The sequence below is a fragment of the Phaseolus vulgaris genome, unplaced genomic scaffold, assembly GCF_000499845.2.
Source record: "Phaseolus vulgaris cultivar G19833 unplaced genomic scaffold, P. vulgaris v2.0 scaffold_16, whole genome shotgun sequence".
In the NCBI taxonomy this organism is placed as follows: Eukaryota; Viridiplantae; Streptophyta; class Magnoliopsida; order Fabales; family Fabaceae; genus Phaseolus; species Phaseolus vulgaris.
This window is the reverse complement of record NW_027174085.1, coordinates 500,863-571,925: the sequence shown is the minus strand read 5'-3', so window position 1 is coordinate 571,925 and position 71,063 is coordinate 500,863. Positions and strand designations below refer to the sequence as shown.

Below are 71,063 nucleotides of genomic sequence, written 5' to 3'. Positions count from 1 at the left end.
ACCTCAGCAAATGTGGCAGGGTGAGCCCTGATCAATGCCTCGCAGAATGGTCCCGGCAGCACGCCCTTCTTGAATGCGTAGACCAGCATTTCTTCGTCTTTGGCTGGCGAGCGTACCATCTGCGCCCCAAAACGATTCAGGTAGTCCCTGAGGGACTCTCCCTGATACTGCCTTATGTCGAACAAATCATAAGACACCCTGGGCGGTGCCTTGTTCACTATGTACTGCTCGACGAAGATCTTTGAAAACTGTTGGAAGTTGGTTATGTGACCCGTAGGCAGGCTCACAAACCATTCCAGCGCCGTTCCCTGGAGCGTGCTCACGAACATGTTGCAGTATACGGCGTCTGATCCTCCTGACAGCATCATCTGCATATGGAACGTGGTGAGATGTGCCTCAGGATCCTCCACGCCGGTAAAAACAGCTTTCACAGGCACCACACTCGTAGGGATAGGCGTGTCTGTAATCATAGGGAAAACGCGAGGTGGCGTTGACGGCGCGACCTCTTCAGCGACTGGACGCCCTCGCTGCTCCTGAAGAGCTTGACGCAGCTCCTCAGTCAGTCTGCTAAGCTCATCATTCCTGGCCCGAGAGGCGACCAGGTCCTCGTGCATTCTCGCCTGCTCTATACGCGAGGCTTCCACATTCGCCTGTAGCGAACGCATGATCTCCACCATCTGCGCCATAGTCATGGTGCCTTCAGCAGCAACGGGCGCAACTGGACTTGAACGGTTGCTTCTCATTTTTCTCATGAAAACTTGAAGAATCACAGAGAGCAACGAACAACACCTTCTTCAGCGACCATCGATTCAGCGATCAATCGGTCAAAACCTCGCGAAACCTCGAAGAACCTCAAGAACGCAGCAAACCTTCGCAGAAACTCGCAAATCCACCAAAAACCAACGCTTCTCCCACGAAAATCCAAACGAGCAACGGAACTCAGATCTTCACCGATTAAAACTCGCGCAAGCAGCGAAAAACCTCACCTCACCGAACAAAAACCCAAACAAACGGTGGAAAACGCGAAATCACCGAACAAAACCTAGATGAACAGCGGACAAATGGTTGCACCAGCACACAACCGCACAGAAACTGCAGAAACCTCCAAGAACTCACACTGTGGATGGGAACAGGTTTTACACGGCCCCACGGTGGGCGCCTGATGATCCTGCCTATTGACCAAAACGCTGGAGCTTTGCCTCGTCAAACTTGGATCCGTGTTTGACCAAACGTGTGCGCCGTGTTTGCCTCCGTCCTTCACCACGATCCACCTCAAGAACCTGCAAAAGACGAAACGGCGCCGCTGCGGCCGATCGCGCTCCGACGCCCAAGTCAGCGACTGAACCACCAATTACTCAAGAGTAAGACTCAAGAACTCTAAGGAACCGTGACCAGTTCTCTCTCAGTGTACTCAAGACTCGCAAGCGTAAAGAAACAATCTGAACGTGCGTACCTCAGAAGTTCGTTGAGAACTCTTATATACCTGGGCATTTTCTCTCTCCTGGCAGTTACACATCTGGACACGTGGCTCGCATCCAGTTGTACACGTGCCTTCATCTGGAGCATCCTTGACTTGGGCGCTACTTCTGACTCTTCTCTGGCTAAGTTACTTATGCATGATACTACTCAGTGCATAGTTGCTTTGGAGCGCGATCTCTTCTGGATGGCGAGTTCGGGTGCCTTCGTACACACCTTCCCTGTGGTCTCGCCGGCCGCCTTCATGATCTGCACCACCTGTTTCATCGTATATGCTCGAGTAAGCTTTCCCCCGACCTCATCCTCTGGCCAGCTGGGAAGTGTCCATCTGCCTTCATCTTCGGCGATGTCCTTGTTTCGGCGATCTCTAATCACTTGGTCACCTGGGTTCATATCTGGCGACCTCATCTTCAACTCGGAGCACGCCGGTATAGGTATGATGGAGATCGGAGCACGCCAACTTAATAACTGGCGACTACGCAAACCCCCCGACCTCCTTCCCTTCTGCCAACCAGGTGTCCCATCCAACACGCCTATATCATAGCTCGACGCCACGTCATTACCCTCGACTGCCAGGGCAGTACAACCATGGAGGGAGTGACACCACGGGAGGCTTCGGGCCCGCCTAGTTCAGAACAGTAATAAAGAGAAGGGAAAGGTGGCTTCAAGGCCATAGTACCAGCGCCAGTAGGGAGTAGCCTGACTCGTGAAGTATCCATGCCACCTTAGGGAGACCCTTGGGATAGATACGACTCAAGAGAAGGTCATGCCCAGGGAAAACCAGGTGCAGGGTGCGAGAGGAAGGTGGATACACTTCCAGGGCGAGTGACTAGAGGTTGGGTCGCATGAGTTGGCACCCAAAAAGTCACCCCTTTGCGCCAGATGCACTCAAGGAATGAGGACTCACACGATGAAATATCCCTCAATTGGGTTACAGTGCTGTGAGGCCCTCCACGTAGAATAACGGTCAAGTCAGGAGGACACGTGGCGGGAAGAACAGAAACATCAATGCTTTCCGGATAGTTTTGTCAGGTATGAGGTAATCAAGATTATGTAATTAAGTTTACATTTTGAACGCTTTAAGGTACTTTAAATGCTTTAAGTGTTTTGAACGTCTTAAAAGCGCCGAACGTTTTTACACCTTAAATGCGCTTTAAGACGCTTTAAATGCTAAAGACGTTTAAAGGGAGCTTGAGACGTTGGAATCGGGGATCGGACTTTTGGCAAAATTTCCCCAGAACACACTCTAGTTGCTTGCTCGAGCCCTCAGGCTACGCATAAGGGACTAGAGAAGGATTGTTTGCCAGAACCTGAAAACAACACACAATATACAATTCTTTACCACCTTTAGAGTGCCTTTCACGGTGCTTCGATACGGAGGTGCAGAGTTTTGGTGTTTCTTGTTAGCTGACTTGAGCGTCGGAGTGCAAACGGCCGCTAGGGCGCCCGTTTGTTCACTTTTTTGCAGGTGTTCACAGATTACCAGAAAGGGGTGTCCTAGCAGACGGGCAAGGTTGCACAGGAAGACGTACCCAGGTCAACCGGCAGGATAATTTGGCGCCCATCGTGGGGTCGATTTAAAACATCAGTCCCATCAGAAGTTTCAGTTCGACAATTCCAGAGAGTTTATCAGAGCGACCATAACAACAGGAGAAATTCAGAGAAAACGTTGAAGAATGAGGGCCACGAGACAAGGTCCAGCACGCGCTACGAGCAAGGAAATGACCATGCAGCAAGTCATGGCCATGGTGCAGGGGCTGCAGGATGAAATGGCGGAATCGAGGGCGGAGCAAGAACGCATGCAAGGGGAGCTCCATCGCACAAACGAGGAATTGCGTCGCGGTTTGCGCAACAACCGAGGGCAACGCGACCCAAGTGAGACCGAACGTCTCACCCCCCCAAGGGAGTTTTCGACACCATTCTCGCAGGTGATTCTGGAGGCGTTGGTCCCTAATACATTCGCAGGGCCCAAGGTGATCTTCACAGGGATGGAGGATTCCGAAGCACATCTCACCGCTGATCCGATCGGTCATCGGTCGCAGATGACGTCAGCAGTAGAGAACCACGTGGGCCGCTCACAGGGTGACACGTGGACCAGGTGACAGAGAGACAAGGGAGACGATCGCCAAGAGAGGCGATCGGGGGGTCCGTAACCAAGCGACCACCGACAGATCAGGCGACATAGAGGTCAGGGGACAGATCATCCAGAACGGTGATCGGTGGTCAGTACCCAAGAGACCACCAGCAGGTCAATTCTCAGACTAACGCCTGGGAGCAGAACGCGAGAGATAGAGCACTGATCAGTCTTCGGTGCATAGTCATCGGGGTCTCGTGTTACACGCAGTTAAGCTGGGACTGAGGTTCCCAGCGAGAGCGTTACGCATGGACCTCGCATGAGCACATCCCAGGGAATCATGCACGAGAGTGGCCTGAGGGAACTAGTAAACCAGTCAGTGACTGATGATTCCCTCAACCCATTACGTGCGTGACACTGTGAAGGGTAAGTTGTATACGCAGAGAGCAACGATCGGTGAGTGTGCCTAGACCAGCCACACCTGACGTTCTTCGGAGAGTACACACTTACACAGTTGAGAGAAATATCCTTCGTTACTCCGCAAGGGCGTAACTTAGGCACACAAAGAGAAGCGCTAGAGCCCTTCCAAGAAGTGACACGTGTGTGGTTAGATGTGAGTTGCAGGCCTCCGCGTGTCATCTTCTGAGAGGGGTGCGGTCCAGACAAAAGAGCACTCCGTACCACTAGAGGTACAGACAGGCGCAGCCAAGCGCAGACATGCACAGACTCTCCCGCTCCCACTACTGATTCTGAAGGTACACTTTCTCTGAAAAGCATAACAGGGTTCTGACACATGCCAGAAAAGCATAACAGAATTCTGTTATGCCCAGAAGCAGGAAAAGAGAGATAAAACAGAGAATTAGGGTGAGAGTGGAGGGGATACGAAAAACAGAGAGCAAGAGTTTTTCACACACACTACTAGTTTTCTAGTCTTTGGTGGTTCTGTGGACTAACTTGATCGTCGGAGTGCAAACGGCCGCTAGAGGCGCCGTCTGTGTGTTTTGCAGGTCACGTTTAGAGAAGCAAGAGAAGGTTCTGAGGGTGACCCTGTGGAAGACGCAGTCGCGTAGACAGGGCAGAGAGCGCTACGAAGCGATTCCTCCACGATCGAGTTGCCGGCAGGATCATTTGGCGCCCACCCAGCTGAAGGATGGGTCGAAGTGGACATCGGGGGAAGAAAGTTCAAGTTTGGGGGATCCCTCGTTGAAGAAGAGCGAAGGCTGATCATGGGTGTGATTGAGAAGCACATGAATGCCTTTGCGTGGTCAGCATCCGACATGCCAGGAATCGACCCCGATTTCCTCTGCCATCGTCTGTCGATGGACCCTATGGTTCGACCTGTGCGACAGAGGCGAAGGAAATTCAACGAGGAGAAGAGGAAGGTGATCCACGACGAAGCGCAGAAGCTCCTTGCCGCAGGGCACATCAGAGAAATCCGGTACCCCGAGTGGCTAGCGAATGTGGTACTGGTGCAGAAGGCAAGCGACAAGTGGAGAATGTGCGTGGACTTCACTGACCTCAACAAGGCGTGCCCCAAGGATTCTTACCCCTTACCCAGTATAGATGCTCTAGTTGATAGCGCATCGGGGGGAAAGCTGCTCAGCTTCTTGGACGCTTTCTGGGGTACAACCAGATCAGGATGCACACCGTGGATGAGTGCAAGACTGCGTTTATGACGGAACGGTCTTGCTATTGCTACAGGGTCATGCCATTCGGGTTAAAGAATGCGGGGGCTACCTACCAGCGGCTCATGGACAGGGTGCTCTCGCCCATGCTGGGAAGGAACGTACACGCCTATGTAGATGACAAGGTGGTTACGTCCCAAGAGAAGAAGCGTCATGCGGCTGATCTGGAAGAGCTATTCACCACCATTGCCAAGTACAGGCTGAAGCTCAACCCTGAGAAATGCATTTTTGGTGTGGAAGCTGGGAAGTTATTGGGCTTCCTCTTAACAGAGCGGGGAATCGAAGCTAACCCAGAGAAGTGTGCGGCGATCGTGGCAATGAGGAGCCCAGCGACGGTGAAGGAGGTGCAGCAGCTCACCGGTCGCTTGGCAGCTCTGTCCCGGTTTATGTCCGCTGGAGGGGAGAAAGGTCACCCATACTTCCAGTGTCTCAAACGCAACAACAGATTTCTTTGGACACAGGAGTGCGAGGAGGCCTTCATCAAGTTAAAGGGGTATCTGGCGAGCCCACCAGTCTTGCGAAAACCTCAGGTAGGCATTCCTCTTCGTCTATATTTTGTTGTGACGGAGAGAGCAGTCAGCTCAGTCCTGGTGCAAGAGCAGGACCAGGCCCAGAGGCCTGTTTACTTCGTGAGTAAAGTGCTGCAAGGCCCTGAAACAAGGTACCAAGCCCTCGAGAAGGCTGCTCTGGCGGTGGTGTTTTCAGCCAGAAGACTCAGGCATTACTTCCACAGCTTCACAGTGGTGGTGATGACTGATCTGCCTATCCAGAACGTATTGAAGAAACCCGATGTAGCAGGCAGGATGGTCAAATGGGCGGTAGAATTGTCAGAATTTGATATTCAGTACGAGCCCCGAGGACCGATCAAGGGGCAGGTGTTCGCGGACTTTGTAGTCGAGCTGTCATCGATTGCGACACCTGCAGAAGGGCTAGATTTCCGATGGGTGTTATCGGTGGATGGCTCCTCTAATCAGCAGGGAAGCGGCGCTGGAGTCATCCTGGAAGGACCAAACGGGGTACTGATCGAGCAGTCCCTCCGCTTTGCCTTCAAAGCTAGCAACAATCAGGCGGAGTACGAAGCCCTGATCGCAGGAATGTTGCTAGCAAGAGAAATGGGAGCAAGAAATCTGCTGGCCAAGAGCGACTCTTTGCTGGTCACCGGGCAGGTTACAGGGGAGTTCCAAGCAAAAGATCCCCAGATGGCAGCCTACCTAGAGTATGTGCAGCTCCTGAAGACGTCCTTCGCCGAGTTTGAATTAGTGCATGTGCCAAGAGAGCAAAATGCCAGAGCAGACCTGCTTGCCAAGCTGGCCAGCTCAGGCAAAGGGGGGAAGCAGAGGACCGTCATTCAGGAGACCCTGAAGGTGCCGTGCGCGTTCGTATCAGACAACCAGGTGCTTCATGTATACAAGTCAATGGAGCGTCTAACGATCGGTCATTGGTCGTTGACCCAAGAAACGCTGAGAACGCCAAGGGTGAGATCGCGACTGTCAAAGACCGATGAGTCGATGGAGGTTCATGCGGGGAAGGAGCCCGACACCTGGATAACGCCATACCAGCTATACTTAGAAGATGGTGCACTCCCGCTCGATGCGGCAGAGGCCAAAAGGATAAAGAGGAGTTCAAGTAAGTTCACTCTTATAGATGGAAACCTCTTTAGATTTGGATTTTCTCACCCTGTGCAGATCTGTGTGCACGGCGAGCAATGCACCAGACTCATGTCTGAGCTGCACGAAGGGGTGTGCGGAAGCCACGTAGGTGGTCGCGCTTTGGCAAGTAGAGTACTCCGCGCGGGGTACTACTGGCCAAAGCTGAAGGAAGATTGCATAAGGTTTGCTCAGCGATGCAAACAGTGTCAACTGCATGCAAACTGGCACAAGGCACCCCCTGAGGAGTTGAGGTCCATCCACAGCCCGTGGCCATTCCATACATGGGGGATTGACATCCTAGGACCCTTTCCCCTGGCGACAAGGCAGATGAAGTTCCTCATTGTGGCCATCGAGTATTTCACCAAGTGGGTGGAGGCAGAGCCAGTCGCGCACATCACCGCACAGAAAGTCGAGCACTTCGTCTGGAAGAACATCGTCTGCCGTTTCGGAATACCCAAGAGGCTGGTCTCCGACAATGGCACCCAGTTCACGAGTCATCAGCTGAGGAAGATGTGTGAAGAGCTAAAGATACAGCAGGTTTTCGCTTCAGTGGAACACCCACAAACCAATGGGCAGGTGGAGTCAGCAAATCGAGTACTGCTCAGGGGGCTGAAGCGAAGACTAGACAAGGCCAAAGGAGGCTGGGCAGAGGAGGTCCCCAGGATTGTATGGTCTTATCATACCACCCCACAGTCCAGCACCCATAAGACACCCTTCAGCCTTGTCTATGGGACAGACGCCATGATTCCTGTGGAGATACAGGAGAGCTCCCCCAGATTCTTGAACTTCGTTGCTGAAGAGTCCAATGAAGAGCGTAAGGTGAATCTGGATCTGTTAGACGAAGTGCGAGAAGAGGCCAGAGTCAGTGCTGAAGTCGTGAAGAGAAGAGTAGAGCGGAGGCACAACTCTAAAGTGAGGCCCAGGCGTTTCCAGGAAGGTGATCTGGTGATGAGAAAGGCGCATCAGAATGACATGCAGAACAAGTTATCCCCAAAGTGGACAGGCCCGTACAGAGTGGTGGAGACATTGGAGAACGGAGCCTATCGCCTAGAGACTTTGGAGGGAGGAGCAATCCCCAGAACGTGGAACGCCACCCATTTAAAATTTTATTTCAGTTAAAGTTGTACAATAATGGCGTTCTCGCGCTAAAAGATACATGCTTTGTAGGTGGTGGAAACAGTTGAACAGACAAGGGGGCACTCTTTTCCCTAAGGAGGGTTTTTAACGAGGCCACCCAATTAAAGAAAAATTTCCAGCATATCAAGTGTGCTCAAGCATTAAAGTTAAAATCCTCCTTGCCCCAGGTGCAAGTGCAGGTGATTGGTTAGGCCCTACTTGCCCTAGGCGCAAGTACTGGCACCGATCTAAGTCTTCCTCACCCCAGGTGTGAGCGCAAGCAGTTAAGGGCTTGAAAAGCCAGGGGTGCTAGTAAGACCAAGAGAGGGGAAGGAAAGATTTTGACAAGGTCCTTACCCACTTGGCATACACCAATATTGGCCCAGTAAGGCTCTTAGTCCGAAACCCTTCTCACCCCAGGAGTGAGGCAGGGAATGAGCGACTCAACCCGCCAAAGGGTGATGACCTTGGGGAAAGTAAGAGGGGTTAGCGAGAAACACTTTTCTTTCCCCAAGACGAGGCATCACCTCGAGCGATCGATGTCAAAGTCCTCTATGCACTTAGCGCTAGAGCGGCAGAGAAGCTAAGTAAAGACTAAAGAACGATCACTGATGAATCGTCAGTGATTGGCTAGTGGTGTAAAGCAGCGCACGAGGACTGTTAAACACCAAGCTAAGGGAACAGCTAGTCGTGACTAAGTAGAGGCCCAGAATAAGGGGGGCAGATCGCGCTAGGCCTAAGCTGGTTGACACTTAGTCATGTGCAAAGTGAAAGACGAAGCTCGAGATCGCGCTAAACCTAAGCTAGCTAACAGTTAGTCGCGCGCATAAAGAAAAGCGAAGCCCAAGGAAAAGACAAGAGAGGAAACTTATGCAAGAAAAGAAGCATTGAGATATTATATTCACAGTCAAGTCTTATACAATTTTGAAGTACAAAGAAAAATTGTGCAGAAGTTAAATTTACAGAGAAGAGAAAAGACTAAGGGGCAGGAGGGATAAGCTTTCCATCCACCACTTCATGATAGATGCTGAACTGCGAGAGGTCCAGGTCCGGGAGAACGCATTTGATTTGCTGGAGTGCTAGCTCGAATCCATCAGTAAGGGCATCAGCACCCACATTCATCAAATCAGCATTCTCCACCTCCAGTTTTTGCTTTGAGGCCTCCGCAGCATCTCTCTCAGTGGTAACGGCAGCAAGGGAGGAGGCAGCTTCAGACAGTTTGCCCACCATCTCCTCAAGTCTTTTCTCCCCAGCAGCAGCTGCTTCTTTGGTGGACTCGAGCTCCCCCACTAACTGAGTGTTCAGTTGGCGCAGGGAGGAAGTCTCGGCCCTAAGCTCCACCACCGCGCAGTCCAAAGAGCTCACCGTCTGCCCCATGAAGATCTCCGTCTTGATGGTCTCTTGGACCTGCGCTAGGTACTCCCTCCTAGCCTTCTCCACCATGCCTCGCATCAGTTCAACGGACCCTTGAGCAGCTTCGAAGTCACTTCGCAGTGACTCCTTGTCGTGCTCAAGCTCCTTCACCCTCTTCTCCAGGGCTATTTGTTTGCGATGCTGGGTGGAGAACTCCAGAGAGAGCACTACCTGCCTTGCCAGGTGCATGTCCACCTCATCACCATTCCACTCAACGAGCTCCCGGTTACTTATGAGCTGTCGAACTAGGGTGATGACCCTGCTGAAATTCTCGTGGGTGGCCCTAGAAGCGCTTCGGCGCGAGCTAGACCCACCACATTCAGCAGTGGCGATAGGGATGGGCAGCAGTGGCGGTGGTGCACCCCCAGTTTGGGCAGAAGCGCCCCCAGCAGGATGAGCGGATGGACCAGGTGATTGGCCTGCTGGGGGAGAGGATGGCAGTTTGGTAGTTGGAGGCAACTGCTGGCCTGGAGAAGGAAGGTTGTTGGGCTCTGAGGCAGTTTGAGCGCAGGGAGGAGGGGAAGACCCTTCCTCTACTTCCACCACCTCAATCTCTCCAGGCTGGAGAGATGAGGCCCCCTCAACTGCTGCTCTTTTCCTCTGGCGGTGTACAAGAGGAGAGCCTGAGCTCTCCTCTTCAGTTGAAGCAGCAACAGCAGCAGCAGCGGTTGAAGTGGAAGCCTTCACCAGCCTTTTCCTTTTCTTCCCTTGCTCGGGGCCTTCAGCTGGCGCGACCGAGAGTGGAGGGGCTGCGATGGGCTCAGTTGTAGAAGAAGAGGAGCCAGTGCCCTTGGCTCCCCTACGTTTGGCAAGCTCCAGTAAAGCTAGCCTCCTGTCCTTCCCCGACATTGAGTCTGCATAGATGAAAAAAGGAAGAGTTAGATGACCAAGGTATGCAAGTAAGTTAAAAAACACATAAAAGCATGCATGAAAAGGTGCAGGTATCCTAAGAGGGGAATGAAGAGCTACCTATATACTTTTTTAAGGCCACCACATCGAACTCGTCTTTGATGAGACGAGCAGAATTGTACTTGGCCCCCAAGAGCAGCCCGCACAGCTCGCGCTCATAGGGGGCCATAGCTTCGAGGTCCCTGGATTTCTTGAATTCAACTCCAGGAACCCAGTAGAGGGGGTACCCCTCGAGCAGACTTGGACTGTGAGGGGTAGCAGATATCATGTAGAATCTGCCCTTCCAATCTTTGAAGGATTGCTGGTACAGGCCCAGGAGCACCCGTCCAGCAACCCCGTTCAGGCTGACCCAGGACCTGTCCCCAGGGTTCTTCGCTTCGAAGAAGTAGAGGAACACGTCCACGGAGGCGTTGTGCCCGAAATAGTTGCAGAGGATTTGAAACGCCCGGATGAAGGCCCAGGCATTGGGATGGAGTTGGCAAGGCGCGACGTTTAACTCCATCATCAGCTCCTTTTCGAAGAAAGTGAAAGGGAGGCGCAGCTTCAACCTCTTGAAAATAGCGGAGTAGACGAAGACGAAGGGCACCCCATTGGTAGCCCTGTCATCCGCGCAGATAGGCATTCCTCGAGGAGGAATGCGGATTTGGATGTTGAAGTCATTCTCCCTGTCGATGGAGCAGGAGGGCTCATCGGGGTTGCAACTTAGCAAGGACGTGAGATGACCCTTGGGCAGCAGGGTGGAGGTTTCAGCGAGCAATGCCAGGGGAGCCCATTCGTAGACCCTGGCATTGTCGTGGTAGGAGGTAGCCACAGGCGGTGGTGGAGCTGGCGCACTCGCGGAAGGCTGTGCACCAGGGGATGGCGCACTCGCGGAAGGCTGTGCACCAGAGGATGGGGCAATGATGCGCGCAGTTTGTTTCAAGCGAGCCATCGTGAGATAGCTGCAAATGCAGGAAAAACGAAAAAGTCAGAATGAATGGAAGAAGAGGGAATGATGAATGTTTCGGTGAAAACAGAGAGGGGAAAGGAGAAGGAGATGCCCAGGTGAAAAGAGAAAGAAGAAGAAGCAGAAGTCAGAGCGACGGCATGAAAAAACCCTAGCGCGGGTTCGAGAGAGGGAAATAGAGAAGATGAATGCATGATAACTAGAATGATAAGTGCAATCGGTAAAGATGACCAAAAAAGGGCCAGGGAGAAGAAAAACCATACCTTTGGATGATCGCAAGAGATTGGGAAGCAGAGAATTTGAAGAAAGATGGGTGCGCAGAAGAGAAGTTCGCAGAGAGTCTGGGAGTCGAATGAAGAAGATGAAGGAACAGTGAAAGGGCGCGCCAATTTGAATAAGAGAAGCGCTAGCGACACACCACGTTGGCCGTCGATGGGGCCACGTGTCGCGAGATTAAGGAAGGAAGTCCAAACGTTAAAAAGTGGCACGTGAGGTGGCACGTGATGCGGTCCCACTTGCCACGTGGACCAAAGGCACGACCACTTAGTCTCTTCGCCGAGAACGAGTTCACGACTCGAGACTGGGGGGCTTGTGATCCGATCGGTCATCGGTCGCAGATCACGTCAGCAGTAGAGAACCACGTGGGCCGCTCACAGGGTGACACATGGACCAGGTGACAGAGAGACAAGGGAGACGATCGCCAAGAGAGGCGATCGGGGGGTCCGTAACCAAGCGACCACCGACAGATCAGGCGACATAGAGGTCAGGGGACAGATCATCCAGAACGGTGATCGGTGGTCAGTACCCAAGAGACCACCAGCAGGTCAGTTCTCAGACTAACGCCTGGGAGCAGAACGCGAGAGATGGAGCACTGATCAGTCTTCGGTGCATAGTCATCGGGGTCTCGTGTTACATGCAGTTAAGCTGGGACTGAGGTTCCCAGCGAGAGCGTTACGCATGGACCTCGCATGAGCACATCCCAGGGAATCATGCACGAGAGTGGCCTGAGGGAACTAGTAAACCAGTCAGTGACTGATGATTCCCTCAACCCATTACGTGCGTGACACTGTGAAGGGTAAGTTGTATACGCAGAGAGCAACGATCGGTGAGTGTGCCTAGACCAGCCACACCTGACGTTCTCCGGAGAGTACACACTTACACAGTTGAGAGAAATATCCTTCGTTACTCCGCAAGGGCGTAACTTAGGCACACAAAGAGAAGCGCTAGAGCCCTTCCAAGAAGTGACACGTGTGTGGTTAGATGTGAGTTGCAGGCCTCCACGTGTCATCTTCTGAGAGGGGTGCGGTCCAGACAAAAGAGCACTCCGTACCACTAGAGGTACAGACAGGCACAGCCAAGCGCAGACATGCACAGACTCTCCCGCTCCCACTACTGATTCTGAAGGTACACTTTCTCTGAAAAGCATAACAGGGTTCTGACACATGCCAGAAAAGCATAACAGAATTCTGTTATGCCCAGAAGCAGGAAAAGAGAGATAAAACAGAGAATCAGGGTGAGAGTGGAGGGGATACGAAAAACAGAGAGCAAGAGTTTTTCACACACACTACTAGTTTTCTAGTCTTTGGTGGTTCTGTGGACTAACTTGATCGTCGGAGTGTAAACGACCGCTAGAGGCGCCGTCTGTGTGTTTTGCAGGTCACGTTTAGAGAAGCAAGAGAAGGTTCTGAGGGTGACCCTGTGGAAGACGCAGTCGCGTAGACAGGGCAGAGAGCGCTACGAAGCGATTCCTCCACGATCGAGTTGCCGGCAGGATCAACCGCGTTCCACACGCAGATGGTGCTAGTAGGCGGCTCCGACGCCGTAAGATGCAAGCTTTTCATGAGCACCTTGACGGGAATGGCCATGGATTGGTTCATTAGCCTTCCAGATGGCCATATCTCCTCCTTCGTGCAGCTATCGCAGTTATTTAGGGAGCAATACCTGGCGAACAGGGCCTCACCACCCGTTTCGTATGATCTGTTTGACGTGAAACAATATTAGGGTGAGACTTTGAAGGAGTACATCAACCGTTTCGGGGCTCAAGTAGTGAAGGTTGGTACTACGAAAGAACCCATTATCGTGTACGTGTTCAGGAAAGGCGTATGCCCTGGCCCCTTTTGCAAGTCCATCATTCGCAATCGCCCCAGGACCTTCGCTGAAATAAGGCGTCGCGCGGTGGAGCATATTGCCTCTGAGGGAGAGGTGTGTGAGAAGCGCACGAGTGTCGCACCCACACGCCCGAGGGCACAGTCACGGGCTCAACCCGTCAGGGTCAACGAGACCACGATGGGAAGGAAGAATCAGGAAGGGAGACGCCTCTACGAGGCGAGAAAACCCCAACCCAGGGGTCAAGCGGGAGGAAATCGTCCGGCCAAAGAAAGGGCCAGACCAACAAGGTACGACTTCGTGGTGGAGTTGAAGGACCTGATCGCCGTACCTAATATAGCCGAAAGATTGAGGCGACCAGTGAAGTCTGACAAGGTGCTGGGGCCTCGCAAGGACTCTTGGTGTGACTTCCACGAAGCTTTCGGTCACCATATCAACAACTGCATATCGCTGGGGTACCAGTTAGACGAGTTAGTAAAAAGCGGGTTCTTGAAGGATTATCTCACTGAACCCGCCACGACCGTAGCACTTCCGGAACCAGCGGAGGATCAAGCGCATGAGATGCCGGTCCACGGCGAAGTTCACACCATTTCTGGTGGTTTTTCGGGAGGGGGACCCACTGCATCCCAACGCAAGAAATATGCGAGGGGAGTAAATCCGGTTGATGAAAAAATCTCAGGCAACCCGTGGGAGTCAGACCTCGTGTTCACCAGGGCGGACCTACGAGATGTCATCCCGCACGAAAATGATCCCGTGGTTATTTCGATTGTCACGGCTGGAAGGAAGGTGCACAGGGTTCTAGTCGACCAGGGAAGCTCGGCAGACGTTATGTTCTGGTCGACATTCAACAAGCTACGGTTGTTCCCCGACCTTTTGAGACCCTACATCGGATGCTTGTATGGGTTTGCCGACAACCAGGTGGAAGTGCGTGGCTACTTGGAGTTTAGGACGACATTCACAGATGGAGCGGCCTCACGTACTGAAAGCATTCGGTACTTAGTTGTGAACGCCAATTCGGCTTACAACATCCTGTTGGGAAGACCGGCGTTGAATAGGCTGAGAGCAGTATCCTCCACGCACCACATGAAGATGAAGTTGCCAGATCTCAGTGGCAGGGTGATCGTCATCAAGTCGGATCAAGAAGAAGCGCGAAAATGCTATGAAAACAGTTTAAAGACAAAGAGAGGCGTGTTCATTGTATTCGACCGTCCGTCGAGTTCAAACACAGCGATGGAAGTAGAACCCTCGAATGAGTCGACGCCTACGGAGTCAACGCCTGGCGAGGCCGCACCCGTAAGGGCGACGCCTGAAGCAGACGCGCGCACAGAAGAGAGTCATGACGACGCTTCGCGCGTAGAAGAGGCGTCGCCTAGAGAGCACTACGAGGCGACGCCCCCAAAAGAAGATAGCAGAGACCAACCGGCGGCCAATGTGGTGGAGAGACAGATCGGCGACAAAACGTTCAAGTTGGGGCGTTTGTTGAGCCAAGAGGAATAGGACGAAGTGGCGGAGGTGATTTCACGTCACTTAGATGCTTTCGCGTGGTCCGCCTCAGACATGTCGGGCATCGACCCTGACTTTTTATGCCACCATCTTAGCATGGACGCCACAGTTCGCCCTGTGCGACAGAGGAGGAGAAAGTTTAACGAAGAAATGCGCCTCGTGGTGAAGGAAGAGACACAGAAGTTGTTGAGTGCTGGTCACATCCGGGAAATCCAATACCCCGAGTGGCTGGCCAACGTCGTTCTGGTGAAGAAAGCACACGGGAAGTAGAGGATGTGTGTAGACTTCACAGACTTGAACAAGGCGTGCCCCAAGGATTCATATCCACTACACTGCATTAACGCCCTGGTGGATAGTGCCTCGGGTTGCGAGATGCTGAGCTTTTTGGACGCTTTTTCGGGGTACAATCAGATCAAGATGCACCCGAGGGACGAGGGTAAAACAACATTCATGACAGAGACATGTAGCTACTGCTACAAAGTGATGTCGTTCGGGTTAAAGAATGCAGGCGCCACCTACCAGAGGTTGATGGACAAGGTCCTGGCGCCTATGTTAGGGAGGAACATACAAGCCTACGTGGATGACATGGTGGTAGCTTCGCGCGATAGGAGGCAACATACAACAGATCTGGAAGAGTTGTTTGCCACCATCTCAAACTATCGCCTCAAGCTGAACCCTGAGAAGTGTGTTTTTGGGGTTGAGGCGGGAAAGTTTTTAGGCTTCATGCTTACGGAGAGGGGAATTGAGGTAAACCCTGATAAGTGCGCAGCCATCATCGCTATGAGGAGCCCGACATCAGTGAAGGAAGTGCAACAACTGACAGGGCGAATGGCAGCATTATCAAGGTTGGTTTCTGCAGGAGTAGAGAAGGGACACCCCTATTTCCAGTGCCTCAAGAGAAATAGTCGCTTTGCGTGGACTGACGAGTGTGAAGCGGCATTCCTCAAGTTGAAAGAGTACTTGGCGACACCACCAGTGCTTTGCAAACCAGTGGCAGGCGTGCCCCTCCGACTATACTTTGCGGTAACAGAGCGGGCCATCAGTTCTATGCTAGTCCAGGAGCAGGACCAAGTACAGAGGCCCATCTATTTTGTGAGTAAAGCCTTGCAAGGCCCGGAGACGAGGTACCAGTCGCTGGAGAAGGCAGCATTGGCCGTGGTATTCTCGGCCTGGAGGCTCCGCCACTACTTTCACAGTTTTGCAGTAGTGGTGATGACGAACTTTCCCATCCAGAAGGTACTACAAAAACCTGACGTTGCTGGAAGGATGGTTCGCTAGGCAGTGGAGCTGTCGGAGTTTGATATCCGGTACAAGCCCAGAGGATCCATCAAAGGTCAATTATATGCGGACTTCGTTGCAGAGCTATCACTCGGGGTCGACCAAGAGGCGGACCCAGGATCGAAGTGGTCGCTCTCGGTCGATGGTTCGTCCAACCAACAAGGAAGTGGAGCAGGAATAGTCTTGGAAGGACCTAATGGCTTGCTGATCGAGCAAGCTCTACGCTTCTGATCCGGTCGGTCATCGGTGGTCGATGACGTCAGCAGAAGATAACCACGTGGACCACTCGCAGGGTGACACCTGGACCAGGTGACAAATAGGTCGGGGTGAACTTGATCGGTTGTCACTAACCAAGTGACCACCGACAGATCAGGCGGCAGAGAAGTCAGGGGACAGATCACCCAGAACGGTGATCGGTGGTCAGTAACCAAGTGGCCACCAACAGACCAGTTCCCAGACGAACGCCTGGGGGCAGAATGCGAGAAGCAATAGAGCACTGATCAGTCATCGGGTGCATGATCATCGGGGTCCCGTGTTACACGCAGTTACGCATGGACCTCGCATGGACCTCGCATGAGCACATCTCAGGGAATTGTGCACGAGGGTGGCCTGAGGGAGCTAGCAAACCGGTCAGTGATTGGTTATTCCCTCAACCCATTATGTGCGTGACACCGTGAAGGGTAAGCCGTTTACGCAGAGAGCAACGCTTGGTGAGTCTGCCTAGACCAGCCACACCTGGCGTTCTCCTGAGAGTATGTGATTTACCCAGATGGAAGAAATATGCTAAGTTACTCCGCAAGGGAATAACTTAGCACACAAAGAGAAGTGCTAGAGCCCTTCAAGTAGTGACACGTGTATGGTCAGATGTGAGTCGCATGCCTCCACGTGTCATCATCTGAGAAGGGCGCGGTCCAGATAAAGGTGCACTCCGTACCGCTAAAGGTACAGACAAGCGCAGCCAAGCGCAGAGACGCGCGGACACGCACAGACACTCACACTCTACTGATTCTGGAGGTACGTTGTCTCAGAAAGCATAACAGGGTTCTGAAACATGCCAGAGGGGCATAACAGAATTCTGTTAGGCCCAGATACAGAGAGAGGCATAAAAGAGAATCAGGAGAGAATAGAAAAAGAGAGAGCAAGAGTTTTCACACACACTACTAGTTTTTCTCATTTGGTGGTTCTGTGATCTAACTTGATCGTCGGAGTGCAAACGGCCGCTAGAGGCGCCGTCTGTGTGTTTTGCAGGTCGCGTTTGGAGATCCTAGAGAAGGTTCTGAGGGTGATTTTGCAGATAACACAGTCGCGTAGACGGGGTAGACAGTGCAACGAAGCGGTTCCTCCACGCGCTAGTTGTCGACAGGATCATTTGGCGCCCACCGTGGGGCCCGAGTGAATCGTGGTCCCATTTACACCACAGTTTTTGAAGCTTACCAAAGTTTTGCCAAGTTCTTTGCTAGGGAAATATGCCAAGAAACAGACAACCATCACCTGCGCCATCTGCTGACGAAGGAGCTGTGACAATGGCGCAGTTCCTGGAGATGGTGCGCACGCTGCAGGACAACGCCGCGGCGTCGAGAGTTGAACAAGAGAGGATGCAGACGGAGTTGGCTGCGTCGCAGAGTAGGAACGACGAGCTGAATTGCGTCAATGAAGAACTATGGAGGATGTTGCAGGCACAGAAGGAACGCGTGGTTGAGGAAAGGGTGTCGAGGCCACCGTCGCCTCCAAGAGCGTTCCCCATGCCATGGTTGAAGTCATGGGAACCATGGTGCCTCCCAACATGGTGGGAGTGAAGGCGTCGTTCACAGGGGTAGAAGATCCAGAGGCGCATCTGACGGCGTTCCACACCCAGATGATGTTGTCTGGGGGCTCAGACGCTGTGTACTGCAAAATGTTCATGAGCACGCTAAGCGGAATTGCCATGGAATGGTTCGTGAGCCTACCAGAAGGACATATCACTTCTTTCCCTCAGTTTTCAAAGCTTTTCACTGAGCAGTACATCTTTAACAAAGCACCCGCAGTGGTGTCATACGATTTGTTCGATGTGCGACAGTACCAAGGCGAGTCGCTGAAGGACTACCTCAACCGCTTTGGAGCACAAGTGGTTAGACTGCCCAGCAAGGATGAGGATATGATGGTGCACGCATTTAAGAAGGGAGTGCTGCCTGGTCCCTTCAGTGAGTATCTCATCAGGAGCCATCCCAGCACCTTTGCAGAGATCCGACGACGCGCGGTGGCGCACATAGTGGCAGAAACAGAGGTTTCTGAGAAAAGAGGAAGTGCTGCACCACCAAGATCGCGTGGGGGACAAGGGAAACCGCAGCAGCACGCAAGGGTGCATGAGGCCAAGGAGGGGAAGAAGGTGCGGGAAAAACCTCGTCCCTATGCACCAGGCAAGGACCAGGGCAGGGGGCGTGCAAGAGAGAACAATGCACCCCCAAGATACAATTTCATGGTGGGATTGGCGGATCTCATCGCCCTTCCTGCCGTAGCAGCGAGACTACGAGTGTCGGAGAAGACAGATAAGGTACTTGGAAGGAAGAAGAATGAGTGGTGTGAGTTTCACCAGGCCTTTGGCCACACACTCCACTCCTGTTTGGCGTTGGGACATCAACTGGCAGAGTTGGTGAAATCCGGATTCCTGGCAGATTACCTGCGCGAGCCGCAGGGTGATCGCGCGTCGGGATCCCAGGCTGGAGAACAGCAGCATGAAGTCCTTGTGCATGGGGAAGTGCAAACAATCGCGGGAGGCTTCTCTGGTGGGGGATGCACCGCGTCACAGAGAAGGAGGTACGCTCGATCGGTTATGGCGGTAGACTCGGTGGACGAGAGCCATTACCCTGAAGTAGATATTGTCTTCAGGAAAGCTGACCTACGGGACGTTGTCCCGCACGATAACGACCCTGTGGTCATTTCCCTCATCACGGCAGGAAGACGAGTGCACAGAGTGCTTGTAGATCAAGGAAGCTCGGCAGACGTCATGTTCTGGCCGACGTATAACAAGTTGCAGTTGTCCCCTGATCAACTAAGGCCGTAACCGGGTGTCTTTACGGCTTTGCAGGGGATCAGGTAGAGGTGCGGGGGTACATGGAGCTGAGGACAATGTTCACTGATGGAACGACATCCCACACCGAAAGGATAAAGTACTTGGTGGTGAACGCCCCTTCTGCGTACAACATTTTGTTGGGGAGGCCAACACTCAATAGGTTGGGCGCGATACCATCAACGAGGCACATGAAGCTAAAGCTGCCGTCGATGGAGGGGACCGTAATAACCATCAAGTCGGATCAGGCTGAGGCTAGACGTTGTTATGAGAACAGCCTCAAGCAGAAGAGAAGCGTATGTCACGTCACCACAACACCACCACCTGGTGTGCGCGAAGAGCGATCGGTGGCTAGGGGAACGCATGGCGCTCGGAGGATGGAGAACGCTACGATGGGGGGCTCCCAGGTAGCTCAGGTTGAAGAAGAAGAGGAGGGCGCGATCACTCCTCGCGAGTCAAGGATCCCGAGGGCGGTCATCGCCAGTGAGAGAAGGCCCCACCCAGCTGAAGGATGGGTTGAAGTGGACATAAGGGGGAAAAAGTTCAAGTTGGGGGGATCTCTCGTTGAAGAAGAGCGAAAGCTGATTGTCGGTGTTATCGAGAAGCACATGGGTGCCTTTGCATGGTCAGCGTCGGACATGCCAGGAATCGACCCCGATTTCCTTTGCCATCGTCTGTCAATGGATCCTAAGGTTCGACCTGTGCGACAGAGGCGAAGGAAATTCAACGAGGAAAAGAGGAAGGTGATCCACGATGAAGCGCAAAAGCTCTTTGCTGCAGGGCACATCAAGGAGATCCAGTACCCAGAGTGGCTAGCAAACGTGGTGCTGGTGCAGAAGTCAAATGGCAAATGGAGGATGTGTGTGGATTTCACTGACCTCAACAAGGCATGCCCCAAAGACTCCTACCCCTTACCTAGTATAGATGCTCTAGTGGATAGCGCGTCAGGGGGGAAGCTGCTCAGCTTCTTGGATGCATTTTCAGGATACAACCAGATCAAAATGCACCCGATGGATGAATGCAAGACCGCGTTCATGACTGAACGGTCTTGCTATTGTTACAAGGTCATGCCATTCGGACTAAAGAACGCAAGGGCTACCTACCAGCGACTCATGGATAGGGTGCTCTCGCCCATGCTGGGAAGGAATGTACATGCATATGTAGATGACATGGTGGTCACGTCCCAAGAGAAGAAGCACCATGCAGCCGATCTGGAGGAACTATTCACCACCATCGCCAAGTACAAGCTGAAGCTCAACCCTGAGAAGTGTATTTTTGGCGTGGAGGCTGGGAAGTTCTTCGGTTTCCTCTTAACAGAGCGGGGAATCGAAGCTAACCCAGAGAAGTGCGCAGCGATCGTGGCAATGAGGAGCCCGACGACGGTGAAGGAGGTGCAGCAACTCACCGGTCGCTTGGCAGCCTTATCTCGGTTTATGTCTGCTAGAGGGGAGAAAGGTCATCCGTACTTCCAGTGTCTTAAACGCAACAGCAGATTCCTTTGGACGCGGGAGTGTGAGGAGGCCTTCATCAAGCTGAAGGAGTATCTGGCAAGCCCACCAGTCTTGTGTAAACCACAGGTAGGCACCCCTCTTCGGCTATACTTCGCTGTGACCGAGAGAGCAGTCAGCTCAGTCCTGGTGCAAGAGCAAGATCAGGCCCAGAGGCCTGTGTACTTCGTGAGTAAGGTGCTGCAAGGCCCTGAAACAAGGTACCAGGCCCTCGAGAAGGCTGCCCTGGCGGTGGTATTTTCAGCAATAAGACTCAGGCATTACTTCCACAGCTTCACAGTGGTGGTAATGATGGATCTGCCCATCCAAAACGTGCTGAAGAAACCTGACGTAGCAGGAAGAATGGTCAAGTGGGAGGTGGAATTGTCAGAATTTGACATTCAGTACAAGCCCCGAGGACCTATCAAGGGGGAGGTGTTCGCGGACTTTGTGGTCGAGCTGTCGTCGATCGCGGCACCTGCAGAAGGTTTAGATTTCCGATGGGTGTTATCGGTGGACGACTCCTCTAATCAGCAGGGAAGCGGCGCTGGAGTTATTTTGGAAGGCCCAAACGGGGTACTGATCGAGCAGTCCCTCCGCTTTGCCTTTAAGGCTAGCAACAATCAGGCGGAGTATGAAGCCCTGATCGCAGGAATGTTGCTAGCAAGAGAAATGGGAGCAAGAAACCTGCTGGCTAAAAGCGACTCTTTGCTAGTCAGCGGGCAGGTTACAGGGGAGTTCCAGGCAAAGGATCCCCAGATGGAAGCCTACTTGGAATACGTACAGCTCCTGAAGACGTCCTTCACCGAGTTTGAGTTGGTGCACGTGCCAAGAGAGCAAAATTCCAGAGCAGACCTGCTTGCCAAGCTCGCCAGCTCAGGCAAGGGGGGGAAGCAGAGGACCGTCATTCAGGAGAACTTGAAGGTACCGCGAGCGTTCGTGTCAGACAACCAGGTACTTCATGTGTACAAATCAATGGAGCGTCTGACGATCAGTCATCGGTCGTTGACTCAAGAAACGTTGAAAGCGCCGAGGGTGAGAGCGCGACCGTCGAAGATCGATGAGTCGATGGAGGTCTGCGCGATGAAGGAACCCGACACGTGGATAACGCCGTACCAGTTGTACTTAGAAGATGGTGTATTCCCAATTGACGTGGCAGAGGCAAAAAGGATAAAGAGGAGCTCAAGTAAGTTTACTCTAATTGATGGAAACCTCTTTAGATTTGGATTCTCTCACCCTGTGCAGATCTGCGTGCACGGCGAGCAATGCACCAGACTCATGTCTGAGCTGCACGAGGGGGTGTGCGGAAGCCATGTAGGTGGTCGCGCTTTGGCAAGTAGGATACTCCGCGCGGGGTACTACTGGCCAAAGCTGAAGGAAGACTGCGTGAGGTTTGCTCAGCGTTGCAAACAGTGTCAACTTCACGCAGACTAGCACAAGGCACCTCCTGAGGAGTTGAGGTCCATCCAAAGCCCGTGGCCATTTCACACATGGGGGATCGACATCCTAGGACCTTTCCCCCTGGCGATAAGGCAGATGAAGTTTCTCATCGTGGCCATCGAGTACTTCACCAAGTGGGTGGAGGCAGAACCAGTCGCACACATCACCGCACAGAAAGTCGAGCACTTTGTCTGGAAGAACATCGTCTGTCGCTTCGGAATACCCAAGAGGTTGGTCTCCGACAATGGCACCCAGTTCACGAGTCATCAGCTGAGGAAGATGTGTGAGGAGTTGAAGATACAGCAGGTTTTCGCTTCAGTGGAACACCCACAAACCAATGGGCAGGTGGAGTCGGCCAACCGAGTACTGCTCAGGGGGCTGAAGCGAAGACTAGACAAGGCTAAAGGAGGCTGGGCAGAGGAGGTCCCCAGAATCGTATGGTCCTATCATACCACCCCACAGTCCAGCACCCATGAGACACCCTTCAGCCTTGTCTACGGGACAGACGCCATGATTCCCGTGGAGATACAGGAGAGCTCCCCCAGATTCTTGAATTTCATTGCTGAAGAGTCCAATGAAGAGCGAAAGGTGAATCTCGACCTACTGGACGAAGTGCGAGAAGAAGCCAGAGTCAGTGCGAGAAGAAGCCAGAGTCAGTGCTGAAGCCGTAAAAAGAAGAGTAGAACGGAGGCACAACTCTAAGGTGAGGCTCAGGCGCTTCCAGGAAGGTGACCTGGTGATGAGAAAGGCGCATCAGAATGAGATGGAGAACAAGTTGTCTCCAAAGTGGACAGGCCCGTACAGAGTGGTTGAGACGTTGGAGAACGGAGCTTATCGGCTAGAGACTCTGGAGGGAGGAGCAATCCCCAGAACGTGGAACGCCACCCACCTAAAATTTTACTTCAGTTAAGTTGTAAAGTAGTTGCGTTCTCGCGCTAAAGATACATGCTTTGTATATAGTGGAAACAGTTGAACAGACAAGGGGGCACTCTTTTCCCTGAGGAGGGTTTTTGACGAGGCCACCCAATGAAAAGATTTCCAGCATATCAAGTGTGCGCAAGTATTAAAGTTAAAATCCTCCTTGCCCCAGGCGCAAGTGTAGGTGATCGGTTAGGCCTTACTCGCCCTAGGCGCGAGTACTGGCACTGATCTAAGTCTTCCTCACCCCAGGTGTGAGGGCAGGCGACTAGGGTCTGAAAAGCCAGGGGTGCTAGTAAGACCAAGAGAGGGAAAGGAAAGATTTTGACAAATGTCCTTACCCACTTGGCATACACCAATATTGGCCCAGTAAGGCTCTTAGTTTGAAACCCTTCTCACCCCAGGAGTGAGGCAGGGAATGAACGACCCAATCCGCCAAAAGGTGATGACCTTGGGGAAGGTAAGAGGGGTTAGCGAGAAACACTTTTCTTTCCCCAAAACAAGGCATCACCTCGAGCGATCGATGTCAAAGTCCTCTATGCACTTAGCGCTAGAGCGACAGAGAAGCCAAGTGAAGACCGAAGAACGATGACTGATGAGTCGTCAGTGATTGGCTAGTGGTACAAAGCAGCGCACAAGAGCTGCTAAAGACAAAGCCAAGGAAGTCGCTAGTCGCGATCAAAGTAGAGGCCAAGATCAAAGAGTACAAGATCGCGCTAAACCTAAGCTAGCTAACAGTTAGTCGTGTGCATAAAGAAAGGTGAAGCTCAGGAAAGTACAAGAGAAGGAGCTTACAGCTGAAACGAGTATGTATTCACACCAAGTTTTATACAAATTCCAAGTACTAAAAAAGTTGTGCAGAAGTATAAATTTACAAAAAAGAAAAGAGCTCAAGGAGGAGGGGTGAGCTTTCCATCTACCACTTCGTGATAAATGTTGAATTGCGAGAGGTCCAAATCTGGGAGAACGCATCGGATCTGCTCGAGCGCCAGCTCGAATCCGTCTGTAAGGGCGTCAGCACCCACGTTCATAAGATCGGCTTCCTCAGCCTCCAGTTTTTGCTTCGAGGCCTCCGCAGCATTTTTCTCGGTGGTAAGGGCAGCAAGGGAAGAGGCAGCTTCTTCCAACTGGCCCTTGGCTTCAGACAGTTTGCCCACCACCTCCTCAACTTTCTTCTCCCCAGTAGCAGCCGCTTCCTTGGTGGACTCGAGCTCCCCCACTAATTGAGAGTTCAGTTGGCGTAGGGAGGAGGTCTCGGCCCGCAGCTGCACCACCTCGCAGTCCAGTGAGTTGACGGCTTGCCCCATCAAGATCTCAGTCTTGATGGTCTCTTGGACCTGCGCTAGGTACTCCCTCCTAGCTTTTTCCACCATGCCCCGCATCAGATCTACGGACCCTTGGGCAGCTTCGAAGTCACTTTGCAGTGACTCCTTGTCATGCTCAAGCTCCTTTACCCTCTTCTCCAGGGCTAGTTGCTTGCGGTGCTGGGTGGAAAACTCCAAAGAGAGCACCATCTGCCTAGCCAGGTGCATGTCCACCTCATCTCCGCTCCATTCGACGAGCTCTCGATTGCTGATGAGCTGTCGAACTAAGGTGATGACCCGGCTGAAATTCTCGTGGCTAGCCCCAGAGACGCTTGGTCGCGAGCTGGACCCACCACATTCAGCAGCAGCAGAGGAGGTTGGCAGTGGTGGTGGGAGACCCCCCGAATGAGCAGAAGCGCCCCCAGCAGGAGGAGCAGATTGACCAAGAGATTGGCCTGCTGGGGGGGGAGATGGTGGTCGAGGAGCTGGAGAGGGTTGTTGACGGGGAGAGGGAAGGCACGAAGGCACTGGGGCAGGTTGAGTAAAGGGAGGAGTGGGTGAACCTTCCTCTACCTCCACCACCTCGATCTCCCCAGGTTGAAGAGATGAGGCCCCCTCAACCGCTGGCAATTTCCTCTTGCGGTGTACAAGAGGAGAGCCATAACTCTCCTCTTCTGTTGAGGGAGCAGCAGCAGCAGCAGATGAAGGAAAGGCCTTCACCAGCTTCCTTCTTTTCCTCCCTTGCTCGGGGCCTTCAGCTGGCGCGACCGAGAGAGGAGGGGCTGCAATAGGCTCGGTGGTGGAAGAAGAGGAGCCAGTCCCTTTGGCCCCCCGGAGTTTGGCGAGCTCCAGCAAAGCTTTCCTCCTATCCTTCCCTGACATGGTATCTACATCGAAAGGAAAAAGAAGAGTTAGATGGCCTAGTTATGCGAGTAAGTCAAAATGTACGCAATCATGCATGAGAATGTGCAAGTATCCTAAGAGGTGGAAGAAGAAGAGCTACCTATGTATTTTTTCAGGGCCAACACATCAAACTCGTGCTTGATGAGGCGTGCAGAGTTGTACTTGGCCCCCAGGAACAGCCCACATAGCTCACGCTCGTAGGGGGCCATGGATTCGAGGTCCCGGGGTTTCTTGAACTCAACCGCAGGAACCCAGTAGAGGGGGTACCCCTCGAGCAACGTTGGACTTTGTGGGGTGGCAGATATCATGTAGAACCTGCCCTTCCAATCTTTGAAGGATTGCTGATACAGGCCCAAGAGCACCCGTCCAGCAACCCCGTTCAGGCTAACCCAGGACCTGTCCCTAGGGTTCTTCGCCTCGAAGAAATAGAGGAACACGTCCACGGAGGCTTTATGCCCGAAGTAGTTGCAGAGAATTTCAAATGCCCGGATGAAAGCCCAGGCATTTGGATGGAGTTGGCAGGGCGCGACGTTCAACTCCATCATCAGCTCCTTCTCGAAAAAGGTGAATGGCAGGCGTAGCTTCAACCTTTTGAAGATGGCAGAGTAAACGAAGACGAAGGGCACCCCATTGGTGGCCCTATCGTCCGCGTAGACGGGCATCCTTCGAGGAGGAATGCGGATTTGGATGTTAAAGTCGTTTTCCCTGTCGATGGCGCAGGAAGGCTCATCGGGATTGTTGCTCAGCAGGGACGTGAGGTGGCCCTGGGGTAGTAGGGTGGAGGTTTCGGCAAGCAACACCAGGGGGGCCCAGTCGTAGACCCTGGCGTTGTCATGGTAGGAGGTTGCAACGGGTGGAGGTGGAGCTGGCGCACTTGCGGAAGGCTGTGCACCAGAAGACGAGGCAATAATGCGAGCAGTTTGTTTCAAGCGAGCCATCGCGAGATAGCTGCAATGGAGAAAAAACGAAAGTCAGAATGAATGGAAGAAGAGGGAATGATGAATGGTTCGGTGAAAACAGAGAAGGGGAAGGAGAAAGAAATGCCCAGGTGAAAAGAGGAAGAAGGAGAAGCAGAAATCAGAGCAAGAACGCGAAAAACCCTAGCGCGGGTCGAGAGAGGGAAAACAGAGAAGATGAATGCATGATAACGAGAAAGATGAATGCAATCGGTAAAAGTAACCTAAGTGGACCAAGGAAGAAGAAAAACCATACCTTTGAATGATCGCAAGAGTCTTGAAGGTAGAAAGCTGGAAGAAGGATGGAAGCGCAGAGAGAGAGTTCGCAGGAAGTCTAAGAGTTGATTGAAGAAGATGAAGGAACAGTGAAGGCGCGCGCCTATTTGAAAAAGGGAAGCGCTAGCGACACTCCACGCTGACCGTTGATGCGTCCACGCGTCGCATGATTAAAGGAGGAAGTTGTAACGTTAAAGGGGCCGCACGTGAGGTGGCACGAGATGTGGCCCACGTGCCACGTGAACCGAGGGCACGACCACTCAGTCTCTTCGCTGAGAACGAGTTCACAGCTCGAGACTGGGGGGCTTGTGATCCGGTCGGTCATCGGTGGTCGATGACGTCAGCAGAAGATAACCACGTGGACCACTCGCAGGGTGACACCTGGACACTCGCATTGGTGGTTCTGTGATCTAACTTGATCGTCGGAGTGCAAACGGCCGCTAGAGGCGCCGTCTGTGTGTTTTGCAGGTCGCGTTTGGAGATCCTAGAGAAGGTTCTAAGGGTGATTTTGCAAATAACACAGTCGCGTAGACGGGGTAGAGAGTGCAACGAAGCGATTCCTCCACGCGCAAGTTGTCGACAGGATCAGCTTCGCTTTTAAAGCGAGCAATAACCAAGCTGAGTACGAGGCACTGATAGCAGGGATGCTCCTAGCCAAAGAAATGGGTGCACAGAACCTCTTGGTAAAGAGTGATTCACAGCTGATCACGGGGCAAGTCTCGGGAGAATTTCAAGCTAAGGACCCACAAATGGCGGCGTACCTAAGGTATGTCCAGCTGCTGAGAGGAGCATTCAGCGCTCTTGAACTAGTACATGTCCCAAGGGAGCAAAATGCCAGAGCTGACCTGCTTGCCAAGCTGGCCGGCTCAGGCAAGGGGGCAGACAGAGGACAGAGATCCAAGAGGCGCTCAAAGCTCCGCGGAAATTTGTGGAAGATAACAGGGTGGACGTCCTCCATATTGGTACAGCAAGAGGAAGGCCGAGGAGTCATCATTCTTTGACTCAAGATACGATGAAGACACCTCGCATCAACACATACGCGGACGCACCCGAGGAAGGAAAGCATATGCGGGTATATACTTTGACCGAGGAAGACACTTGGATGACGCCATACAGGCGATACCTGGCGGATGGGATTTTCCCAGCGGAACCAGAAGAAGGCAAGAAGATTAAGAGGAACGCTACAAGATATACCATGTTACACGGGATATTGTTCAGACACGGGTTCACACACCCGATCCTGACGTGCGTAAGCGGCGACGAGTGCACCAGCATAATGGCTGAACTCCACGAAGGTATTTGCGGGAGCCACGTGGGGGGAAGGTCTTTAGCTTCTAAAGTGGTACGTGCCGGCTTCTACTGGCCAACGGTGAAAGAGGATTGTGTGCGACACCCCCAGCGTTGCAAGCAGTGTCAGAGGCACGCTGATTGGCACAAGGCGCCGCCAGAGGAGCTGAGATCCATATATAGTCCATGGCCCTTTCATACGTGGGGAATCGACATCCTTGGCCCGTTCCCACTGGCAATAAGACAAATGAAGTACCTGATTGTCGCCATTGAATACTTCACCAAGTGGATAGAGGCGGAGCCCGTGGCCCAGATTACCGCGCACAAGGTGCAGCACTTTGTTTGGAAGAACATCGTGTGTCGTTTCAGTGTGCCTAGGCGGCTGGTGTTCGACAATGGCACCCAATTTGCAAGTCAACAGCTGAGAAACCTGTGCGCAGAGGTAGGCATCAAGCAAGTGTTCGCATCAGTCAAGCACCCCCAGACGAATGGACAAGTAGAGTCAGCAAATAGAGTTTTGCTGAGAGGGCTGAAGAGAAGATTAGAGAAAGCTAAAGGGGCGTGGGCAGAAGAAGTGCCGAGGATTGTATGGGCGTACCACACCACACCCCAATCTGCCACCATGGAAACGCCTTTCAGTCTAGTATATGGGTCAGACGCGATGATTCTAGTCGAGATCCACGAGAGCTCGCCACGTTAGTAGAATTTTGTGGCTGAAGAGTCTAATGAAGAAAGGCGAATGAACCTAAACTTACTAGACGAAGCCAGGGAGGAAGCAAGAATAAAGGCTGAGGCAGTGAAGAGAAGAGTGGAGTGACAGTATAGCTCCAAGGTGAAGCCGCGACAATTCCAGGTTGGTGACTTAGTCATGAGGAAGGCTCAGCCATATGAGCTAGAGAATAAGTTATCTCCCAAATGGACCGGACCCTTCAAAGTCACCAAAGCCAAGGGGAATGGTTCATACAATCTAGAGACTTTGGAAGGAGGTCCCATTCGACGCAGCTGGAACGCGGCCAATTTGAAATTTTATTTCAGTTAAGTTATGAGTAACGAAATACAAATTGTAAAGGGGACACTCTTTTTCCCTCTCGGGGGTTTTTTAATCAGGTCACCCAAGTAAAAAAGAAGTTCAACAAAACTTTGTGATGAGAATCAAATAAAGGAGGCTTTTATTAATGGAGGAAGAGGACATCCACCCTCACATTTGAAGTTCTTCCTTCTAGTCTTCTCAAAATTAAAAGAAGACATAAAATAAAGATGAGGCCCAAGCCCAAAGCCCAAGCCCAAGCCCAAGAAGGCCAAAGCCCAAAGAGCCCAAGTCCATCCCATGAGGGGCAAGGCCAAGCTTTGAAATACTCTTGTATAGTTTTAGGAGGTGTGGTTATTAAATAAAGGTGTGTGAAAATGTAAAATAAAGTCACATTGTCCATGTGACTTAGGAGAGTGGTGTAGGTGTAGTTTTTAGGAGGTGTCATGGTAGAAAAAGGTCACACCTCCCATGTGACTTGTTTTTGGTGGGAATTTCAAATGAGTTTATTTGAAATTTCCCACCTATTTTTCAGCACCTTAGGCTATAAATAGAGGTGTTTCCTTTGTAAAATTCAGATTGGAATTAATCTAAGAAAACTCTACTCAAATTTTGAGTGAACTTTGGAGAGCTTTGAGCCTTCTTCTCTAGTCTTATCTTGATGGATCAATGGAGTCCTCAAGTGGCGGCATCACTCTCATCTAGGAGCATTCCACACTTCTAGTGGCGAGATCATCCGTCCTCCTTCCATCTTCATGAGCATTTCTTCTCTCCTTCCTTTCTTCTTTGTTAATTCTTTGTTCTAAGCTTGTTGTCTTGTTTTTTTGGTTCGGCTGTTCTTAATTTTCCAGCACCTATGTTTTGTTCTTTGCCTTCTAAATTCATTTTGTTCGGTTGAAATGTGTTCTTATGCAATTTTGTTCGGTACTTCTTAATTCTACCTCTTTTGTTGGTTCAATTTGACTATAATTGGTTCATCCAAATGAGTTTGGGATTTGGTTCTAGTTTTTGGTGAGTTCTTGTCTTAGAACAAATGATCCAACTCTAAGAAAAGTGCCTCTATAATGTCCAACTCAAGGTGATTCCTAAGAAGGTCAAGAATCATTCTCTATATGGCTAGTGGAATCACATCATGTGGTATCATGAGTCTTAGGTTCTTCTTGCTTAATTGTTGAGTTGTGTGCACTTTAATTTCAAGAGCTCTTTAATTTTCTTGCAATTTAAGTTTCTATTTTAGGAATTAATTGAGTTTTCTTGCTTTTTTCTTTTATACCAAGTGTTTGTGAAAAGGTTATGGCACTCATTCTTCTTATGAGTATGGTTGCTCTTTTGGAATGGCATTATCCTTCCTAGAGTTTACCTTAAGCTTCCTTTCACTTGTTAAAATTTGTGATGTGTCTTTTAATTTTGTAATCATGTCAAGTTTTGTCTTAGTCTGTTATTCCATAATTGTCATTACTTCTAGTAGTACTTTTCTTGTTTTGATTGTTTCTTGCTTTAGTGTCTATAATTTTCTGAATTGATATTGATCATTTGTGCATTTTCTTTTTAGAATTGAGTTCATACTTGTATTCTAGACCTATACAAGTTCCAATACATCATTTTCTATTATGTCTTTGCTAGTTCATAATCCTGTTTTTTATTCCTATTAGGATTCCTCTGTTTCTGAAAAAAGTGCTTACTTTTTTTTCCTTATTGCAATTGATTTACTTACTGGAAAATTCTGAAATTCTGGATTTGAGATATTCAAAGTGTTAGAAAAGAATAGAAAAAAGAATCATTCAAAAATACGAAGTACACAAAAAATGATAAATAAAATAAAAAAAGTGTACAATTCTGCCGAAAAAATACGGTAATCTGGCAGCGATTTTGAAAAATTTATTTCTCTCAATTGGCTTACTGTTTTTAATTGATTCCAGTGCCATTATTGAGTTAACATCTTGAAGTTTCTGTGGTTTAAATTTCATAATCCAGTTCGCTCTACATAATTCCAGTTAAATCAGTGAATATCGAGCACAGTTTGCATTTTAAAAAAAAAATTTCCAGTAGCTAATTTTTTGTTTTCTTCATCTACTCTAGTGCTTTTCCTTAAGTATTCTTTTGTGTGCCTACTTTTCTCATTGATTTCTTTATTTTCTTGATTGTCTTTCATTCTTACTCTTTGAGTTTGTCTTACATATAGTATTCCTTTTGCAATTACCTTTCCTTGCTTATACCTTTTCTTGTTTGTCTTTATTGTTTCATTGATTTTGTGGTGGTTGCTTTTGAGATTGGTGTGCTTGCTTTGACATATTTCGTTTGAGGATTCCAAGGCCTCAAGATCAGATTGGTGCAAGAACATTATTTCTTTGAGAGTGATCTCTTTTTTCAGCCTCATTTCACTTCGGCAGTTTCATTGCCAAGCTCACTGTTTTTGCTAATTTTGTTTCTTAACTTGTTTGCTGTTTTTGTGTGTTTGCTGTTTTTTATTTGCAAAATGGCTGACTATTCAAGTGGTGCATCTTACAAACAGCATTCTCCTTCCAAAGCTTCAGTCCTTGGTGAAGAAGAACATAGAAGAAGGAGGCATCACCATCATTCTCATGAAGAGAGCTATAACCGTGACCAAAGATATCACCAAGTGTTCAACATTGCTTGTAAAAAAGTCCCTAGTTTTAATGGTGATAGTGATCCTAATGTGTATTTAGAATGGGAGACTAAGGTTGACCATTATTTTCATGTGTATAAGGTCCAAGATGACCAAAAACTTAGATTAGTTTCTTTATCCTTTTTGGGCTATGCCAAAGAATGGTGGCATAAAATTGTAATGGACATTATATATCGCAAGAAACCTCCCGTGGTTTCTTGGAATGCTTTGAAAGAGTGTATGTGCGCGAGGTTTGTTCCTCCTTCTAGGAAGGAACACTTGTTGAAGTTCCAAAGGCTTCCTCAAGGACATAGGATGGTAGATGAATACTTTAAAGATTTTGAAACAACTTTGACTAAAATGAATATGCATGCTAATGAAGAGTCAAAGATTAAATGGTTTGTATGTGGTTTGAAAAGAGATATTAGAGATTTTGTAGAATTAAAAGAATATTCTTCTTTAAAGAGCGTGTTTCGCAAAGCCATCAAGGTAGAATCATATCTTTTGAACAAAACTTTCGAAAATACTCATGATGATGATTTCTACAACTCTTCTAGGAAGGATGCAAACAAAATTTCTCCTTCCAATTTTTCCAAACAAACCATGTTTCCAAACAAAGTTTCTACTACAAATCTTTCTACTCCTAAGTCACCTACCAAAACTTCAAATATCAAATGTTTTAAATGTTTAGGTTTTGGGCACATAGCTCTTCATTGTCCACAAAAGCAAATCTTAAAGATCAACAAGGTAAAACAAGACCTAACTCACCCACCTACCACAAGTAAACAAGAAAAAGACAAAGAAGGCCAAGTTGACATGGGTCTTATCCTTTCACCTCCAAGGTGTTTTCCTTCCTTATCTTTTTCATTACCCAAGGTTCTTATTTCACCACCATCTTGGTTAAAAAATGTTAGGGATGATTTGTTCATACCTCCTAATGGTTGTCACCATTTAAGAGGTCTTTTTCCAAAACATCACATCATTCCCAAACAAATTTTTCCAACTTGGTCGATTTATAGAACCTCCTTTTCTGAAATCCCATTATTTACAAATGCTAAGTCATGTTTACATTTTTCTTCCACTTTTAATTGTAAAACTAAACTGACTTTGTTATATGCAGGGATTCAGAATTCGTGGACGAATTCTCTCCAACTCGAGGAGTATGATGAGAATCAAATAAAGGAGGCTTTTATTAATGGAGGAAGAGGACATCCACCCTCACATTTGAAGTTCTTCCTTCTAGTCTTCTCAAAATTAAAAGAAGACATAAAATAAAGATGAGGCCCAAGCCCAAAGCCCAAGCCCAAGCCCAAGAAGGCCAAAGCCCAAAGAGCCCAAGTCCATCCCATGAGGGGCAAGGCCAAGCTTTGAAATACTCTTGTATAGTTTTAGGAGGTGTGGTTATTAAATAAAGGTGTGTGAAAATGTAAAATAAAGTCACATTGTCCATGTGACTTAGGAGAGTGGTGTAGGTGTAGTTTTTGGGAGGTGTCATGGTAGAAAAAGGTCACACCTCCCATGTGACTTGTTTTTGGTGGGAATTTCAAATGAGTTTATTTGAAATTTCCCACCTATTTTTCAGCACCTTAGGCTATAAATAGAGGTGCTTCCTTTGTAAAATTCAGATTGGAATTAATCTAAGAAAACTCTACTCAAATTTTGAGTGAACTTTGGAGAGCTTTGAGCCTTCTTCTCTAGTCTTATCTTGATGGATCAATGGAGTCCTCAAGTGGCGGCATCACTCTCATCTAGGAGCATTCCACACTTTTAGTGGCGAGATCATCCATCCTCCTTCCATCTTCATGAGCATTTCTTCTCTCCTTCCTTTCTTCTTTTTTAATTCTTTGTTCTAAGCTTGTTGTCTTGTTTTTTTGGTTCGGCTGTTCTTAATTTTCCAGCACCTATGTTTTGTTCTTTGCCTTCTAAATTCATTTTGTTCGGTTGAAATGTGTTCTTATGCAATTCTGTTTGGTACTTCTTAATTCTACCTCTTTTGTTGGTTCAATTTGACTATAATTGGTTCATCCAAATGAGTTTGGGATTTGGTACTAGTTTTTGGTGAGTTCTTGTCTTAGAACAAATGATCCAACTCTAAGAAAAGTGCCTCTATAATGTCCAACTCAAGGTGATTCCTAAGAAGGTCAAGAATCATTCTCTATATGGCTAGTGGAATCACATCACTTTGTCTCAGTTTTTTCTCCTCTCACTCAAAGTGTAAGACCAAAGGTTAAAGAAATAAAAGACAAAGACTCAAGGCAGCGTCAGGCGTCGCCAAGATGAGGTGTCGCCAAGGTGAGGCGTCGCCAAACGTAGGCGTCGCCAAGAAGGGGGCGTCGCCAAAATGAGATGTCGCCAAGGTGGAACATCGCCAAGATAAAGAGTCGCCAAGGTGAGGCATTGCCAAAAGTAGGCATCTCCAAATAGGGAGCATACATCAGAATTCGAAGCAAGCAATAAGAACACATGCATGCACCTAAAGCTCAAGATGACAGGTATGTCCAACACAAGGTGCAAGCCGGGAGCTTAGCCCCTGGGCACGGGTTAAGGGATTCCTTCGGGACGCCCCCTCCTCAGGTATGAATAGCTAGCCCCGGTATCAGATGTTCGACAAGGTAAAATCCGGGAGTTTTAGTCCTTGAGCAGGGGTTAAGGGATTCCTTTGGGACGCCTCCTACTCAAGTATGAATAACTAGCTCCGGTATTAGATGGGGACACTTCGCCTTGGTGTTTGAGACACTCCATGGACGATACGGCGCTGTTATACAGGCATCTCCATGGGCGTGGGCACCAAAGCGACTTTATCCCAAGTGTTAGACACGCTGAGGACACCCAGAGCAGGTCTTTCCTCGAGCGTGGACACTCAGTACAGATGAGATAAGCCCTCCTAAACACAATGGGGAGGTGCTGGAGGTAACGCACGCAACACGACAGAGGAAGCAAAAGTAGATGCAAGTATGCAAAGACAAAGCGGGTAGCGTTTAAACATAAATCGAAGTATGAATCAAGAGTTACAGTTACAGACAAAGTTCCAGATAATCGCAGTATGAAAAGCGAAATCTGGCCACCCTTCAATGGCCTCCGGAGTCTAAACAGGATGATGATGAAGCCCCGTCCTCGAACCTCAACGCCTGGGCCAGCAACGACCTTTGTTGTCGGTTTATCTTTGAACCTACACCAAGAGAGACAAGCATGGTGAAAGACGGGGACAAACTAAGGCACCGCAAGATAAATCATGCAAGAACCCAGCAAAGGCGAAGAATGGGAGGTTATGAGAAAATCTCTCGTACATATGTATTTCTCCAAGGCCTCAACGTTGTACTCCAGACTTATCAGGGCGGCAGCGTCAAAATCTCCCGCCCCAGCCAAGATCCGACAAGCTTCCTGGTCGTTCGAAGGCAACCTCTTAAAAGGCTTGGACTTCAGAGCTCTCGTCTCCTTCACCCAGTACAGTGGAAAATCGTCAAGGGCGGAGGGCACGAGGTCGGAACAGTAAACCTTAAAGAACTTGCCCTTCCACCCTGTGAAGGAGTGCTGGAAGGGGGTTAGGAGGACCCTGCCGAGAACGTTGCTGAGGGTCACCCAAAGGTTGTTTCTTTGCCTCTTCACCTCAAAGAAGTGAAGGAAGATGTCCACAGAAGGTGCACACCCCAGGAAACCAAACAGTATGTCGAAGGCTTTGACGAAAGCCCAACTGTTAGGGTACAGTTGGGCTGGAGCAGCATTGATTTCTGTTAACAGTTCCCTCTCGAACCTAGAGAAGGGCAGGCGCACGCCGACGCTCTTAAAGACTACCTGATAAAAGTAGAAAAAAGGGACCCCGTTGTTGGCCCGCTCGTCCCCACACACCGGCTCCCCTAAGGTGCAAGGAAGCACGACGATATCGTCATCATGCCTCTTCGCGAAGGCACGGTGGTCATAGGTACTTGAGTCCCCCACATGTTTCCTCCGGGCACTGACTGAAAGTAAGCTCGAACACTTGTCAAGCAATTCGCGCGAAGCCCGCGCGTAAAGTTCTTTATGGTTAACTCTGGGGGAAGAAGGGTTGGCAGACATGTTAGCACGAGCTGTCAATGAAGGAACTAAAAGACCAAAGAAGAAAGTTTCAGCGGTAGTGCAGAAGGAAAAAGTCGACGAGGAAAGAATGCAGGGAGGGTTCTTTGGAAGGAAGATGAACAATATGAAAGGGATGCGAAAAGGTGGAAAAAAGGGGTTGAAGCGCGGGATTTCAAAGACTCAAGCGTTGCAACTAAAACGCCAAAGAATGTTGTTCCTGCCGGTTGACTGGGATCGTCTTTACGCGTGTCTCGTCCTTGCGAGCTAGGGCACCTTCGTCTTGCTCCGTCTGTGAGTACCTGAAAGAAGTGAACAAAGGGGCGCCCTCGCGGCCGTTTGCACTCCGACGATCAAGTCAGCTAGCGAGAAACACCAAAGTGACTGAAAATTGTATGATAATCTCAATGATTGAAACTGTGTGGCTAAAACTGTGTTGCCCTAATTGCCTTGTGCTCACTGCAGGGTGCTGTGAAGACAACTAGGGTTTGTGCTCTGTGTGACTTATGAGAATTAGGTTAAAACTCGTGTAACTGTGAAAACATACCTTACTAGGGTTCTTCGTGCCCTTTATATAGGTGAAAACTAGGGTTTACCTTTACGCTGCTGCTATTATATAGGGTTCCTTGGAGAAGGTCCTTGCGCCGCTATCCCTAGGATCTTGGCGTATCTGGCCAATGGACTTTCCTTATCTGGAGTGCAATGAATAACCTTGCAGCCACTTGGGTTCTAACTTGAACGCTGTATCTCTCGCGCCATCATACTATTTGGGCACCAACTCATGCGCCCCAATCACTGGTTACTTGCCCTGGGTACGTATACCTTTCTCTCGTACCATGCATGTGGCCTAACCCTGGTCGTGGCCCTCTCATGGGTTGTATCTATACCAGGGTTTCTCAGCAGTGGTAGTAGGTACTTCATGAGCCAGGTTTACCCCCTGCTGGCACTAGAACTTATGGCCTTGGAGCCACCTTTCTTTACCTTGTTACTGTTCTGGATTGTCGAGGTTATGCCTCATCTTGGCGATGTCTCTCTTAGGCGAAGTTCCCTTGGGTGACGTCTCCATTGGGCGACGTCTCTTTATGTGTTGACTTTTGACTTTGACTTTTGGTTGATCACCCCGGGACGGTACACAAGCCCCCTAGTCTTAAGCTGATGGCTTGCTTCAGCGAAAAGACTAAGGCCTCGCCCCTGTTGCCCTCGCGGCGTTTTGACGCGTGTCACTCCCCGACCGGTTGACGTGACATTTCTGCGTCGCCGGCGCGACGTACCCTCAAGGACTCTGACGAAGTGATATTCTCTGAGCGAGAAAAGTGACACTTCAGTTCGCTCCTCCATCTCGTGACACGTGGCCCAATCGTAAGGCGTTCATTTTAACGTCCTTTACTGCTTCAACTGTCACGCTTGAATTTTTGAAAACCCCGTGCCTTAACTCACTGTCTTTACTTCTTTCGCATCTTTATTGCGATATTCATCTTCTTCTCAAGAACTCCTTGTTCCGTGTTCTTTTTGTACCGATCAGGTAGTCGGAAGTGATGACGTGGCAGCGAGCGATAATGTAGACGTGTTGAGCGGAACACCTGGCTGACAGAAGGGAAGCACATCGGGAAGTTTGTGTAGTCGCCAGTTGTTAGCTTGGCGTTCTCCGATCTCTGGTATGTATAACCGGCGGTCACCAGGCTCGCGTCATAGTCGCCGTATGTGAGTTTTAGGGGACCAAATGGTTAGAGACCGCTGAAAGATCAGGAAGGCTTGCTTAAGGTTTCCAAGGGGCACTAGTATGAAGGACGAAGTTATCAGATGATCATTCCCTAGCCAGAGGTCGAGGCAAGGGAACAGTTTACCAGAATATGCACGATGTGCAAGTGAAGCAGATCGTGATAGCGGCAGGCGAGACCACAGAGAAGGTGTGCATGGTGACACCCCGTGCTCGCCACTTAGAAGAGATCACGCTCCAAGGAAGCTATGCACCGAGTTACTCCCCGCATGGGTAACTTAGTCGAATAGCTTGAAGAGTAGAGGTGACGCTCAAGTAGAAGGTGGCTCCAGATGGTGACACGTGTACAGCTGGATGCGAGCCACGTGTCTAGAGGTGTAACCGTCAGGAGAGAGAAAGTGCTCAGATATATAAGGAACTCTAACGAACTTCTGAGGTACGCGCGTTTAGAACACTTCTTTACGCTTTTGAGAACCCTTGAGTACGCTGAGAGAACATTTGCACGGTTCCTTGAGTTTAGCTTTTCTCTTAGTATTTGGTGATTTCGTCACTGACTTGAGCGCCGAAGCTGATCGAGAGAAGATACCTTTGACGTGGCAAGACTCTTGCACTCGAGTCAACCGGCAGGATCACTTTCCTTGTAAACTTTCCTTCTATTTCGCTGCCGGATCCCTCCTCCTTGACCTTCAGTTTCTTCACTGGCACTTACGTACTAAAATGTCTACCAACCCTTCTTCCTCCAAAGTGGGTCACAAGGATCTTTACCCTTGGGCTTCGAGTGAACTTCTTGACGAATGCTCTAGCTTACTTTCCACCAGGGCCCTGAGGGAACACGTGGGGGAAGAGTGTTCCTATGATTGTCGTGCCTTCGCAAAGAGGCATGATGACGACATCGCCGTGCTCCCTTGCACCTTAGGGGAGCCGGTGTGTGGGGATGAACGGTCCAACAATGGAGTCCCCTTTTTCTATTTTTACCAGGTGGTCTTTAAGCGCGTCGACGTGCGCGTTCCTTTTTCTAGGTTCGAGAGAGCTGCTAACAGAGATGAACGCTGCCCCAGCCCAATTGTATCCTAACAATTGGGCCTTCGTTAAAGCCTTTGATATTTTGTTTGGTTTCCTAGGATGTGCACCTTCTGTAGACATCTTCCTTCACTTCTTTGAGGTGAAGAGGCTGAGAAATACCCTCTGGGTGACTCTCAGTAACGTTCCTGGTAGGATTCTTTTGACCCCTTTCCAGCAAACCTTCACAGGGTGGAAAGGCAGGTTTTTTAAGGTGTGTTGTTCCAGCCTTGTGCCTTCTGCTTTGGACGGCTTTCCTTTGTATTGGACAAAGGATGCCAGAGCCTTGAAATCTAAGCCTCTTAAGAGGTTGCCTCCAAGGGATCAGGAGGCTTGCAAGATCCTGGCGCGCGCTGGAGGTTTTAATGCGGCTGCTTGATAAGCCCAGAATATAACGCCAAGCTTCTGGGAAAATATATATGTGCGGGAGGCCTTCCTTATGACCCCCTACTCCCTACTCTCGTTGGATTTCTTGTATGATTTTTGTACCGACCAGGTCATCAGGCGTGATGACGTTTCTTGCACATGCTCGAGTGGGGCGTGCTCAATGGAACGCATAGGCTAGAAAGATGAATGGCTCAGAAGTAGGCATAGTCGCCGATCGGTGGATTGGAGCACGTCGCCTCGTGAAGTAGGCATAGTCGCCGATCGGTGGGTTGGCGTTCTCCGATCTCTAGTGTGCGTAACCGGCGAGCACCAGAATTGCGTCGCAATCGCCACATGAGAATGCTAGGAGATCGGGTGGTTTACACACCGCCACAAGGAGCACGTCGCCGGGTCTCCCAGCGAACTTAGTTAAGGCTGTCGAAGGCTCAAAAGGGTAATTCCAAGCGTGTAAGTTCAGTAAGACGATGGTGGCACCAGCTTGAGGCATGAAAGTCGAGTGGGTTGGGGAAAACACCTTGCTCATCAGCGACAGGATCCCTAGAGCGGACGTTTGTTGGTGGCAAGGTTTCCCCAGCTAGAACATGCATGGCGTAGCAGTAAGGAGGGTGCCATTCGCGATGAGCGATATCACAGAGATGATGCACTTTGTTGCATCTGATACTCGCCTTGACGGGTGGTGTTTCACAGCGCATTACGTGCTGGGTTGCTCTTTGAGTTGAGGACTTAGCTGTGCGGCTGGTTACTACACAAGAATGACGTTCAAGTTACTCCAACCTAGATGATGACACGTGTAGGGTTGGGAGCAATGGAGAAATGACGCTCAAGTGGCCTTAGCTCAGATGACGACACGTGTAGGGCTGGGCGCTACCTGCTGTCCCAACCCAGATGGCGACACGTGCAGGGCTGGACGCGAGCCACGCGTCCAAAAGCATAACGGCCTGGAGAGAGAAGAAACCCAGCTATAAAGGTAACTTTAACAGAATCTGCAGAGGTACGTTTTTCATTACGGCTGATACTGCTAAGGTTGTGTGCCTACAATACGGTCCTACAGAGCATATTCTCTCTTAGTTTTTGGGTGTTCTTGCCACTGACTTGAGCGTCGGAGCGCCACCGGCCGCAGAGGCGCCACTGTGTGTTTTTCAGGTTCTCAGAGAGGCTATCTGTGGAGTGGACTTGGAGGGCACGTGGTGTCAAGCTGGTGAGGAAGATCGTGACGAGGCAACGCTCTTGCGCTGAGTCAACCGGCAGGATCATCTGGCGCCCACCGTGGGGCCGTATAAAAGGTGATTCCCAACCATAGTTTGTGTTCGTGGTGCTTCAAGTGTTTTCTGTTCGACTGCTCGCTATCGCAGTCGACTCCTGGAGTTCTCACCGTTTGTTTGGAGTTCTTTGAGCTGCTGAATTTGCTGAGGAAGGATGAGGACAACGCGCTCCAGTTCAGTTGCGCCATCAACAGACGAAGATGCTGTGCCATGACGCAAGTGATGGACATGATGAGGACGTTGCAGGAAAACGTGGCTGCATCGCGTTCTGAGCAGGAAAGGATGCACGAGCCGCTGGTGGCCTCGCAAGCAAGGAATGAAGAGCTCAACAGGATCAACGAAGAGTTGCGCAAAGCCCTTCAGGAGCGTGCGGCAGGGGACATAACTGCACCCCCATCCCCACCACACAGGTTTCCTATGCCATTTTCTCAAGAGATCATGGACTCGGTAGTCCCGGCTAACACCGTGGCAGTGAAAGCGTCTTTCACTGGGGTGGAGGACCCTGAAGCCCATCTCACGGCGTTTCATACTCAGATGATGCTCTCGGGGGGCTCAGACGCGATGTATTGTAAGGTGTTCATGAGCACTTTGAGCGGAACGGCGTTGGACTGGTTCGTCAGTATACCCACTGGCCACATTACCACGTTCCAACAGTTTTCCAAGATGTTTGTCGAGCAGTACATAGTGAACAAGGCGCCACCTTTGGTGTCTTACGACTTGTTTGATATAAGGCAGTACCAAGGGGAGTCCTTGAAGGATTTCCTGAACAGATTCAGAGCTCGGATAGTTCGTTTGCCAGGAAAGGATGAAGAGATGTTCGTGCACGCCTTCAAAAAGGGCGTGTGTCCTGGGCCTTTTAGTGAGTTGCTCATCAAGAGCCACCCCGCCACGTTAGCCGAAATCCGGCGACGTGTTGTGGCTCACATCGCCGCCGAGAGCGAGGTCACCGAGAAGAGAGGAAATGTGGCCCCAACTAAACCACGCGCCCAAGCAAGGGTACAACCTCAGAGGGTAATGGAGGCGGCGGCGAGAAAGAGGGGTCAAAGGATGCGTCATCCTTACCACCCTAAGAAAAATAAGAGCAAGGGACCAGGGCGCCCCAAGGAGAGTAATCGCCCCCCGAGGTATGAGTTTGTAATGGGTCTGGCTGATTTGATCGCCATCCCAAACATAGCTACCAGGCTCAAAGTGCCTGAGAAAACGGCGGAGAAGATTTTGGGGCCAAAGCTAGACGCATGGTGCGACTTCCACAAGAGTTTTGGCCACTCTATCAACTCGTGTTTGGCTCTGGGACACCAGCTTGCCGAGCTGGTCAAATGTGGTTTCCTGAAGGATTACTTGCTGGAGAAGCAAGTGGACCAAGCATCAGGGTCTCAACCGGCGAGCAGCGGAGGGCAACAGCACGAGCTGCCTATTCACGGCGAGATCCACACCATAGCTGGCGGATTCTCCGGCGGGGGGTGCACAGCGCCGCAACGAAAGAGGTACGTGAGGTCGATAATGTCAGTAGAAGTCTTTGAGGATCACTCGCCCGACGTGGACATCACGTTCACCAAGGGGGACCTCAGGGACGTGGTGCCTCACGACAACGACCCTATTGTGATCTCGCTTGTCACGGCGGGAAGGACAGTCCACCGGGTGCTGGTTGACCAAGGAAGCTCAGCAGATGTGATGTTTTGGCCAACCTTTGAGAAGTTACAACTATCCCCTGATCAGCTAAGACCATATGGGGGCTGCTTGTATGGTTTTGTCGGCGACCAAGTGGAGGTGAGGGGGTATATCGAGCTGAGGACGACCTTCACCGACGGCTTGGCCTCACGAACGGAGAAGATCAGGTATCTTGTTGTAAACGCCCCGTCAGCATACAACATACTGCTGGGGAGGCCAACGCTCAACAGAACGGGAGTTGTGCCTTCGACAAGGCACATGAAGGTCAAGCTGCCGTCTATGGAGGGTATGATCATCACTATTTGCTCCGACCAGAAGGAGGCGCAGAAGTGTTACGAAAACAGCCTCAAGAATAAGAGGTCCGTGTGCCACGTAACCACAACGCCTCCCCCTGGCGTGGAGCCAGAGCGCGAACCCCGGTGAGTTTCGGATGCGGCGTTAGAGGTGGTCGCCGAGGGCGATGTGCCGATGGGGAGTGTAGAGGCGAGGTCGGAGAGAAACTGCTCGGAGACCGCCAGAGAAACCGGTATCGCAAGGGCGCTGATCGCCAGCAAGAGGAAACCTCAGCCAATAGAGGAATGGCTCGAGAAGGAGATCAGCGGTAAGGTGTTTAAGTTGGGAAGAACCCTAGATAGCAAGACGCAAGACCAGATCGCCGAGGTAATAAGTAGACACTTGGATGCGTTTGCGTGGGCTGCTTCAGATATGCCGGGGATCGACCCCGACTTCTTGTGGCATCGTTTGGCAATGGACCCCCAAGTCAGGCCCATCCGCCAAAGAAAAAGAAAATTCAACGAGGAGAAGAGACAGGCGATCAAAGAGGAGACGCGGAAACTACTTGCAGCGGGCCACATCAGGGAAATCCAATATCCAGAATGGCTCGCTAACGTTGTCCTGGTCAAGAAGAGCAGCGTGAAATGGCGGATGTGCGTTGACTTTACAGACTTAAACAAGGCCTGCCCGAATGACTCTTACCCTTTGCCAAGCATTGACGCCCTAGTAGACAGTGCATCAGGGTGCAAGCTGCTCAGTTTTCTGGATGCCTTCTCGGCGTACAACCAAATCAAAATGCACCGCATGGACGAAGAGAAGACCGCCTTCATGATGGAAAGGTCATGTTATTGCTACAAGGTAATGCCCTTCGGGTTGAAGAATGCAGGGCCACATACCAAAGGCTGATGGACAAGGTGCTCGCGCCCATGCTCGGAAGGAATGTGCAAGCATACGTCGACGACATGGTCGTGACGTCCCTGGAGAAAGAAAAGCACGTCACAGACTTGGAAGAGTTGTTCATCACAATATCCAGGTACAAGCTAAAACTGAATCCTGAAAAGTGCGTTTTTGGTGTAGAAGCAGGGAAATTTCTGGGGTTTCTTCTGTCAGAGTGGGGAATTGAGGCTAACCCCCAGAAGTGCGCCGCCATTTTGGCAATGAGGAGCCCCGCCAATGTGAAGGAGGTGCAGCAACTCACGGGGCGCATGGCCGCCTTGTCTCGATTCGTATCAGCAAGCGGAGAGAAGGGCCACCCATACTTCCAATGTTTGAAGAGGAACAACAGATTTTTTTGGACAAAGGAGTGTGAGGAGGCCTTCGTAAAGCTCAAGGAATATTTGGCGAGCCCTCCAGTTCTGTGCAAGCCCCAAGACATAACACCCCTCAGGCTGTACTTTGCCATAACTGAGAGGGCGATCAGCGCAGTGCTAGTGCAGGATCAGGACCAGATCCAAAGCCTTATATATTTCGTTAGCAAAGTGCTGCAAGGCCCGGAGGTGAGGTACCAGGCCCTAGAAAAGGCAGCATTGGCGGTTGTATTCTCGGCGAGGAGATTGCGCCATTACTTCTAGAGCTTCACGGTACTGGTGATGACTGATCTGCCAATCCAGAAGGTTTTGAAGAAGCCCGATGTGGCTGGAAGGATGGTGAACTGGGCGGTCGAGCTTTCGGAGTTCGATATCAAGTATGAACCCCGGGGATCGGTCAAAAGGCAAGTCTTCGCCGATTTCGTGGTCGAGTTGTCCTCCGAGGTGGTACAGAACGTCGAGGGTGACTTTCGCTGGGTACTCTCTGTTGATGGGTCGTCCAACCAGTTGGGCAGCGAGGCTGGGGTCATTTTGGAAGGGCCCAACGGAGTGTTGATAGAGCAGTCATTGAGGTTCGCTTTCAAAGCAAGCAACAACCAAGCAGAGTATGAGGCTTTGATCGCTGGAATCCTGTTGGCCAAGGAAATGGGGGCGAGAGTGCTGATGGCCAAGCGCGACTCGCTGTTGGTCACAGGGCAAGTAACTGGCGAGTTCCAAGCTGATCCTGCCGGCAACTCGAACGTGGAGGAATCGCTTTGTAGCACTCTCTGTCCCGTCTACGCGACTGCGTTCTCTGCAGAATCACCCTCAGAACCTTCTCTTAGATCTCCAAACGTGACCTGCAAAACACACAGACGGTGCCTCTAGCGGCCGTTTGCACTCCGACGATCAAGTTAGTCCACAGAACCACCAAAGATGAGAAAAACTAGTAGTGTGTGAAAAACTCTTGTTCTCTCTTTTCTCCTCCCCCCTCAATCTCTCCCTGATTCTCTTTTATGTCTCTCTCTCTGCTTCTGGGCATAACAGAATTCTGTTATGCTTTTCTGGCATGTGTCAGAACCCTGTTATGCTTTTCTGAGACAATGTACCTTCAGAATCAGTAGAGTGTGGGTGTCTGTGCGTGTCTGCGCGTCTCTGCGCTTGGCTGCGCTTGTCTGTACCTTTGGTGGTACGGAGTGCACCTTTATCTGGACCACACCTCTCTCATATGATGACACGTGGAGGCATGCGGCTCGCATCTAACCACACACGTGTCACTCACTGGAAGGGCTCTAGCGCTTCTCTTTGTGCGCTAAGTTATTCCCTTGCGGAGTAACTTAGCATATTTCTTTCCTCTGGGCAAATCGCATACTCTCAGGAGAACGCCAGGTGTGGCCGGTCTAGGCACACTCACCAAGCGTTGCTCCCTGCGTAAACGGCTTACCCTTCACGGTGTCACGCACGTAATGGGTTTAGGGGGTCACCAATCGCTGACTGGTTTACTAGCTCCCTCAGGCCATTCTCGTGCATGATTCCCTGAGATGTGTTCATGCGAGGTCCATGCGTAACGCTGTCGCTGGGAACCTCAGTCCCAGTTTAACCGCGTGTAACACGAGACCCCGATGACAACGCACCTGATGACCGATCAGTGCTCTTTTTGCTTCTCGCGTTCTGCCCCCAGGCCTGAGTCTGGGAACTGGTCTGTTGGTGGCCACTTGGCTACTGACCACCGATCACCGTTCTGGGTGATCTGTCCCCTGACCTCTCTGCCGCCTGATCTGTCGGTGGTCACTTGGTTACTGACCCCCCCGATCACCGCTCTTGGCGATCGCCTGCCTGATCTCCCTGTCACCTGGTCCACGTGTCACCCTGCGGGTGGTCCACGTGGTTCTCTGCTGCTGACGTCATCGACCACCGATGACCGATCGGATCACAAGCCAAGGATCCGCAGATGGCAGCCTACTTGGAGTACGTGCAAGAGCTAAGAAGATCTTTCGCTTCATTTGAAGTGGTGCACGTGCCAAGAGAACAGAATGCCCGAGCTGACTTGCTAGCCAAGCTCGCCAGTTCGGGCAAGGGGGGCAGGCAGAGGACTGTCATTCAAGAAACTTTGAAAGCACCTCGAGCATTTGTGGCAGACCACCAAGTTTTCCACGTTTGTAGATCAATGGGAAGACCGGCGAGAACTCATAGATACCTAACGCAAGAAACTCTAAGGGCGCCGAGGGTTAGAGCGCGCCCAGCGGAAGGGGCAAGATCGATGCAGGTTTGCGCTGTCCACGAGCCAGACACGTGGATAACGCCTTACCAACGTTATTTAGCGGATGGTGTGCTTCCAGTTGACTCAACTGAGGCCAGAAAAATAAAGAAGAGCTCCAGCAAGTTTACCCTTATTGACGGCGAGCTGTACAGGTTCGGATTCACACACCCTCTTCTTGTATGTATACACGGAGAGAAGTGCACGAGGATTATGGCTGAGCTCCATGAGGGAATTTGCGGGAGCCACATTGGAGGTCGATCGCTGGCGACAAGGACTATCCGTGCAGGCTATTACTGGCCCACGATGACAGAAGATTGCAAGAGATACGCCCAGCGTTGCAAACAATGCCAGCAGCACGCCGATTGGCACAAGGCACCCCCATAAGAGCTGAAGTCGATTTACAGCCCCTGGCCGTTTCATACTTGGGGAATTGACATTCTGGGACCCTTCCCATTGGCGATCAGGCAGATGAAGTATTTGGTAGTGGCGATTGAATACTTCAACAAGTGGATCGAAGCAGAGCCAGTGGCCCAGATCACCGCACACAAGATCGAGAGCTTTGTATGGAAGAACATAGTGTGCCGGTTTGGTGTGCCTAAACGCCTGGTGTCAGACAATGGGACTCAGTTTGCAAGTCACCTCTTGAAAAAGCTATGCGAAGAGGTGGGGATACAACAGGTGTTTGCATCCGTCGAGCACCCACAGACGAATGGCCAAGTGGAGTCTGCCAATCGGGTCTTGCTGAGAGGTTTAAAGAGAAGATTAGAGAAAGCTAAGAAATTGTGGGCTGAAGAGGTACCCCGCATAGTTTGGGCATACCATACCACTGAGCAGTCAGGAACCCACGAGACCCCCTTTAGTCTGGTTTATGGATGTGATGCGATGATTCCAGTCGAAATCCAGGAAAGCTCGCCGAGATTCCAAAACTTCGTGGCGGAAGAATCGAACGAAGAAAGAAGAATGAATCTGGATTTGCTGGATGAGGTCAGGAAGGAGGCGAGAGTGAAAGCCGAAGCAGTAAAGAGAAGAGTTGAGCGAAGGTACAACTCTAAGGTAATGTCAAGGCAGTTTAGAAGCGGCGATCTGGTGATGAGGAAGGCCCATCAGTATGAGATGCAGAACAAGTTATCACCCAAGTGGACAGGACCATTCAGAATTCTTGGATGCCAGCTGCTTGTCCAAGAACTCCTTCCCCACCTGGAACTTGTTGACTTCAGTGTGGAGTCTCTTACACTCAGCTTGGAGAAGGTTGAGGGCCTCGACCTTTGCCGCCAAGCACCCTCAGCCTCAGTCAGCTTCTGCCCCCGAGCAGCATACAGTTCTTCAAGTTTTTTCTGCTGCACTTCGGAGGCACAAACCACCTCTTGAAGGCCAATGTTCTGGATCTGGTGGAAGGTGAGGTAGGCCAGTAGGTCTGCATACGCTTGTTTGACCTCATGTGCGTATGCTTCGACCCCCTGTTTGGCCTCTTGGGTCATCTTCAGTGAAGCTTGGTGGGCTTCCTCCCTAAGCCCCCAAGCCTGTTTCTCCTCCTTCAGTGCCCCCACCTCCTGTTTCAGCCTCTGGAGGGCCTGCCTCCCCGTTACAACGCTCTGGGCCTGGGAGCGCCAGTCGAGTGCTATCGCCAGGAAGGCCCCCATGTAGAAGAGCATGCCTTCTCCCCTGTTTGGGTTCCCTGGCGAAATCCCTTGGTGAATCCCCGCGCCAACTTCCTGAAGATGGGGCGGGGGATCAGAATCTCAGAGGGAGAAGCAACAGGAGCAGGCGTGGGAGGGGCTGAACCCGAAGCTGCAACTCCTACAGGCAGTGGTAGTGGCGGAGGAACAGACTCAGCCCCTTCATCTCGTTCTTCTTGGACTGTTTGAGGTGGAGGCGACGTGGCACTTGGAGGGTTGTCCCTTAGAGAATCCACGCCACTTGGAGACGCGGTTGGTAGGGTAGGGACCCTAGTAGCCCTCCTCTTTTTGAAGACCAAGCCGCCATCTGAGTCTTCGCTATTAGAGGTTATCTCCAGCACCCTTTTCCCTTTATCTAGGGGTGCTGGAGCACATGTTGACGCTGCGGCCAGTGGGACCGCATCAATGGGAGAGGGGGAGGTAGGAGTTTGGTGTGTTTGGGGAGAGGATGGTGGAGATGGTAGGGAAGTGACGGGCGCGGGGGAAGTAGTGGGAGGCACGTTGAAGGCGAGGGAGTCCCCACCTCCCTTGGCGGGTTTTATTTGCTTCAAAGCCTTGGCAAGTGTGCAGCGCCTTGAAGAGTCCATTATCGAGCCTGCATCAGTCAGAATAACCAAGCAAAGATTAATTCGGGTGAGGAAGAATAAAAGCACATGCAGGCAAACCACTGAAGTTCAAGCAATTCAACTAAGTTCACATAACCTCAACGATTCGAACAATCCAAGCATATTCAAACAAGACCAAGTAAGTACAAGCAAGTTCAAGCAGAATACCGAAGTAGGTGGAGGGGCCGTGAGCCTTGAACTTGTTGGCAATGAGCTTGGCGGTGTCGGAGACTACCCCGAGCTCAGCCAAGGCCTTGCAGACCTCCCTGTCAGCGGAGGCAAGTTCATCCAAGGCCTTGGGCTTGGTCGATAGGGGCTTCTCCGACCAGTACAGGGAAAACCCTCCAGTACAGGGGAAAGCCCTCCAGTGCAGTGGGATCGAATTTAGTGGCACGCACCTTGAAGAACTTTCCCCTCCACCCCTTGAACGAGTTTTGGAAGAGGGTGAGGATGATGTGGCCGGCGACCCCGGAGAAGCTCATCCAGAGACTCTTGCCCTGCTTCTTCACCTCGAAGAAGTGAAGAAAGACGTCCACGGAGGGGGGAATGCCCAGGTACCCGCAGAGAATTTGGAAACCCCTTACGAACGCCCAGCTGTTGGGGTGAAGCTGGGCAGGGGCAGTGTTAATCTCGGTGAGTAACTCCCTTTCGAAAGGAGTAAAGGGAAGGCGCAGACCCACTCGCTTAAACACCATTTGGTAGATGAAGAAGAAAGGGCTTCCCCCAGTGGCCCTTTCGTCTACGCAAACGGGCTCCCCTGGCCTTGCACGGCATACAAAGATGTGGGAGTCGTGGGTCTTATGGAACGCGTTGAAGTTGTAGAGTGTGGGGTCCCCCCTGTGGGCTTCAACGTCTTCGACAAAGGTTAAGGTGGAGCACTCCGCAAGAAGTTCATCGGAGGCCCAGCGGTATACCTCCTTGTAGTTGGACCTGGGGGGCGGAGGATTGCCGGTACTCTTGTCTCGTGCCATTAAATCAAGAGCTGAAGAACGAAGGAAAAAGAAAGGGTTTAGTGAAAGGGGGAATCGAAGAGGAGAAAGGGGGAAAAAGAGGAAGCCCTAGACCAACCCTACCCACGCGAGAAAGAGAACGACAATGGGGGAATAGGGAAACACAAGAGCAGTACAACAGTGCAAGAAGATAAACAGTCTCAGGCAGTTCATTAACACATAGGGCAATGCAGTGAAGAGGAAGAGTCATTGAGGGGGAAAAATCATACCTTGAGTATTGGAGTGGTTGGAGATGGAGAGTGTACAGGAAGAACGAAGATCGCAGAGAGTCTCGAGCGCTCAGAGAAAGAAGATGAATAGTGGAGTGCGAAAGAGAGTGAATGGAACAGTGTCCTCGAGCGCGGACTCTGGGTAACTTAAACGTTACGAAGGAAGCCCAAAGGATATTAAATCAGGACCGTTCGAGGAGTCCACGTGTCGCAGGATCATGCGCTCCATGGGAGCGCAAGAGGCTTTGGATGGTGACCGCGTGATGGGCCACGTGGCGAGCGATTAAGCGTGACCCAAAGCATCACTTTTCCCGATTCAGAGGATGTCCTGTCAGCCATTAAAAAAGATTTCATGTCAACTGCTCAGGGAATGTTCCGTCAACTGTTCGGGGAATGTCACGTCAGCAAGAATGACATGTCACCAGAGTGCCACGTGGATGGCATGGGCGAGGCCTTAGTCTTTTCGCTGGAGACAAGTCACCAGCTCAAGACTGGGGGGCTTGTGTACCGTCCCAGCCCCAGGCGTTGACCAGAGTCAAAGTCAAAGTAAACGTCAAGGCCAAAGTCAACAGATGGACTGCACCGACAGGGCGTCGCCAAGACAGGGCATCGCCAAGATAGGGCGTCGCCAAGCAAGTCATCAGCAGTGTTACTCCCCGATACCCGTGGGCAGGAAAGACCATGGAGGGAGTGACACCACGGGAGGCTTCAGGCCCGCCTAGTTCAGAACAGTAATAAAGAGAAGGGAAAGGTGGCTTCAAGGGCATAGTACCAGCGCCAGTAGGGAGTAGCCTGACTCGTGAAGTATCCATGCCACCTCAAGGAGACCCTTGGGATAGATACGACTCAAGAGAAGGTCATGCCCAGGGAAAACCAGGTGCAGGGTGCGAGAGCAAGGTGGATACACTCCCAGGGCGAATGACTAGAGGTTGGGTCGCATGAGTTGGCACCTAAAAAGTCACCCCTTTGCGCCAGATGCACTCAAGGAATGAGGACTCACACGATGAAATATCCCTCAATTGGGTTACAGTGCTGTGAGGCCCTCCATGTAGAATAGCGGTCAAGTCAGGAAAACACGTGGCGGGAAGAACAGAAACATCAATGCTTTCTGGATAGTTTTGTCAGGTAAGAGGTAATCAAGATTATGTAATTAAGTTTACGTTTCGAACACTTTAAGGTATTTTAAATGCTTTAAGTATTTTGAACGTCTTAAAAGCGCCGAACGTTTTTACACCTTAAATGCGCTTTAAGACACTTTATATGCTAGAGACGTTGAAAGGGAGCTTGAGACGTTGGAATCGGGGATCGGACTTTTGGCAAAATTTCCCCAGAACACACTCTAGTTGCTTGCTCGAGCCCTCAGGCTACACACAAGGGACTAGAGAAGGATTGTTTGCCAGAACCAGAAAACAGCACACAATATACAGTTCTTTACCACCTTCAGAGTGTCTTTCACGGTGCTTCGATACGGAGGTGCAGAGTTTTGGTGTTTCTTGTTAGCTGACTTGAGCGTCGGAGTGCAAACGGCCGCTAGGGCGCCCATTTGTTCACTTCTTTGCAGGTGTTCACAGATTACCAGAAAGGGGTGACCTAGCAGACGGGCAAGGTTGCACAGGAAGACGTACCCAGGTCAACCGGCATGAACAGGAAAATATGAAAAACAAGATATGGTGAGAATGAGATGCAATTGCGGAATTGAAAAAATGGGCACAGGGTTAACATCAATGGTTGTCATGGCCTCCCAAATGATGCATCATACTCATGATTATGAGCGAAACCCAAGAGCAACAAAGAATAGAAACTAAGAGACAAACACATAAAATGGAATGGAGAAATGAGATGGAATGAGAAAACTTATGATGGTGGGTGAGAAATGTCACGCCACTTGGAGTGTGATTGGCTCCAAGATGAGTGTTTTGGCCGCCACTTAAGAGCTTCCTAGATCACCCAAGATAAGACCTCAAACCTATGAGGACATAAGCCTCACTAAGAGCTCACACAATTTGTGCAGAGTTTCTTTACTTCATTCAAATTCAACATCTAAAATACAATGAGGTAGGCCTTCTATTTATAGGTGAAGGAGCCTTGGAGAACAAGCATGAAGGGTAGGATGGGAAACACTAAAAAAAAGGGCAGCCTTAGCACCCTAGGCTTTTCCTTCTAGAAACTAGGTCAAAATCACTTCCTAAAGGGCTAGAAACAAGCTAAAATGCTAAATCCACCCCCTATTATGCTAAAGGTACCTTATTCTAGCATATCTTTGCTATTTGGACCCCTAAAATGAGCCCAAATTATTTACAACATATTTTATCTTTTAAGAAGACCAGAAGGAAGAACAGTTGGTGCTCTAGTTTATGCCCATCTCCTCTGGTTGGGTGCATGAGATCCTTGGTGGGGTCTTGAATTGTTTGCTGAGATGACTGCTCACCATGTGCTTTGTCTTTTGCTTCCTTGGTCATCTTCATAGCTAATAATTTTGTAAACATAAGAGATGACTACTCACCATGTGCTTTGTCTTTTGCTTCCTTGGTCATTTTCATAGATAATAATTTTGTAAAATAAATTTGTAATATGTAACTATTTTTATCTATAAGCTTTAACTTCAAAAATAAAATATTTATACATTATTTAATTTTAATCATTTTTATTACTAAACAATTTAACTTTATTTTTTTACCGTCTATTTATAATGTAAATATTATTTATTATGTTAACGAATTAGTCTCATCATATTATCGATATATTCAAAACAACTAATTTTTAAATTTTAATATACATAATTTTTAAGAGAATACCGTAGTCCTTAATCAATCTAGCTGATATCATTGACCCTTAATTAGAAGGTGATGAGAATTCTTGTTTTAATCATTCTAATAGATTTTGTCAAAAAATATATTTTATACGAAATTTCATATATAATTTAAAATTTTATTGATGTTTTACTAATACATTATCAAAAGTATAATATTTATTTAAAATATAAATATTTTTCAACCATTATTTTTTATAGTATGTATGTTTAAGATATCCTACTAGGTTAATGATTCAATATAATAATTAATAGTTCCTACAATATCGTGATTTATTCCATCTCCAAAGTGGTAAAAATCACTTAGTTAAGACAAAAACGGTTACTATTTGTACCGACCCGGTAGTCGGGAGTGATTAGAAAAAGGGGTTTGGTGGAGCGTCAGGAAAGCAGAGGGTACGGACGCTCGAAATTCCGCGCCAGCGCCACGTAGATCGACGGTGATGTGACCTCTTAGTCTTTTCGCTGGACAAGTCTTCGCTTAAGACTGGGGGGCTTGTGTACCGACCCGGTAGTCGGGAGTGATGACGTGGCAGCAAGCGAAAATATAGGCGTGTTGAACGGAACACCTGGCTGACATCGGGAAGTCTGTGTAGTCGTCAATCGTTAAGTTGGCGTGCTCCGATCTCTAGCATATCTAAACCGGCGGTCACCAGGCTTGTGTCGTAGTCGCCGTCTGCGAGCTTAGACGACCAAGTGGTTAGAGATCGTCGAGAGGGGACATCGCCGAAAGATCAGGAAAGCTTGTTCAAGGCTTTCAAAGGGCACGCGTACGAAGGATGAAGTTATCAGATGATCATTCCCTAGCCAGAGGTTAAGGCCAGGGAACAGTTTACCAGAACATGCACGATGAGCAAGTAATGCAGATCGTGATAGCGGCAGGCGAGACCACAGAGAAGGTGTGCATGGTGACACCCCATGTTCGCCATTAGAAGAGATCGCGCTCCAAGGCAGCTATGCACCGAGTTGCTCCTTACCTGAGTAACTTAGTCGAATAGCCTGAAGAGTAGAAGTGGCGCTCAAGCAGAAGACGTTCCAGATGGTGACACGTGTACAGCTGGATGCGAACCACGTATCCAGAGGTGTAACCGTCAGGAGAGAGAAAATGCACAGGTATATAAGGAACTCTTAACAGATTATGAGGTACGCGCGTTCAGAACACTTCTTTACGCTTTGAGAACACTTGAGTACGCTGAGAGAGATTTTGCACGGTTCCTTGAGTTTTAGCTTTTCTCTCTTAGAATTTTGGTGATTCCGCCACTAACTTGAGCGTCGGAGCGCGATCGCCGCAATGGCGCCACTCTGTCTTTTGCAGGTTCTTGAGGAGAATCGAGGTGTGAAGGATGGAAGCTAGCGTGGTGCAAAGTCGATCCAAAGGAAGATACCTTTGACGTGGCAAGATTCTTGCGTTTTGGTCAACCGGCGTGGTGATGAGGAAGGCCCACCAGTACGAGGTGGAAAACAAGTTATCGCCTAAGTGGACAGGACCGTTCAGAATAACCGAGGCGCTCGGGAACGGCGCCTACCGCTTAGAGACGTTGGAAGGAGGGGCGATTCCTCGCACTTGGAACGCCACACACCTCAAGTTATATCACAATTATCCACCTTGAGTCCGAATCACAAAAGATCTTATAGGTTCAACTTCTTTTTTCTTTAAATGAAAAAGTAACCAGCTCCAAGCACCGTTTGAACCTCGATCTTGACAAGGACTTCGTAAACACATTTTTTGGATCCAAACCTTCTTTCATTTCACATTTTATTGGGAGCGTTTCCATCTCCTTATAATACTATTTCACATTTTTGTTGTCTTGTCTCAATATTTAAAGTTAAAGATATTTTCTCTTTTGTAGTTCTTAGGTACAAAGTTTTGTTTCATACAATCTTTGAAAATTTCTCTAGCAACTATTTGCATTCTATCACCTTTTCCAATATCACCTTGCACTTGGTTCCATAAAAATAATGCAAAACTCTCAATCCTCCATATCACTCTAAAATGAGAGGAAGCTCTTGATGGTCTTCTCCTTATTTTCTAGATTGTAGATATTTTTATTTTACTTCTCCAAGATTTGGTATAGATTCATAATAGTCATTTAAAGTTTATGCATGTTTAAACTTCATTCTTCTTTAGAGCTTTATTGAGGACTCAAAGACATCTCTTCAAATTAAATTAAAAATCTACACAAAAATCAAGATAAAAACACACAAAAACTACACAAAAGTAGTGTAATGGTTAGTAGAAAAAGTCTTAATTGTTGAAGCTGGAGGAAGCTTCTTCCCTACCAAGGCTTGATGTGTGTTTGATGAAGAAAATGGCTTGAGTGCTTTGAAGATTCTAATAGGCTTTTAGATTCATATGTAATTAGGCTTGTAAGTGTGTATGATTGCCTTTTGCTGTGTAACCTATCCTAGATGCCTAACCAAGTCTAGATCAAGCACATGGTGTGGTTAAATGGTTTTTGAAAAGTCTTTTGAAATGTTTTTAACAGTTTTAAAACAGTACACAAATAAATCTGTTTTATGGAGAAAGAATCTGTTTATTTCTTCTCTGTTAAAAAGGCTTTCGTTTAATGGTTTTTGAAAAGCTTCTTAAAATGGTTTTAACAGTTTTTAAAACAGTACACAAATAAATCTGTTTTATGGAGAAAGAATCTGTTTATTTCTTCTCTGTTAAAAGGCTTTTCTAAATTTCTGTTAAGGCACCAAGGGAAAGCTCAATTCGTTATTTCAGTTAAGCTGAGCTGGCCTGTGTGTTACACTTTAATCTGTTTTACTGTGAAAGAACAGGTTTATTCCTTGGTGAGTTGAAAGGTTTTTCACAAGTTTGTTAGGGCTCCAAAGGTACCACTTAGACAGTTATTTCTGTTAAGCTGAGTTGGCAGTTTTCACAAAATAAATATGTTATGTTCAAAACTGAATCTGTTGTTTTCTTAACTGCTTTTCAACTGTTTTTTGAAAAGAAGTTAGAAACTGTTTTCTATATAAACAATGTCTCTCTCACATGAAAGAGTGCTGAGGAATTACGCTTTTGACAGAGATCAAACAATTTCCATGTGAGAAGAAGGATTGAAAAGAGTTTTTGAAAGGTTTCCAAAGAGATTTTCAAGTGTGCTTGTTCTAGGAAACCTTGAATCTTGGTGAAGGTGCTGGTGCAGTTTCTGCAGCAAATTGAACTACTGGTTTTGAGTTCTTGCATCTTCTTTTCAGGTGTAATCTTTCCTTTATTCTGTTGTGTAAAGGTGTAAGTGTTAGTGACTCCTTGATAGGGTTTCTTGGAGTGCAAGGTGTGCTGAAATAGGGTTTTTCAGCATTGTGTGTGTTGTTCTTGTAGTGTTCAAGAACTGCTGTGTTTGTAAGTGATTGGCACTGTTTTTAGTGAATTCCACCTTGGGGTAAGGTGAGACTGGATGTAGCTCTGTATGAGTCAACCAGTATAAAACGTGTGTATCTTGCATTCTCATCCCTGCACTCTTTTCTGATCTTTTGCTTAATTCTGTCAATAACTAAATCTGTTCTTTTTAAATTGAATCTGTTAATTCTGGGTTAAGTGAAAACTGTTCTTCCTGTCTTGTTAAAGTTTTCTGATAATAAACAAGGTTGCTGCATATAATGGCTTAAGTGAACTGTGAACAAACTGACCATTCATTAAAACCTAAGAAAGGATCATACTTCTTGAAATCTTGTGTTGTGTAATTTTGGTTGATCTCTAAGCATAGCTATATCCTTCATCCTCACAATATTAAGCTGATCTGGTTCTGTTCTAATTCTCTGCTGATCACAATTTTACAGTGAACAAAATTCAAATTGTGCCAATACTGCTCTGAAGAATCAATCTGTTTCATGTAAAAACAATCTGTTCTTTTTGCCTTTGGAATACTGAAAAATTGTGTGTTCTTGCGAAAATTTTATAAGCTCAATTCACCCCTCCCCTTTTGAACTTAGACACTAATAGACCCAACAATTGGTATCAAGAGCTAGGGCTTGTATTTTGCTCAAGTGTGTGTATGATGTCTGAGTTTAAAATGCCTTTTGCTGAAGGTGCATCTATTAATAGACCTCCTATGTTTGGTGGTGTTAACTATGCTTTCTGGAAAATCAGGATGAAGATCTTTATGGAATCTATTGACATGGGAATCTGGGATGCAGTGGTCAGTGGACCTTTTATACCTATGCAGGTTGTCAAAGATGAAACAATAAAGAAGCCTTGGTCTGAATGGAGTGAAACTGAGAAGAAAAAGGCCCAATTTGACTCCTTAGCCAAGAATATCATCACCTCTGCACTGAATATGGATGAGTTCTTTAGAGTCTCTCAATGTAACTCAGCAAAGGAGATGTGGGATGTACTAGAGGTGACTCATGAAGGAACTGATGATGTGAAACGGGCAAGGAAGCACTCACTAATTCAGGAGTATGAGCTATTCAGAATGCAATCTGAAGAAAGTATTGCAGATGTGCAGAAATGATTTACACATATTGTAAATCACCTCATTGTCCTTGGTAAAGTCTTTGATAAGGAAGAGCTCAACATAAAGGTATTAAAATGTCTTGATAGGAGCTGGCAGCCTAAGGTAACAGCAATCTCAGAATTCAGAGATTTATCCAAGATCTTCACTGCTGCACTTTTTGGAAAGCTGATAGAACATGAAATTGAGCTGAAAAGATTGAAAGAACAAGAAACAGTGGAAAAGAAGGCCAAAGGAATTGCTCTGAAAACTACCTTGGAACATGATACAAGTGAGGAAGAAGGTGATACAGAACATGATGAGAATGTGAGTCTGCTCACCAGGAAATTCAGCAGATTTCTTAGAAAGAAAAACCGTGACAGAACTCAGCAGAGAAAGAGGTATTCCAAACAACCTATTGATTCAAATTCTTCAAATTACACGTGTTTTGGATGTGGTAAACCAGGTCATATAAAAGCTGATTGTCCAAACAATCAAAGTAAAGAAAAATCAGCAAGCAAGAGGAGTGACAAAGGGAAAGGTAGAAGAGCATATATCTCATGGGAAGAAAATGATGTATCCTCATCTAGTGATTCTTCAACTGAAAGTGAAAAAGCAAATCTTTGCTTCATGGTGAATGATGAGGGATCCAACTCTGACTCAGTAAGTAATTTCTCCACTGATTCTAAAAACTATGATCAACTGCTATTAGCCTTTAAGGAAACACATGATGAAGCAAACAGGTTGGCTGTAATGTGCAACAGATTGAATAAAGTAAATAAGGTACTTGAACCAAAGGTCAAAACTCTTGAAGAAGAACTGCACAAAGCTAAAACTGAATTAATTAGTCTTGAATTGACATGTTTGCATGCATCAATTAAAACTTGTGATAATTGCAAAAAGCTGGAAAAACAGGTTGAGTATTTGTTAAAAACACTTTCAAATTTCACTAAGGGAAGAGAAAATCTTGAAACATTATTAGGTTCACAAAATGCTGTTTTCAATAAAAATGGTTTAGGATATATCCCTGGAATGAAAGGTAATGTGAAAAAGCTGTCCAGTTTCTTTGTTCCTTCCAAAACAGGTTTTTCCTCTTTCAGTAATTCAGAAACAATGCATACTGCAACATGTTTTTATTGTATGAAATCTGGTCATGTATCTAGAACATGTAAGGCTAGAAAATATTTTGTTCCTAAAGGTTTAGCCAAATGGCTTCCTAAGGAAAGGTGTTAATCATGCTGGACCCTAGACTAAAAGGGTACCATATGTGCTAAATCTGTTGTGTTGCAGAAAAACAGCAGGAGAAACCAGTGGTATCTAGACAGTGGCTGCTCAAAGCATATGACTGGTGATGTGACTCAGTTCATAAATCTGAAACTCAAAGCTGAAGGGCATGTCACATATGGAGATAACAATAGAGGAAAAATTCTTGGAAGAGGAGATGTTGGCACTAAAGACTCAACTACAATTGAGAATGTTCTATATGTTGAAGGGCTAAAACATAGTCTTCTAAGCATTAGCCAGCTGTGTGACAAGGGATACAAGGTCAATTTCGAAGCAAATACTTGTACAATTTCAAATGAAAATTCTGGTAAGGTGCTGTTCACTGGAAAAAGGGTAAACAACATTTATCTCCTAGACATTATTAAGAGCTGTTCTGAAAATGAGTGTTTGCTATCTAAAAATGATGAGTCATGGCTGTGGCATAGGAGACTAGCTCACATTCACACAAATCACTTGAATAAGCTAAAATCTAAGGAACTTGTTTCTGGCTTACCAAACATAAAGTTTCAAAATAACAGATTGTGTGATGCCTGTGTTAAGGGAAAACAGATTAGAACTTCCTTTAAGTCAAAAGATATGGTTTCTTCAAATAAAGCTTTGGATGTTTTGCATATGGATTTGTTTGGACCATCTAGGACTGCTAGCTTAGCTGGAAATTACTATGCTTTGGTGATTGTTGATGACTTTTCAAGATATACATGGACTTTGTTTCTTGCTTCTAAAAATGATGCATATAAAGCCTTTAAGAAACTTGCTAAGGTTCTGCATAATGAGAATGAAAATAGGATAAAACAGATTCATAGTGATCATGGGGGAGAATTTCAAAATGCAAAGTTTGATAAATATTGTGAAAAACATGGGATCATACATAGTTATTCTGCTCCTAGGACACCCCAACAAAATGGTGTTGTTGAAAGAAAGAATAGATCACTAGAAGAGTTAGCTAGGACTATGCTAAATGAATCTGGTTTACCTAAATATTTTTGGGCTAATGCTGTATATACTGCTTCTTATGTGCTTAACAGAACATTGATTAGACCAATTCTTAAGAAAACTCCCTATGAATTGTATAAAGGTAGGAAGCCTAGCATTAGTCATCTTAGGGTGTTTGGCTGCAAATGTTTTGTTTTAAATAATGGTAAGGATAATCTAGGGAAGTTTGATCCTAAATCAGATGAAGGAATACATATTGGTTATGCAATAAATGGTCATGCTTATTGATCCTGCCTGTTGACCGGAGCGCTGGAGAATGCCTCGTCAAAGGATCGACGTGCGCGCCGCTTCTCACTTCCGTTCCTCCTCTGGATCTATCTCAAGAACCTGCAAAGAAACGATACGGCGCCGCTGCGGCCGATCGCACTCCGACGCTCAAGTCAGTGGCGGTATCACCAAATACTAAGAACTGGAACCGTGCAAATCTCTCTCACAAACAGCTCTGTCTCTCGCAAGCGTAAAGTGTATGAACTGAACGTGCGTACCTTAGGAAATCTGTTAGGAACTCTTATATCCCTGGTGATTTTCTCTCTCCTGGCAGTTATAGGCTTGGACACGTGGCCTGCGTCCAACCGTACACGTGCCATCATCTGGAGGCCCACTGACTTGGCGCTGCTTCTACTCTCATTTTGGCTAAGTTACCTATGCATGGTACTGCCCAGTGCATAGCTAACTCAGGAGCACATCGCCGAGGTTAAAGGAGAAGCAGATTATGAAGGCGGCCGGCGAGACCACAGGGAAGGTGTATGAAGGCCCTACCTCGCCAGTTTCAGTAGGGATCGCACTCCTGAGTTAGCTATGCACTGGGCAGTACCATGCATAGGTAACTTAGCCAAAATGAGAGTAGAAGCAGCGCCAAGTCAGTGGGCCTCCAGATGATGGCACGTGTACGGTTGGACGCAGGCCACGTGTCCAAGCCTATAACTGCCAGGAGAGAGAAAATCACCAGGGATATAAGAGTTCCTAACAGATTTCCTAAGGTACGCACGTTCAGTTCATACACTTTACGCTTGCGAGAGACAGAGCTGTTTGTGAGAGAGATTTGCACGGTTCCAGTTCTTAGTATTTGGTGATACCGCCACTGACTTGAGCGTCGGAGTGCGATCGGCCGCAGCGGCGCCGTATCGTTTCTTTGCAGGTTCTTGAGATAGATCCAGAGGAGGAACGGAAGTGAGAAGCGGCGCGCATGTCGATCCTTTGACGAGGCATTCTCCAGCGCTCCGGTCAACAGGCAGGATCACTTATAGAGTATATAACAAAAGATTGCTTGCTGTTGAAGAATCTATACATGTTGTGTTTGATGAAACAGATTTTTTTGTGCCCAAATCTGTTGTGGATGAACCTGGTATGGATGATTTAAGAACAATTATGCAACAGAATCAATCCAGTGAGCTTGATGCTACTAATCCAAATTCTGTCAAAGAATCTACTGTGAATGCAGGACTGCCTAAAGAATGGAAGACTCCAAGGGATCTCACTCTTGAAAATGTGATTGGTAAAATTGAGAAAGGAGTCTCAACAAGGAATTCACTCAATCACTTCTGCAGAATAGTAGCTTTTGTGTCTCAGATTGAACCTAAAAGCCTGGAAGAAGCACTGCAAGACAGCAATTGGATAACAGCAATGCAGAAAGAGCTGAACCAGTTTGAATACAATGAAGTGTGGACTTTGGTTCCAAGGAAGCATGAGATGAACATCATAGGAACCAAGTGGGTGTACAGGAACAAGATGGATGAACATGGAGCTATCACTAGAAATAAAGCAAGACTGGTTGCTAAAGGGTATAACCAAGAAGAAGGTATTGATTTTGGTGAAACCTATGCACCAGTAGCACGTCTTGAAGCTGTCAGACTTCTTCTAGCATTTTCCAGCTTACAAGGCTTCAAGCTATTTCAAATGGATGTCAAGAGTGCATTTCTAAATGGCTACATCAATGAAGAGGTGTTTGTATCTCAGCCTCCAGGGTTTGAAGATCACAAGAATCCAGAACATGTGTTCAGGCTTAAGAAAGCCTTATATGGATTAAAGCAAGCACCTAGGCAATGGTATGAAAGGCTAAGTGAATTTCTGCTGTCTCAAGGTTATAGCCGTGGCAATTCAGATAAAACTCTCTTTCTAAAGAAGAAAAGTGAAGATGTCATACTTGTGCAAGTCTATGTAGATGATATTATCTTTGGATCCACAAATGAAGAGATGTGTGAAGACTTTGTGAAAACCATGAAAAGTGAGTTTGAGATGTCAATGTTAGGAGAAATGAATTTCTTCCTTGGTCTACAAGTTAAGCAACTCAAGGATGGGATTTTCATAAGTCAAGAAAAATACTGCAAGGAACTGCTCAAGAAGTTTGATATGAACCAATGCAAAGCAATCAGCACTCCTATTTCAACAAATTGTCAGCTGGATCAAGATTCTACAGGAAAATCAGTGGATCAAACGAAATATAGGGGTTTAATTGGTTCCTTATTATATCTAACTGCCAGCAGGCCTGACATTATGTTTGTTGTATGTCTATGTGCCAGATATCAATCTGATCCAAAGGAATCACACTACAATGCAGCAAAGAGAATTCTGAAATATTTGCAAGGATCTAAGGATGTTGGATTGTGGTATCCTAACAAGGTATCTCTGAATTTGATTGGTTTTTCAGATTCTGATTTTGCAGGTTGCAAAGTTGATAGGAAGAGCACAAGTGGGACTTGTCACATGCTTGGATCAAGTCTAATCTCTTGGCATTGCAAGAAGCAAGCTTGTGTTGCTCTCTCCACAGCAGAAGCAGAATACATAGCTGCTGGAAGTTGTTGTGCTCAAACCTTATGGCTAAGGCAGCAGCTAAGTGATTTTGGTATTCTGTTAAATAACATACCTATAAAGTGTGATAATACAAGTGCCATAAATTTGTCTAAGAATCCTGTCATGCATTCTAGAACTAAACATATTGAAATTAGACATCACTTTTTAAGAGAACATATAGCTAATGGAACATGTGATATAAAATTCATTGGTACTAAATTTCAATTAGCTGATCTATTCACTAAACCACTTGCTAAAGACAGGTTTCACTTTCTTTTAAATGAATTGGGTATTATTAGCTTGAATTGTCCTCTGCAGTGAAAATTTCAATCTGTTGTTTTATGTTTTAACATGTTTCGTTCCCTGTTTCAGAAATCACAACTGTGACTAGGAAAGAGAAAGATTTATTTTTTTCTCTCTCACTTTATTGTTGACTGCTTTTACGGTTATTAACCAGCAGGCCTATGCCAATTAGCTTGTGGGTATCCCAACTGATTGGATTGTGTGTAAGTGCAACAGATTTGATTTATCAAATTAAAATCTGGTTCCAATATATTCTTGTGCAAATCAATATCTGAATCTGCTGCACCACAGGAATAAAATCTGAAGCATATCAAATTGATTTTCTTTTTAATCCATAATTGCTGAAATCTGATTTAAGTGATTTTCTTTTACAATTGGTGATTTCTAAAATCTGATTTAAGCTCTATAAAAACCTAGCTCAAATCAGTTCTTTCTCACACTTTCTCATTTGTGCTATAAGCTGTCCAGATTCACACTTGCTTCACCACAGGTTTCGTTTCTGTTCTGAGTAATAATTTGTGCTGTTTTTTTTCCCTAGAATTGTATGTTAATAAACTGATGCAGGAAAACACAGATTAAGCATGGCATCCTCATCACACAGAAGGAAGAAATCCAAAGAGCAATCCAGCAGCAACCAAGGCATTCTGGAGAAATGGTTTGCTGGAGATTCTGAAGCAATGACAAGATACATTCATGAGACAAGCAGGAAGCAAGTCAATGCACCCAAAGTGTTGGAATTTTCCTGGCTGAGAGAAGAAAATCTGACTGAAGCAAAGACCTTGCTCAAGCATCAAAAGCTGAAGAACTTTCTAGAGATGACTGGAAATGTATATCCAGATTTGGTGAAAGTTTTCTACAGCAACTTGGTTCAAGATGGCAAAAATCTGGTCTCCCATGTGAAAGGTGTGAAGCTGAAGATTACAAGGGAAATATGGAGCAATGTGGGAGGAATCAAATACTCTGGAATGAAGGTAAGCAAAGGGAACACTGCTGGAATCCAGGGATTCAACAAGATGCAGTTTTACAGAAGTTGTGTGAGGAATCCTGCTGAACCAGTGACTAGATTTCATGCTGGAAATCTCACAATCATTCCAAGACTCCTTGCCTACATCATTGCTTGGCAGCTTACTCCAAGAGGAAGTAATCATGCAACTCTCCATGAAGAGGACTTGATTTTACTATACTGCATCATGAATCAACTCAAGGTAAATTGGGTAAGTACTATGGTGGAGCATATGCTCAAATCAACAAGGTTACCAGACTATCACTTTCCATATGCAATTTTTGTGTCAAAGCTAATTGATTACTTTGAAGTTGACACTACAAATGAAAGAAATGACACAACTAAGGCAGCAAGAGAGAGAGACAACTCCACTCTCCTCAAGATGGGATTTCAAAAGGAAGATGATAGCTGGATATTCAGAAGGAATGCTGCAAACAGAGCTGAAAATGAAGCTGCTGATCCAGAAAATGAAGAAGAAAATGCTGATGGAGTGCAGAACATGGATGCATCACCAGTACATTCTGCTGGAGATGAGGATATTGCTGCTACAAGCCAAAATGCAATGGTTGCATATGAGGCACCTGAATACAGAGGTGAACCTTTGTCTATGTTTGAAAGACAAGTGCTAAGCAGGCTGGACACACTCACATATGAGCAGAAAGCACACTATGAGATGACCTACGCTAGGTTTCAACACTTGGATGATCAACTTGAAGGAGTTCAAGTGCAGCTAGCTGAGCTTTATTACAACAACAAGTGATCCTATTTCTAAGTCTTTATCTTTTATATGTTGTTGAGCAATTTGGAATTAATCTGTACTGTTTCGTTTCTGCACTGGTTTTTAGTTGTTTTGTGATTTGTAATGAACCTCTATGGTTTATTGATGTTATTTGAACTGTTATGTATGGCTATTATTGTTTCTGTGGTATTTTGTGCTCCCATTCTGTTTGATGAATCCAAAGGGGAGAAGAATAGCCTAGAGAACAGCCTAAGAATAGCCTGGTACAGGTTCTGCAGATGATATTCACAGTGGCTGCTGATATGATTCAGATGTTAAATCTGTAGGTATATCATTTCTAAATCTGTTGTTCTGCTTTAACACCTGTTTTCTGTGTATATGGTTCTGTACAGATTTGGTCATGATCTCTCTTCAAAGCTGTGCAAAGCAAAGGGAATTTGTCTCCATCAAACAGGGGGAGATTGTTGAAGCTGGAGGAAGCTTCTTCCCTACTGATCCTGCCGGCAACTTGAGCGTGGGTGAATCGCTTCGTAACACTTTCTGCCCTGTCTTCGCGACTGCGTCTCCTGAAGAATCACCTTCTGAACTCTCTCTCTCAGATGTCTTCAAAATGTGACCTGCAAAATACACAGACGACGCCTCTAACGGCCGTTTGCACTCCGACGATCAAGTTAGTTCAACAGAACCACCAGAAACTGGAAACTTAGTAAAAACGTGTGTGTGAGAAAAACTTGCACTCTGTTTTTTCTCTCCCCTTTCTCTCACTCTGATTCTGCCTTTTATCTCTCTTTCTCTGCTTCTGGGCATAACAGAATTCCGTTATGCTTTTCTGGCATGTGTCAGAACCCTGTCGTGCTTTTCAGAGAAAGCGTACCTTCAGAATCAGCAATGGGGAGCGTGAGAGTCTGCGCATGTCTGCGCTTGGCTGCGCCTGTCTGTGCCTTTAGCGGTACGGAGTGCTCTTTTGTCTGGACCGCACCCCTCTCAGATGGTGACACGTGGAGGCCTGCAACTCACATCTAACCACACACGTGTCACTTACTGGAAGGGCTCTTGCGCCTCTCTTTGTCCGCCTAAGCTACGCCCTTGCGGAGTAACTTAGGATGCTTCTCTTATCTGGGTAAATTGTACACTCTTAGGAGTGGTCGTCGGGTGTGGCTGGTCTAGGCGCACTCACCGAACGTTACTCTCTGTGTAGGCGACTTACCCTTCTGGATGACACGCACGTAATGGGTTGAGGGAATCACCAATCACTGACTGGCTTACTAGTTCCCTCAGGCCACTCTCGTGCATGATTCCCTGAGGTGTGCTCATGCGAGGTCCATGCGTAACGCTCTCGCTGGGAACCTTAGTCTCAGTTTAACTGCGTGTAACACGAGACCCCGATGACAATACACCCGATGACTGATCAGTGTTTATTCGCTACTCGCGCTCTGCCTCCAGGCGCGAGTCTGGGAACTGGTCTGCTGGTGGTCACTTGGCTACTGACCACCGATCACCATTCTGGGTGATCTATCCCCCGACCTCTCTGTCGCCTGATCTGTCGGTGGTAACTTGGTTACTGACCACCGATCACCTCTCTTGGCGATCGTCCCCTACCTCTCTGCCACCTGGTCCACGTGTCACCCTGCGAGTGGTCCACGTGGTTCTCTGATGCTGACGTCATCGACTACCGATGACCGATCGGATCACCTACCAAGGCTTGATGTGTGTTTGATGAAGAAAATGGCTTGAGTGCTTTGAAGATTGTAATAGGCTTTTAGATTCATATGTAATTAGGCTTGTAAGTGTGTATGATTGCCTTTTGCTGTGTAACCTATCCTAGATGCCTAACCAAGTCTAGATCAAGCACATGGTGTGGTTAAATGGTTTTTGAAAAGTCTTTTGAAATGTTTTTAACAGTTTTAAAACAGTACACAAATAAATCTGTTTTATGGAGAAAGAATCTGTTTATTTCTTCTCTGTTAAAAAGGCTTTCGTTTAATGGTTTTTGAAAAGCTTCTTAAAATGGTTTTAACAGTTTTTAAAACAGTACACAAATAAATCTGTTTTATGGAGAAAGAATCTGTTTATTTCTTCTCTGTTAAAAGGCTTTTCTAAATTTCTGTTAAGGCACCAAGGGAAAGCTCAGTTCGTTATTTCAGTTAAGCTGAGCTGGCCTGTGTGTTACACTTTAATCTGTTTTACTGTGAAAGAACAGGTTTATTCCTTGGTAAGTTGAAAGGTTTTTCACAAGTTTGTTAGGGCTCCAAAGGTACCACTCAGACAGTTATTTCTGTTAAGCTGAGTTGGCAGTTTTCACAAAATAAATCTGTTATGTTCAAAACTGAATCTGTTGTTTTCTTAACTGCTTTTCAACTGTTTTTTGAAAAGAAGTTAGAAACTGTTTTCTATATAAACAATGTCTCTCTCACATGAAAGAGTGTTGAGGAATTACGCTTTTGACAGAGATCAAACAATTTCCATGTGAGAAGAAGGATTGAAAAGAGTTTTTGAAAGGTTTCCAAAGAGATTTTCAAGTGTGCTTGTTCTAGGAAACCTTGAATCTTGGTGAAGGTGCTGGTGCAGTTTCTGCAGCAAATTGAACTACTGGTTTTGAGTTCTTGCATCTTCTTTTCAGGTGTAATCTTTCCTTTATTCTGTTGTGTAAAGGTGTAAGTGTTAGTCACTCCTTGATAGGGTTTCTTGGAGTGCAAGGTGTGCTGAAATAGGGTTTTTCAGCATTGTGTGTGTTGTTCTTGTAGTGTTCAAGAACTGCTATGTTTGTAAGTGATTGGCACTGTTTTTAGTGAATTCCACCTTGGGGTAAGGTGAGACTGGATGTAGCTCTGTATGAGTGAACCAGTATAAAACGTGTGTATCTTGCATTCTCATCCCTGCACTTTTTTCTGATCTTTTGCTTAATTCTGTCAAGAACTAAATCTGTTCTTTTTAAATTGAATCTGTTAATTCTGGGTTAAGTGAAAACTGTTCTTCCTGTCTTGTTAAAGTTTTCTGATCATAAACAAGGTTGCTGCATATAATGGCTTAAGTGAACTGTGAACAAACTGACCATTCATTAAAACCTAAGAAAGGATCATACTTCTTGAAATCTTGTGTTGTGTAATTTTGGTTGATCTCTAAGCATAGCTATATCCTTCATCCTCACAATATTAAGCTGATCTGGTTCTATTCTAATTCTCTGCTGATCACAATTTTACAGTGAACAAAATTCAAATTGTGCCAATACTGCTCTGAAGAATCAATCTGTTTCATGTAAAAACAATCAGTTCTTTTTGCCTCTGGAATACTGAAAAATTGTGTTCTTGCGAAAATTTTATAAGCTCAATTCACCCCTCCCCTCTTGAACTTAAACACTAATAGACCCAACATTAATCACTCTCCAATTGTTTACATTAAAGTGTTTGGGTTTAATACTAAAAGAAATGGTAAGAATATGTAAGGTTGGCTGCACTCAATTCACTCAAGAGAGAAATCCAAGAATTCTTCAAACTTGTTTCAAACTATAAATCAAGAAATACAATAAGTGAAAGGGGAAGCATGATGGAGATCAAGCTCAAGTGGACATGGAGGCCAATCAACAAGATCAAGAAGAGGTAGAGGCGCAAATGGAGGACGACCATGAAGGTCAAAGCCCACCTCAAAGGCTTACAAGAAGCATGTTCAAAGCTTTAGGAGCTAGGGGACAATTATTTTCTCTTTTTGTAATTTCTTTGGTTGAAGGTGCTTAGAGGGAAACATTAGAAACCTCTATTGTTATAGCATCTTTTAGGCTTTAGTTAGGAGCTTTAGGAGGGGGGGTGCATTAGTAGATAGGTGTAGGAGTAGAATAGGAGGTGCCAAAGTGAAGGAAGAGGTCACACCTTCCTCATGCTTTGTATTTGGCGCCGGTTCTAGAAACTTTTTAGGAGGGAATTTTGAATTTGTGTAGCTTGCATTTCAGCACCTTAGGCTATAAATAGAGGTGCTCCCTTTGTAAAATTCAGATTGGAATTTAGAGTAAAGAAACTATACTCAAATTTTGAGTGAGCATTGGAGAGATTTTGAGCCTTCTTCTTTAGTCTTATCTTGATGGATCCATGGTGTCCTCAAGTGGCGGCAGCACACTAATCTTGGAGCAGCCATACTCCAAGTGGCATGATCAATCACCTTCTCTTCCATCTCCATAAGTGTTCTCTTCTCTAGCTTTGTGCCTTATTCATTTCCATGTCTAGTATGATTGTTCTTGCCTTTTTTTGGTTCGGTCATTTCCATTTTCCAGCAAGCTTTTCTTCCTTTGTTTGATTTGGTTCGGTGTGTTTAATTTCCAGCACTTCTAATTTCAGTTTGCTTATCTTTTGTTCCATTCTTTTCGGTTCAATTTGATCATAATTGGAACTTCCATATGAGTTTTGGATTTGGTGTTAGTTTTTGTGAGTTCTTGACTTAGAACATTGATCCAATTCTAAGAAAAGTGCCTAACTATTGTCCAACTCAAGTTGATTCCTAATAAGATCAAGAATCTTTCTCTTCTGTGCTATTGGAATCACATCATGAGGTATCAAGAGTTTAGGTGTGTTCTTGTTTAATTGTTGAGTTGTGTAGCACTTTATTTCAAGAGCTCTTTAATTTCTTGCAATTTAAGGTTCTGTTTTAGGCTTTATTTTGAGTTTCCTTGCTATTTTTCTTTGTTACACCAAGTGTTTGTGAAAAGGTTTATGGCACTCATTCTTCATATGAGTTTGGCTGCTTTTTGGAACGGCATACTCCTTCCATAAGCTGACCTTAAGCTTCCTTTCACTTCTTGTTATATCTTGTGATATGTCTTTTAATTTTGTAATCATGTCAAGTTTTGTCTTAGTCATGTTATTCAATAATTGTCATTACTTCTAGTAGTATTTTTATTGCTTTTGATTGTTTCTTGCTTTAGTGTCATATAATTTTCTGAGTTGATATTGATCCTTTGTGCATTTTATGTTTTAGTTTGAGTTCATGCTTGTATTCTAGACCTATACAAGTTCCTATACATAATTTTCCATTATGTCTTTGCGAGTTCATCATTCTGTTTTTCATTCCTATTAGGATTCCTCTGTTTCTGAAAAAAGTGCTTACTGTTTTTCCTTATTGCAATTGATTTAATCACTGGAAAATTCTGAAATTCTGGATTTGTGATATTCAAAGTGTTATAAAAGAGTATAAAAAAGAATTACTCAAAAATTCAAAGTACACAAAAAATGATAAATAAAATAAAAAAAGTGTACAATTCTGCCGAAAAGAATACGGTAATCTGGCAGCGATTTTGAAAAATTTATCTCAATTAATTGGCTTACTGTTTTTAATTGATTCCAGTGCCATTATTGAGTTAACATCTTGAAGTTTCTGTGGTTTAAATTTCATAATCCAGTTCGCTCTATATCATTCCATTTAAATCAGTTAACATCAAGCACAGTTTGCATAAAAAAAAAAATTCCAGTAGCTAAATTTTTTGTTTTCTTCATCTACTCTAGTGCTTTTCCTTAAGTATTCTTTTGTGTGCCTACTTTCTCATTGAGTTCTTTATTTTATTGATTGTCTTTCATTCCTTACTCTTTGAGTTTGTCTTACATATAGTATTCCTTTTGCAATTACCTTTCTTTGCTTATACCTTTTCTTGTTTGTCTTTATTGTTTCATTGGTTTTGTGGTGGTTGCCTTTGAGATTGGTGTGCTTGCTTTGACATCTTTCATTTGAGGATTCCAAGACCTCAAGATCAGATTGGGGCAAGAACATTATTTCCTTGAGAGTGACCTCTTTTTCTGCCTCAATTCACTTCGGCATTTTTTATTGAAACACTCACTGTTTTTGCTCATTTTGTTTCTTAACTTGTTTGCTGTTTTGCGTGTTTGCTGTTTTTAATTCCAAATGGCCGGATTTTCAAGTGATGCATCCTACAAGCAGAATTCTCCTTCCAAAGCTTCCATCCTTGGTGAATTACATGAAGCACAAAGAACCCTTAGACGTTTGGAAGAGAAATTGCAAAAGATGGAGGTGCAACAAGCTAGACCATCTCCTTCAATCCATGGTGAGCATCATAGACCTTCAACAAGAGCCTCTTCAAATGATTTTTTCCGTGAAGATGAACATAGGAGAAGAAGAACTCCACCCCAATTCCATGGACAAAGACATCATCATCAAGGGGAAAGACATCACTACGACAATGGCTTCTATCAAGATGCAAAGTCTAGGCTTCCTTCGGTCAAGCTTCCTTGTTTTAATGGCTCTAGTGATCCTAATGTATATTTAGATTGGGAGGCTAAGTGTGAACAAATATTTGAGATCCATGAGATCCAAGATGATCATAAGCTTAAGCTAGCCACCCTAGAGTTTAGTGATTATGCCATGAAATGGTGGCATGGAATTGTAAAGGACATTATCTATCACAAGGGTCCTCCCGTGGACTCTTGGAACTCTTTAAAGGATCATATACACGCTAGGTTTGTGCCCCCACATTTTAGGAAAGACCTCATGTTGAGACTCCAACGGTTTCAACAAGGCATGCTAAATGTGGATGAATATTATAAGGAGCTAGAGACGCTTGTGCTTAAAATTGAATTAGAAGAAAGTGAGGAAGCTATGATTGCTAGGTTTGTGAGTGGTCTTAGGAAGGATATTCAAGACATTGTTGAGTTACAAGAGTATTCATCATTGGGCTCTTTAGTTCATCTTGCAATGAAGGTGGAAGCCCAACTAGCTAAGAAACACTCTTTCAAAATGCTTCCAATGATGGATACTACTCCAAGTCTTGGAGAAACAAAAATTCTTTTTCTAAACATCCTTCCAAAGATTCTTCTTTCAAACCCAAGGAAACTAAGCCATCTACTTCTAGGCCTAAATCTCCCATAGAACGTCTAATACTAAATGCTTTAAATGTATGGGTTATGGTCATATAGTTGCAAATTGTCCTTCAAAACGAAGTATGTACATGCATGAGGGCATTGTAGTTAGTGAGCATGATTCGGATTCTCCTAAGCATTCATTGCATTCTCATGCATCTAGTGAGGAAGAGAGCGAATGTCCACTTGAAGGGGACTTGTTAGTTGTGAGAAGACTTCTTGGACAAGTTTCACAACCTTTTGATGAAAGTCAAAGGGAAAATATTTTCCATACAAGATGTCTTATTCAAAACAACATTTGCTCTTTAATAGTGGATGGGGGTAGTTGTGCAAATGTGGCTAGTACAAGAGTAGTAGATAAGCTTGGATTGCCTACTATCTCTCATACAAAGCCCTACAAATTACAATGGCTTAGTGAGGTAGGAGAAATAATTGTCAATAAACAAGTCCTCATCCATTTCTCCATTGGAAAATACAAAGATGAGGTATTATGTGATGTTGTGCCCATGGAAGCCACTCATGTTCTTTTGGGAAGGCCTTGGCAATTTGATAGAAAAGTTTTACATGATGGCTTTACCAACAAACTATCTTTTGAATTCCATGGTCACAAGGTTACTTTAAAATCTTTCTCTCCAAGAGAAGTCCATGAGGACCAAGTTATCATGAAGAAAAAGAGGGAGAGTGAAAAAGATAAAAAAGATAAAAAAGATAAGAGTTCTAAGCCTACACTCCTTGTGTCTAGGCGTGAAATTGAAAGGGAAATAGTGGCTCATCATCCTCTTTTCTTAGCCATCCCTAGAACTCTTAGAGTAGAATCACTTGTTGATAGTCCTCATTGCTTGGAAAATTTGGTAGAAGAGTTCCGAGATGTGTTTCAAGATCCTCCAAATGGACTTCCACCTTTGAGAGGGATTGAGCACCAAATTGATTTGATACCGGGCTCTTCTTTACCAAACCGTCCACCA

At 47.2% G+C, this 71,063-nt stretch overlaps 3 protein-coding genes across 3 annotated transcripts; 2 read left to right on the top strand and 1 right to left on the bottom strand.

The window, feature by feature from the left end:
• Positions 1–13,554: 13,554 nt before the first annotated feature.
• LOC137817121 (uncharacterized) lies at positions 13,555–14,871 on the top strand. Its single transcript, XM_068620351.1, has one exon. The coding sequence runs from the start codon at positions 13,555–13,557 to the stop codon at positions 14,869–14,871; it is 1,317 nt and encodes a 438-aa protein (XP_068476452.1).
• Positions 14,872–18,010: 3,139 nt separating this feature from the next.
• Positions 18,011–19,271, top strand: LOC137817120 (uncharacterized). The gene is made up of 2 exons (XM_068620350.1): positions 18,011–18,948; positions 19,220–19,271. The coding sequence occupies exons 1-2, from the start codon at positions 18,011–18,013 to the stop codon at positions 19,269–19,271; spliced, it is 990 nt and encodes a 329-aa protein (XP_068476451.1).
• Positions 19,272–47,005: 27,734 nt separating this feature from the next.
• LOC137817119 (lysine-rich arabinogalactan protein 19-like) lies at positions 47,006–47,650 on the bottom strand. Its single transcript, XM_068620349.1, has one exon. It carries the CDS (start codon positions 47,648–47,650, stop codon positions 47,006–47,008), a length of 645 nt encoding a protein of 214 aa, XP_068476450.1.
• Between the last annotated feature and the right edge of the window lie 23,413 nt (positions 47,651–71,063).

Coding starts and splice junctions, on each gene's coding strand:
- LOC137817120 (XM_068620350.1), top strand. CDS start 18,011: ATGATGTTGTCTGGGGGCTCAGACGCTGTGTACTGCAAAATGTTCATG. Junction 18,949..19,219: donor ACCGCGTCACAGAGAAGGAG/GTACGCTCGATC, acceptor ACGGCTTTGCAG/GGGATCAGGTAGAGGTGCGG.
- LOC137817121 (XM_068620351.1), top strand. CDS start 13,555: ATGGGAAGGAAGAATCAGGAAGGGAGACGCCTCTACGAGGCGAGAAAA.
- LOC137817119 (XM_068620349.1), bottom strand. CDS start 47,650: ATGGACTCTTCAAGGCGCTGCACACTTGCCAAGGCTTTGAAGCAAATA.